Source organism: Protopterus annectens, chromosome 6.part0 (genome assembly GCF_019279795.1).
Source record: "Protopterus annectens isolate FY-2018-M chromosome 6.part0, PAN1.0, whole genome shotgun sequence".
Taxonomy (NCBI): Eukaryota; Metazoa; Chordata; order Ceratodontiformes; family Protopteridae; genus Protopterus; species Protopterus annectens.
The window spans coordinates 231,092,753-231,164,841 of record NC_056737.1 but is presented as its reverse complement, the minus strand read 5'-3'; positions in this window follow the sequence as shown (position 1 = coordinate 231,164,841).

Sequence of the window (72,089 nt, the reverse complement as noted above, 5' to 3'; positions counted from 1 at the left end):
CTGCTGTGATCCCTGTTCCATTCATTACATGTGTTACATATATTAAGCGCGAAGTGGTAGGGGTTTAATGGAAAAGTACCATTGATGCAAATATGAACAAGCAATAATTGATGCCTAGAGGCATCAGTAGGAGTTAACTGCAGATGTACCTGGAGGCATCACTCAGATGTAATGAGTGTAATCAATTGTCTTCATGTTTAAAGTTTGTAAGGCTCAACCCCCCCCCCCCCACCGAAGGAATCCAATCAGAATACAGCCAACACTCCCACAGAAACTGGCCAATCAAAAACAAGCACTATAGTTATAAAACAGAACCCAAATTCATGTAGCCCTGACGTGGAGGCCTCTGTTCTCCCAAAGGCTGTGACACTGCAGAGTCAGTGATAGGAAGCCAATGAAGTCCTTGTTGTGTGCTGAATCAACAGGAATGCAGCTGGAAACAGCTTTTTAGTCTTCTCCTCTTTCTCTTTAGTCTTCTTATCTTCATACTAGTCCAATACTAGTCAACAATGACCTGTGTTTAATTAAAAATAACACTGTCAACAGGCTGTGTGAAGCTTGCAATTGTCTTTTAGTAAAAGAAATGCAGAAAAGTTGTACTATGATGAGTGAAAAGTATTTTTACTGAAAGCTGTAAATACTACAGTATATAATACATAGAATATAAACTATTTGAACTGCTCAGAATATGTAATTGGTTTAATGGAAATATGGCTAAAACTGGCTTCTCAAACATGTACATATTTGCAATGTATAAGCAGTGTTCCTTGAAATGTTACTTCATGTCAAAGGATGCATTACTTTAATTGGACTATACCAAACAGGGAATGTAGGGCCTGATTCCAAAAGGCCTGCTCTCAGTATAACTAACAACTTACAGTGAGAGCAGGTTATTTTTGCAATACGGTCCCCAGTTTAAGCCTATTTATAGATAGGTCTTACACTGAAGTAAGTCACTTGTCTTTTGGAATCAGGGCAGACTTACACTGAAAGCAACTCTTTTGAAATTGGGTCTGTAATATTTAAAATTAAAGCCAAACAATAATGCAGAACCTGTGGATTGCTTTATGCAGAGAGCAAGGGACAGAGAGAACAATCTGGCCTTGCTTTTGAAGTGTGCACAATGAAATACATTTCTGGGCCGGTATCTCAAGCCAAAATTCCTTGCCTGTGAGGCTGTACCACTCCTGTTTGGAATTACAGGTTAGAAGTAGATAGAATTCAGTAAAATATTTTGCTTCTGGTAGTGATAAACCAAGCAACATGTTAGATGCAGTTCATTATATTGCTTGTTTGTTAAAATCCATGTATTGCATATTTCTTTGTACAAGTATACAGTTACTTTTATATTTAATTTTATAAAGTTCATTGTTTAATTGTATTTATTTCAAGTGAATAGTTTTGTTAATGTAATCTCAAAATATTGTAACTTTATTACTATTATTACCTTTCACTTCAAAAGATTGTACCTTTATTACCTTTATTATTAACATAAGAGTATGTGTGTACCTCTACTGGTATTTCAACTGCTGGCAGTCACCTATTGAAGCTGAAAGCTATTGTCACCATACAAATATTTATCATTTGGATTACATTTAGGGTAAACTGTAATTGCGATCTTAGTGGACCTGACGTGTCTGACTGCTGGAAGCATTTTACTATTAAGCCAAGAAACAAAGAAACAGAGTGGTGACACCACAATGATTCCTTAACTAAGAGAAAGCAGTGTGTGTGTGTGTGTGTGTGTGTGTGTGTGTGTGTGTGTGTGTGTGTGTGTGTGTGTGTCTGTTTGCAGAAAAATCTTTGAAAAGTTTCAGTTTCTATAGGTAAGATAGCATCGAAAGGCATTTGCTGAGCGCAATGAGTTAGATCTTATTTGGTCAGTGATTACAGCTCAGCTTTACAGCTGCTCAGTGTTAAGCTTATTTAAGTGTGTCAGCTCTGGCTGCCATTTGAGGAAGCAGTGTATATTTATCAAATATCTTAAGACCAGCCTTCCCTTAAGTATTATTTGGCAGCAGTAATACAGATTGGAGTGCAAGAATAGTCCCTTTCTATTGCATATACATTTGATGGAAATAGATGAGAATTACATACCTGTTTATGACATTTAATTGGTGGCATTCATGGAATATACTGTAACTTGAACTTGTGTAGCTATGAAATGTGTTATTCTGATTGTCAGGAAAATTGTGAAACAAGCTCTGTGAGTATACAATGTTAGTGACATATTTGATAAAAGAATATACATTAAAATTAATCCAATATACTACCATGTCCAATGATAACATGATAGCCACATTAGGTACAGCAAAAGTTCCAACTACTGAACCTACTGATGGCTTGCCAGTGGAAGTAATGTCAGATAATGCAGGAAAGCAGCTTAGTTTATCTCCACATTACATAGAAATGCAACTTGAATTATAGGGATTAAAATGGGAGATAAAGTATCTGGAGATCAGAGCTGTTCAGAGAATGAAACCTCCTGGAAGTACAAAAAGAATGAGAACAAACAGGCTGAAACTGTAGAGAAAGAAATGAGTCATCAGTATGACCAGGTGATGCAGACGAGAGGGAAAAGGATCTAGAGGAAAGAGAAAAACAGCAGCACAACAGGGAAATGCTAACGCTTTAGCAACGGCACATGAGTAAGTAGCAGGGATGAAAACAGTCTTCTGGAAACCACGATCAGTTTATATTGCTTCCTCAGAGGGGGAATAACTTACTTAAATACTAAACTGACCAGGGACAATAAAGTTGCCATCTTTTCTGCTTATAAAAATGTAATGCATACATTGAATAAAATGTCTGATTGCAGTAGTTTAGATTTGTATGAAGTTACGGATTTGTCTTGTGAAGTTGTTAAACAGACTTCTGAAACATATGAAAGGGTTTAGAAAACACAGAAAAAAAGAGTGTGTCAATGATTGCATTGCAGAAATAAATACTTCAACAGGTCAGTGATTGGATGTCAAATTACTATTATTGACATGTTAGGAAGTCTTATGAAAGAACAAGTAATCTCCGTGGTATCCCCGAAGTCTCAAACAATCCACTAAACAAGTATAGTGGGTCCAAAAACAAAACAGTGTAAGAAACTTCTCTGTGTGGAAGACACTGTATAGTTAATCACTGTATATTAATCAGATCAGATAACGGTAGTAGAAATAATGAACTTAAACTCATTCTAAGTCAAACAAATAATAGAAAATATATCATTTGAAATATTGTACAGAATTACTAAGTATTCAAGAGTAATCCAAACAGGGTAGGGAGTCTGCTTCCAGTTGAAAATCCTTTATTAAGTCTTAGGAAAGGGAAAAAGTGCTCAACATTTTGTCTGAGTACATGATAATTTAGTAAACTGATCAAGAGTGCGACACAGCTGAAGAACTAGATAAAAAGGGTGACTACTATCTGGCTAGCAGAATGCAACTCAAAAGGAGTTTACCCAGCTCTACATGTAGTTATAAGGAAACCCATGGCACGCTAAGTTACCACATCAGATTCTGTAGATAAGGGGGCAGCCACCAACTTCAGTACAGATTAAAGACCTACATGGGTACATTATTTTTAATGTCACATGTGCAGTCCAAGTGTCCAAAATGAAAGGATATGAAGCAAAAGACATTTGTGTGAGATAACAGACACTGTAATGGGGGTGGGGGGGGTTGTCTTGAAACTGTATCAGCTCTAGATTATTAGAATGGCTTATACTCTTATCATGGTAAAAGGTAACAAAACTATTGGTGTGGTGTATTTTGCATCAGACATAACTACTGACAATCCTAAAGCTGTCACAGAAAAGTTCACCCAGAGACTGCTGTAGCCTGCTGTGAGGGAAAGATTAGTTTGCTTTACTTATATTGCTTTCCTGTAAATTACATTGCTCTACAACCATCTATTTTGCATATTGTGATGTGTTTTCATTACACTGTGTTTTAATTGTATTCTGTTTTTTCTACTGTATATTCAAACTAGGAAAGAGACCAGAGCTATGACTCCTGTGAGTCACACAGAAATTAAACTGGTCACTTAAGGGGAAGTGCCTGTGATCCGAGTGAGGAGCTATTAACAATACCTTGTATATAATGAGTAAAATAAAACATTTTAAGGCTTTACTAGAAAATATTATTCAGATGCTACCATAGACTGTTGTGAGGGAAAGGTTAGTTTGCCTTTCTAATGTTTCTTTCTTGTAATGTGTATTGCTTTATTGCCTTCTTCTGTTTTGTATATTATGGAGTATTTTCATTACACTGTGTTTTAATTGTATTCTAATTACTATGACATGTTTAAACTAGGAAATATTCATAGGTTCATAGGTTTAAAGCTAACGGCCCTAGAGCCCTTACAAGCTTAGCCATATTAATCCCGAGTTGCCCCAATTGTCAGTGGTTAGGTGAGTGAAAGTCACAGAGGCAAGAATCTATGGTAGTTAATACCAACATCCTCTGTCCAGGAAGGATATGGATACCACCCCAGGAATGAATTTGTAGCCACCCGTTTATGAACTATGTTGTATTTGAAGAGGGTCAGGGTGGAGCTCTGTTTCGTGTTAATTGGAAGCTTGTTCCAGAGAAATGGCAGTCTCTGGGAGATGTATCTGTCTGGCCAGCATGACCTGTACATGTCACAGGCTAGGTTAAGATCCCTGGAGTGAGTGACTCCTGTGCAGTTTGATTTACAAATATGTAACATTTCCATCAGGGCTGGTTCAGATACTACCCTGTATGGCAGGCACTGATCACCCTGAGGTCACACAAAAATCATAACAGCTCAGTAGACGGTAGTATGGGAAAGGTTAGTTTTTTTCTTTTATTGCTTTCTTGTAATGAGAATTGCTTTGTTGCCTTCTTCTATTTTATATATATTGTTGAGTGTTTTCATTGTTTTAATTGTATTCTATTTACTATTGCATATTTAAACTAGGAAAGATTCCAGAGCTGTCTTCTGTGAGTCACACACAAATTACATTTGCCATATCTTCCCACACCGCATTGCTGTGTTTTTAAACTCACCTGTTTCTTCCCACCTCTTATGTTAATTTGACCACATATATCCTTCCCTCTCCTCTTTCATTGGCTATTGTCAATAGGCCCACTTCAACTATTTAAATTTACCTGCCCTCCCACTGTATTCCATAGAGCCAGAATACTAAGTGCCCACCCCCATCCAATCTAGCTCGCCCATTTAAAATTAGTGGCTCTCCTCTTAGATTACTATAGTTGAGTTGCTCCCTCTTTCATAGCTAAATGGTTAGTGCACACTGCAACTCAGGATATTAACCCATTTTTTTTCTACCTTACCTTTAAAATCCACAACATCTGGTATAAGACCATCAGTCACTGGAGTCCAGAGCCTACATTCTGCCTCTTAGAAATCATCTTGGGATTAGTGCTTCTGTTTTCCTCCTTCTAAGTGAAGGAGCATGGTGAAATTATTTTCTGGAGACTGCTGATCACCAGAAAGCCTGCTAACTGCTTAATTTGTGCTTCTATTTTGCTCCTAGTAAGAGAAGGAGCGGAGTGCATTGTTTCTCTGTCTGGACAGTGAGTGTCTGTATGGCACCTCCCTGGCTGATCTGGTTGCTATTTAAGGTATCTTCCAGGAAAAGGTCACAACAAGCCTACAGACCTTTGCATCATCTGGGACAAAACTGTTGATCACCAAAGAGCTTGTGGTCTGCTTCTCATCTTGGGATTGGAGCTACTGTTTTGCCTATGATGACAGAAGAAGTAAAGGAATATTGTATTACAGAACTGAGACATCTGGAACTCTTGGAATATGTGTTCCAGACTGGTATAAGGCTAGCAATGAGCAATAATCTCCCTTCTCCAAGGATAATGCCACAATATGAACGGAAGATGACTGACATAATAACTGGCTTAGTTTCTAGTGTCATTCTAAGGGATTGCAGCATTTGTCAGCATAGAAGGAGCTGGTCAACAGACCATGCTCCTTTACCAGGGATGGTCTGCATCTCTTCACTCTAGGCCAGGGAAGGTCTGCACCTCTCCTCTCTATGGTTTTGAATATTAGCTGAAATGTTATCCTCCACCATAGTGCTTTTTTTTAGCCAATGCCAAACTGAAAGCATTTCCAAAACAACAAATCAAAACCAAGAAATCTAAATGTGTTGTTGCTCAATGCCAGGAGATTAAACAAGAAACTCCATTCCCTACAACTTCTCTTTGCCCTAGGGAATGCTGATGTTTGTGCAGTTCTGAGACATGGTTTAAAACCTAGGAAAGCACTCCAGCATTGAAAAGCTATAATATCTTCCACACATTTAGACCAGCTACAACACAGGTAGGGGCTAAAGGCGGAGATGTCTCGATTGACATCAAAAATGAATATACCTCAAGGCTGGTCAAACAGGATGATGCACCTTAGTCTCTCCACATTCACATCACAATAGGTAAAATCCCACACCACTTCTTTGTAAGCTATTGGTCCCCTCTAGGACCTAAAAAACCCATAAGACATATATAAGCTTACTGGGAACACTCATCATCCAATCCAATACCATATTCATGAGTGACTTTAATTACTCCACTATGAACTGGAAATCATATACAACACCAAAAGTGCAGGTACAGAGATTCCTGAATTTTGTAAATACAGACCCACTGGACCAGATTGTCAATATGCCAACCAGGGGTGCAAACTTACTGGATCTGGTCCTTACCAATATGGGAAAACACTGCATACCCATAGTATAATGCTCTCAATGGTAAGGTCAGACTACAAAAATGTTCTCTTCTGAAGTAAAAATAAATCCCAGAATGCCAGTTAACCCTGGAATGTTCAGGAAATGCTCTAAGGCTAACTTCCTACTATTAAGTGACAGACTGTTACATTTTCAAGCCTCACTAACCCCCAGAACACTTCTGCCTACACAGAACTGTTAAAGCTGGCTCACAGACAATACCCACAAATTTAGAACTGAGGAGTCCAACTCTATAAAAAAAGCCAGTCACAAGCAGAGTCCCTCAGGGATCCATCCTGGGACGACTCCATTTTGGAATCTACTTCAGACCATACAAGCATGTTAATAGCTGTGTAGAGGCAGCTGTACCCACCAGGAATAAGTACAAAATGAACTAAAAAAAAACAGCCACCCTGGTAGAACCGCAACGTTAGGCCATATAACAGAAGGAAGAAACTAATGGAAAAATTAGGAGTGCAGCAGTCAGCAGGCTACAGGTGCTCTTATCAAACTAAAAAAACAGCTCAGATGAATAATAATGTCTACCAAAGACAAACTGGAGGAAAGTTTGTCTTCCCAAGCCAAGGACAACCACAAGGCATTCTTTAGCTATGTCCACAAACTCAAAGACTATACACAATTATGTGCAGAGCTCATTATTAATGGAGCCACCTGTACTGAGCCAGAAGATATAGCACACCTACTAGCAGGCAAATTCAGCTCCAGCCCTCTCTCCTCTCAAGCTCCCCTCAAGAAATACCATTAAATGTAACCCCCCCCCCCCATTGTCAGTAGAGAACAGGTCCTCAGTGTTGTTTGTAAAGCCAAGAACACTGCATCAATGGTCCCAGGCAATATCCCAGGCTGCTTTCTAAATAACATGAAACATGTCTTATCAGGCCCTCTGGAATCACTGTTTAAATGTAGCCACCAAACAGGCTTTGTTCAATGTGATTGGAGAACAACAATCGTCATCCCTCCGCAAAAAGGTAAGGAATCTACAGATTCTGCAAACTACAAATCCATAAGTCTCACTAGTTTCATGTGCCACACCATGGGAAGAATTATTGTGGAAATGATCAATAATGGCAGAGGAAACCTCCAGACATTGGACCCAACCCAATTTGGTTTTGTCAAAGGAAGGCCATGCCCAGAAAACTTGGTGGACTTCTTTGAGAGGGTCACCAAAATAATGGATGAGATCAAAATGGTTCACACTCTCTACCTTGACCTGGGCAAGACATTTGCCACAATACCTCACTCAGGCATTATTGACAAACTCAAGAGATTAGGTATAAACCCTTATGTCACCCAGAGGATAGCCAGCTGGTTCACAGACAGGGCCCAAGAAGTTAGAAATGTGGAGCCCAACTCTACAAAGAGGCCAGTCACAAGTGAAGTCCCTATGCGACTAGTCCTAGGACCATTTCTTTTTGGAATCTTCTTCTCAGAAGTCAAAGCTCTCTGGCTGACCAAATCTGAAGACAATTAAAATATAGAGGCAGTCATAGAATGCTGACCAACACTAATGTTCTCCAGGAAGGGCTAACACAGACAAACAACTTGTGTCAGAGCCATGGACTAAAACCAAAATGCCAATAAATGCATAATAGTATCCTTTGGGAAGTCATTCACCCTAGTAACTATCATATTGACAAAATACCCCTAAGAGTCGACCCAGTAGTCAGAGACTTTGAGACGCACACAGTCAAAAATCCAGCCTTTGATCATTACATGTCTACAGTAGTGAGGCAATCATTCTATGCTGAGCACCTTATAAACAAAGGAATGGCATTTAGGTTAAAGGAGGTCATGGTTCCACTGTATTTAGCACTCATCAAAACTACATTGAGTATAATACCCCTTTTGTAGGTATCTAACCAGGTACATCCAACAATTGAACATACACAGATGTTCCTAACTAAAAGAATGCAGGCCATAAGTAATACATCCTGTGTAGACAGCCTCAGAGTCCTATCCCTGTATTCTGTCTCCTACAAGCTGTTGAGCAGAGATCTATGCTTGGCATACAAGACATTTTTGGACCCCACCCTGATGGATTTCCTGCATATCTGCAAAGCAAACAATACCACAATTACCCATTCTAAAGCCTTAAAGCTTACCTGTGATATAAATAGGACCTGTCGGAGAGATAGGTATGTATCCCAGAGACTACCTTTTGTCTGGAATAGGTGTCCCATCTATGTGAAGCAGAGTTCCTACCCAACCCAATTTGGACAATTGGATGGGGAACAGGAAATTCATCCCTGGTTTGGCACCTATGTCTCTAATGGAAACAGGTAACCTGTAAATGGTTCATCTCCCAGGCCCATGCTTACAAGAGTATCAGAACATGTCAGAGATTTGGGATGCATGGCTAGGCTTAAAAAGGCCCCAGTGGTCATTAGCCTAGTACACACCTATGCACTTATCAATAACCCTGGCAGTTCACTCCAGTTAGGGCAGTAGGGCCATGGAAGAATACCTTTTCAGGTATCATTGGTCAGGGTTCACTTTAACTGGGACCTGATTAGAGAGGTAAGCAATGCCTTACATGATACGGTATCTTAGGTACATGCAATCACATGCAGCTAGGCACTGACACAATCACATGATTAAGGTGCCTTACATGATACTGTATCTTTGGTACATGCAATCACATGCAGCTAGGCACTGACACAATCACATGATTAAGGTGCCTTACATGATACTGTATCTTTTGTACATGCAATCACATGCAGCTAGGCACTGACACAATCACATGATTAAGGTGCCTTACATGATACTGTATCTTTGGTACATACAATCACATGCAGCTAGGCACTGACACAATCACATGATTAAGGTGCCTTACATGATACTGTATCTTTGGCACATGCAATCACATGCAGCTAGGCACTGACACAATCACATGATTAAGGTGCCTTACATGATACGGTATCTTTGGTACATGCAATCACATGCAGCTAGACACTGACACAATCACATGATTAAGGTGCCTTACATGATACTGTATCTTTGGTACATGCAATCACATGCAGCTAGGCACTGACACAATCACATGATTAAGGTGCCTTACATGATACTGTATCTTTGGTACATGCAATCACATGCAGCTAGGCACTGACACAATCACATGATTAAGGTGCCTTACATGATACTGTATCTTTGGTACATGCAATCACATGCAGCTAGGCACTGACACAATCACATGATTAAGGTAGCTGGGGACATCCAGACAGTGCTTTTGCCACTTGTAGAAGTTCATGATATGGCTACTTCAGAGGACGAGCTAAGTAATAGAAGTAAACCTGAATCTGAGCCATAGCTGTGAAAAGGGAATAGTTTACCAATGGAAGGGAGTTCTTCTGCAGAAAATGTGGATTGCAATAGAAAACCTGAATGTGAAACAAACATGCCAAAAAATATTAGCACGTTTACTGGAAGAGAAGTGGAAAGTATCATAAAATGCATGATGAGAAAGGCATAGCCCTCAGATCTCACACTGAAGAAAGTGACAGAGACACCCAAAGATTCCTATGATTATCAAGGGCAGGGCACGACTATATACTGTGTCAAGAGTTACTGTATAGAGAATGGTTTCCTAAATGAGAGCTAACTGGAGAAGTGATACAGTAGTTGATACTCACTGGGCTTTTCTGGCCATTGTCCATAATATTCTTTTTCTTCAGGCCATGTGAGTCTATAGTGTATAAGAAGGAGTTTTGTGCAAATGTTTCATGACTAGGCATTACAAACATGTGAGAGGGTACTGCAAGATGTATGAGAAATGTCAAAAGGTCACCAAGGCAAGAGACAAAGGTAAGATTGTTTGGTGATTTTAGCAGTTGTTGAGGTAACATTCCCTTTAGTAGCTATGGATATTGTGGTCACTCTTATTACCCCAAGCACCACAGGTAAGTGATACATTTTAATAATAATAGATTATGCTACTATGTAATCTGAGTTCATTGCTTTGCCATCTATTAAATTAAAAAAGTAGAAAATGTTCTGCTAGATGTTTTCAGGAAGTGACCTTTCCCCATTAAATAACGTTTACAGTGGGGCTAAATTTATGGCAAACTTTAATTATGTTTTGACGAAGTACTGTGAAGTAAAACAGTTAACATTGTGCCATATCCTTCATAAGAAAACAGCTTAATGTAGAGATTTAACTCTGCTGTTATGACCATAATAAGAGTGTTCACAGATCAGTTTGAGCAGGAGAGAGAGAGAAGTACCTGTTCTGTCTCTGTTTTTTTATTTTTTTGCCATTTGAGCTACGTTATGGTCATGGGGCTGCTAGACAAAATTTCTGATGAGTGGGAAGGTAAATGTGGCTTTCACAAGCACTTTGTTTAATCCGATAAATTTCAGAAGTAACCCAAGAGTTCATGAAATTAGCACAAAATCACCTAGTAGAAGCACAACAGCAGCAAAAAGGCTGGTGTGACTGGACAGCAACTGCCCAAGAGCATAGAGTTGGACAAAAGGTAAAGGTCATTATTTATGTTGAGTGGAATACGTTTCATGCAGCATGGAAGAATCCTTTTATAGTTGTCAGGAAGGCAGGAGATGTCAATTAAGTCACTGAGTTTTCAGGTGGAAGAGAGAAACACAAGGTCTATCATGTCACTATGCTGAAACCATGCCATAGTAGACACTAGTACTTAGCACATGCAGGAAATTACAAAAGAAATCAGGGGGAGAAATTAAGATCTGTATATCTCCTCTGTGAGGATAGAAATCAGGGGGAGAAATTAAGATCTGTATATCTCCTCTGTGAGGATGGAACTCATTCCTCAGTGAATGAGATAGTACCATTGTTTCAGTAGTCATACCCTATGGAGGTTCAGGAAACTTGCACAATATTCTGGGAGTTCGGGATCATGTTCTTCATTAAGGTACAGTGTGCCCTACTAATAGAGTACCATACGGATATAGAAACACAATGTGTAGTCAAACAGCTTCTTTACATGCTACTAGAACAAGTCAAGCAAGCCCAAGTCATGCAGGAAGAAGTGCAGGCTGCAATACGGTAATCCAACAATCCCGACACCTATCTTTTTAATGGCAGTAACCTTTGATACCTACAAAAAGGGAAATGCTAGCTTTTGATATCCTATCTAGGTTATACAACTTCATCAGCATTTCATTTGTGTTGAAGACTGCCCTAGCACCTTTCTAGATGTTGGTTAACTGCATACTAGCAGAAACTGGATACTATGCTGTAGCTGACATATATTATATTGTAGCCTTTAGCCTGTGCTGGCAGGAGCATGTACAGCATGCCAGAAAAGTGTTAATCTGATTAAAGAGATCAGGTTGGCTATTAACAAGTGAAATGATAGCTATATCTTATATCGGTAATCAGGTGGGCAGTGGAAAAATGTAGCTACAACCTGTGAAAGTCAAGGCTAACCAGATATTGACTACAACTGTTAACACAAAGCAGGTAAGGGTGTACCTTAGGACAATGTCTTACTTAAATATTTTCCATAACTAGAGTACCATAGATGTTCTGTTCATGGACCTTACAAAAAAGAGGCCATATATGGCTATCCAGTCAATGTATTGTGAACGTGCTTTCCAGAAACTGAAGGATTCCTTGTGAAGACCCTCTGTACTTGGTAGTCCTGGCTGTAGCCAGTAATTCATTGGTGAGGTAGATGCTTTAGTCAAGAGGCAGAGGGCTGCATTTATCCATGTCTTCTTAATGGTAGTGGGTCATCTAATGGCCTAACTTAGTTATGGACTCCAGCCAAAGGGAGAACCATATGCAGCTGTGAGAAGGCATATCTATGTGGCTCTTCAAAGACTTCAAACTTGGCTATATTGTAGAAAATTCACAGCGGTTACAAATCATAATTGCATAAAGTGGTTTTATTAGGCCATAAACAAATTGGAATGCTTCTTAGTTTGTGTGCTGGACTGGTGTAATTAATGCAAATGCAGATGGCCAGAGCCAAGACAGGGGCCTGAGCAGTATAATTTAGTATACATATGTTACAGTCATGTTTAATTTCTTGGATGTATTACAAGAAAACTCATTTACTTTTAAAAGCATAGCAGGCTGAGTGAAGGTTGCAGTTGTTTTCCAAAAAAACATACAACAATGCAATAAGCTGTATTAAATGTAATTATTTTTTCACAAATATTATGACTCTTGTACTTAGAAAACCAAATAATCCATGAATTTAGAAGCTGAATATTTTATTCCACCGTGCAGTCCATTCGACTCAGCATAGATAGCGAAAACAGTTGACAATTAAAACAGTCAGAATATAAACCAAAGGCTCACAGTTGCAGTGAAATATCTCCACATTAATGTACAAAACTATGCTTCCACAGTTAAGCGTTTTCACCTAACAAAATGTCAGGCTTCCTCAGAACAAATTAACAGTATTAAAAGTCCTCTTTATAAGTAACCAGCAAATTCAAAAGACCCAATGAAATTTGCCTTAATTAACCCAAAACACTATTTTAAAGAACATGCCCTTATTTTCAATTGTCAATGGAAAATACATAAAAAACATGTAGGAAATACATATAAAATATACATACAAACATATTATACCTTGAACATATTCCACCCCTTTTAAAATACTTACTTTTGTTTTACTAAGCAATAGTAAACCAAAAGCAAACAATATAATATGAAAATAAGTGGGAGGCTTCGACCCCCACACCCCACATTGTGGTGGGCTGTGCCCCACACCCCCCTAACTATATATTCTAACTCCAGGGTCGCACTACAGTGGGGAAGGGGACATATTCCATTTACTTGCCTTACAGTAGAGTTAGTATTTGTATTTGTATCTTTGACATACTGCTAACTCTACTTAATGTCCTTCAATATCATATCCTACTTTATTTAGCTACTATGCTTGTTCTCTAATCTGTATTAATGTTTTCATTTGTTCTATTACTAGCATGTTTCTTCTCATTGTATTAACTGTTATGACTGCTATTCTATATCTGATTAGTTTTACTTTTATTCTGCCTACATTGTATTAACAACTCTCTGTACCTAGATTGTCACTGTCAAATGTTGAATGTACATTTTGATTTCTTTTTGGAGCTTTTCTCCCCAGGACTCCATTGAAAACGGGTTCTTTATGGCCCAATGGACTATCCTGGTAAACCAACTGCAATAAATAAATAAATACAGTGCTCTGGAGACTGCCAATAATACTTGTCATTCAAATGAGCTGTCAGTCAAATGAAGTATCAATCAAATGAAATTTCAGTCATTTGGTCTCAGTCAAATGGGTGTCAGTCAATTGGAAGTTAGGGCAAAGTAAGTAGACCCATAAATATATATATATATATATATATATATATATATATATATATATATATATATATATATACACACACATATATATGTATATATATAATCTATATATATATATATATATATATATATATATATGTGTGTGTGTGTGTGTGTATAAATATATATATATATATATATATATATATATATATATATATATATATACAGAGAGAGAGAGACAGAGATTTGGGTTGTTGCAAAGGTAAAGTAGGTGATATAAACAGCAGTATGTCAAAGATACAAATACACACAATGAAGAAATAAGATAACAGTAATGATACATAAAACATATTGCAATGTATAATAAACATTTATTATGAAATATGTGCCTAAAAATGCTAGTGTAATTGGAGAGTGTGCTAAATCTATTCGTGATCATTATCACAGGCTGAGACAAATGAAGAGTCGTGCTTGTCAAAGAAAATGCAAACTTGAGTTTCATTATCTCAAAATAGAAAGCATTTATGCTAGATTCAGATGCAGCACTGTAGCAAAGAGAACATGGAGTTCAGCTTAGTAAAGCACAATAGGATTTAATAAGGATTGCTCTCCACAGCTCTCTGGGTCACATTGCCTTAAAAGATGCTGGAGGGCTGTGGTGACCACATTGCCATTCCCAAAGTGACCACTTAGCACATTCGCTTACAGTGAGCCATGACTTCCTTTCAATAGTCAAAAATTATATTCACAGTTCTTTTTGTCAGCATAGTCATAAAAATAGTTGACTTCTTCAAATGCATCTTTCTCAAGGGATTTAATGTGTGTCAGATTCACTAGGTAATAAATCATGTTCTGTATGTCTTGACATTCCTATCAAATTCAACATTATTTTAGCAGAGTTCTACAGTTTATTTTTTTTACTTTTTTTTGCAATGACTAAAATAGAAAACATACATTTTTTGTTCTGTAAAGTTCATCCTCTGAAAGATGATCATCAAAAGAATGACTGTGTAGGCTGAATTTAAATGCACTTAACCCCCTTCCCCCCACACAAAAGCTTGTGCTAATTGTTCACATTTATTTGACATTTTACAAAGTCTGTGCACATGCAATCAAATTTTCCACATCGTAGTTTCTCTGTAATTTTGTCAAATTTCTCAGCACACACAGTACTTCAAAAGTGCACTTCAGGTCAACATTTCAAAAAATTTCTACATGTCTGATATACTGAATAATAATGTAAGCTTCATTTGACATTTCCATCGGCTCACCATTTATTTATGACTGCTAGTTTCAACACATGTAGGTACACAGTGATTAGCTTAATTTTTTATTGCATTAATAAAATGTGTATCCACCTTTTTGGACAGTGTAATAATGTAATAATATTTATTTCATAGAAAAAAAGGAACATCAGCTTATCATGTTCTGTAACAACATCATAAGCAGAAATTAAATAAATATGTAATGAAAATAAACTTGGACTGATGGCACAGGGGATGTAAGGGAGTCATGTGATTTGAAGAGATTTATAGACAGAAAGATCATTCCAGGATAGGAGGCATAGTCACAACATGAAAGACTTGCGGCCAAAAGTCAATGAAGCCTACATGGGCCATTTATACCACCATGATGCGCACATGGTAGTGTGTTGCTTTGGATTCAATAAACGGTGCACACCACCACACAAACAAGGTAAACACCATGGCATGCTAATTACAACATAAGCAGCTGAACTCTATATTAATCGACCAATCCAACATGGTGGAGCTATTCAACAAACTATAAAGCACCCATGTAGACTCAGTGCTGGTTTCACCTGCGGATTCCAAAATGTATTGGGATACAGCCACAGAAAGGAGTCTACACAACAACAATGTTAGGAGCTGCTGTAGCTTTAATTCATGTGTATGTGCAACAGGCTAAAGTCTATGCTGCTGCTGCTGCTAACAGACTAAGGCCAAGAAGGAGAAGAGTTTTTAGACCCTGGATAACTTATCACAATCTACATGATATGGGAATTGTAGAGTGCTACAGGGTGGATAGAGACACAGTACAGGAACTCTACAACCTCTTTCATCCTCAAGTCAGACCTAGGGCAAACTAAGGGTAATCCATCCCAGTGGAAACAAAAGCATGTGTAGCACTTAGAATCTTAGTTACAAGTACCTATTAAAGACCAACAGGGGACATGCTGGGTGTGTCGCAGGCATCAGCATCATAGGTCCTCCATCATTTCCTGAATACGATGCTCCAACATGCCAGTGACTACATATATTTTCCCCGTACTCCTGAGGATAGGACCAGAAATATGCAGGAGTTGTACCCTCTAACACATTACCCTGAAGTACTGATTGCCATAGATTGCACAGATATAGAAATTAAGGCACCACCTGGAGAACAGGGAAGGCTCTACAACTGCCAAGTCATGTGTAATGCCAAGGGAATAATTTTGAACATGTGTGTTGGCAACCCTGGCAGTTACCACGACTCAGTTATCTGGTTCATCTCCCAGCTGTATCCGGTGTTCACTGGGGGATATCCCACAGGTCATTTACTGGGGGATGCAGATAATGCACTGGAACCATGTCTGATGACACCCATCAAAATGTACACACACACCCTGAAGAATGCCATAATGAAGCACATGCTCAAACCAGAAATATCATAGAGCATGTGTGTGGCTGCTGAAGATGTGGTTCCAGTGCCTAGATACATCTGGGGGAGCCCTGCAGTACAACCCACAGACATGTATAGAAATATTCACAGTATGTGCCATGCTACACAACATCATCCTAAGAAAACAGCTTCAGAAGGATCAGCAAGGGGAAGGAGCACACATCTCACCACCAATGCCAAGGTCACCACAGCCATGCACAGATGAGTAGTCAGAGGGGGATCCAGCAGCTGCTGTAGGTGTAGGCAGACATAGGCGTGCTCAATATTCCCTTGCATTGCCTAAGAGGCAATGCACAGCACACTCACTCACCACCTAAGGGCCTCAAACTTTCTTCTCCTACTCGCATGCATATACTAGCATTGATGCCAGGCAACTCTCACAACCTTTACCTCCCCATGTATTGGCTGTGTACTGCTTCCATCAGACAGAGTCAGCCCTGAAGTAAAACTGTTTTAGCTGCTGCATTTATAAGGTAAGTATTGAACCTGGCGTGCATTGTGTAACAATATGAATGACTGACATATCCTTACATTTCGTTACTTGGTAGTGTAAGCAAGTAAAAGGTGGGAGATTTGCACAGAAATGACATTAACATGTGACAGTAGAGACTTATTTGACTTATATGTGTCCACTATTAAGTATTAGGCCTCAGGCATCAAAGATTCACAGAGTAATACCTCTCAAAAGTAATGATGATCACTGAATGTTCTCAGTTTAGCACCATACATTTGTACTAGAAAATCATTAAAGAGAGAAGTTAGAAAGTAATGATATACATTGCAGTTTTTGAATTCACAACCCTCACAAGATCATTCACAATAAAGTTGGGAAATATTGATTTTATTAACTGTCTAACTTTTTGAGACCAATAAAAGTCAAAGGTACAATTACCATTTCAACATCACAAATGCAGATATACTAAGCACTAAGTCAGCTTTGCACCCTGAGCGTCAGATACAAAGCTTATGTATCCCTGAATCCAAAAAATACAAAACAGGAATATGGCAGAGTTATCATCACTCGTACAGGGTTTGTGTGGGGGGCAGGAAGCCTGGGCTGTCATAAAAGGTTGGTGAGTGTGTGTGAGTAAGAAAGAGAAGCAGGTAGACATTTGGATATATCAACAAATAGCCAGCGAGACAAAATCAGTTTTAAGCTGCATGGCTGAACCATTTAAATATTGTGTGTGTGTGTGTGTGTGTGTGTGTGTGTGTGTGTGTGTGTCTGTAGGGGACCTCCAGGTGAAACTAATGTGTGAGTGAATGCATGAACACAGCCAAGCTCTGTGCTAGCTCTACATCTTGGAATGTCAGACAAGTGTGAACCATGTATGTTAGAGGTGGCATTTCATCACTGTCATCCCTGACTATGAGAACTAGCTCTGCCAGGAGTTGCACTGGCACTTTCACACCCATGGTCAGATGCACTGCTGCTAGCTGAACATGACTGATGTCTGCTGGATGAGCTTCCTTCATGAGGATGTCCTGGACCACCACCCCATGGCCTGTCATATTTGGGTGTGGACAGCTCACCCACTGATGGAGCAATGAAAGTACTGCTACTATGGGAGCATGATCGGGTATGGCCATGTTGGCTAGCAGCAGATGATATGGCTGATCTATGCCTATGAGGATGCCATTCTGCTCTGAGCAGATGTTCCATCACAGACACCTCTCGTTCCTTCATAAATACCCCTCATTCCAACATGGCATTCATCTGGTCCATTGAATCGGCAACACAGTGGAGGAAGTCACACATTTCAGCCTGTGCCACATCTACAACCCTAAGCATTTCTCTGGGCCACATATGGAAATGTGCCTATGCCTCCATGATGGCCCTAAACATACGTTGAATGGCACTGGAAGAGACACCTCTCTCGGGTTGAGGATGAACAGCAGGCCTCCTCCGAGCACTCCTTCCTAGGTGACATCTTGCTCACACTTTGGCTACAGCCAGAATTAACAGACGCTGAAGCCGCTGTAACCACAGTTCCATGATCAATTGCCTCACCCTTCAACTGTGCAATATCTGAGGGCTCCCTGGAATGGGTACGAGTAGGCCTACTGGCTGTGTTCAATGGAATTGCAAGGGATAGCTCAGGTTGAGGATGAACAGCAGGCCTCCTCTGAGTACCACTTCCTATGTGACACCTTGCTCACACTTTGGCTACAGCCAGAATCAACAGGCACTGAAGCCACAGTAACCACAGTTCTCTGATCAATTGCCTCATCTCCAACTGTGGAATATCTAAGGGCTCTCTGGAATGAGTATGTTCATTATCTATACTTTCAGCAGGAACTTGGGTGGCAACTCCAACCTAAGGTAATCAATCTGAATGTGTTGTTAACTGTAGCAATCTTCACCCCCCCCCCAAACAAATTGTGAAACAGAAGCAATGGATTGATTTAAAATGTGTTACTATACAACAGTATTCAACAACTAATATACCAAAGCCTACCTGGAAGCTCTTCCTGGGACATGCTTGCTGTCCCTGAAACTGTTGCACTGATGCCAAGGACATGCTGTTCTCCACTTTCCTGGAAGCTGTCTGGAGCCCTGATAGTGGACAGGGACTTTCTCATTTGGTGCTAGTGGTGGCTCTGTAGCAGCCACCCAGGTACCCATCCAGTCATAGCCCACTGCAGCTGCTCTCTTCCATGCAGATGTGATCATGTCAGTGGCCCTATGATGTACCAGCTCATATGTACTGCCATGGCTACCCACAGCATTAACATCATTGACAATCTTCTGCTAAATCTGCATTCTGCATGACATATTTCCTGGCCTCCTTTCAAGCAGGAAGACACCATGTTGCCTAAAAGGATCAATGATAGCTTGATTTTCAGCATCAGTGAAGGGTGGTTTTCAAGGACTGAGATACCTGGGTGGCATAGTACTAGGTATCCTAAAAGACAACAGAAGGATAGGATAATGCACATAAGTATCAGGTAACTACAAAATAACTGTTCCCAGATAAAACAGAAAAGGTAGCATCTCAATATTGCCCACTGGAGAAACATAAAACAGTCTACAGATTTGAAACATGAACAACAGGCTAAGTGCAGAAAAGGAGAGTAACAATAGCAACATATCTTTGTTTGTACCATAAAAAAATGCAGCTTTGCTCACCCCCCACCCAAAAAGAACAGGCAAGTAACACATTTTGCTAATAAACCATCTCTAAAATGCTAAAAGTGCTATCAAATAAACTGTCCCTAAAACATGTCTATAGATTTATCACAGAACATTCCATTTTAAGGTATTGCCAATTATGTATATCTATGAAATGCCTTGACAAACATGCCCATGACATCAGTACACTTTTAACTAATGCATATAGATACAAGTATATAAGCCTTTACTTCAGATTTTTCTTAATTACATACCAGCATATGCAGTATGTGGCTGGCAAAATGCATGAATACCTTCTGAAGTTCAGTAATCCTCTGTGCAGATATATTTCAAATAGTCTCTGTTCATTTTTTTTCACATAAACAAGTCTTCTCTCCTTCAGTTTGCCTAGCTACATGCTTGCCATTTTATATGGTGTAGATTCAGGGCTGTTAGCACAGTAGGTATGAACTGATTAGCATTACTAAATTCCAAATACCTGGATCTGTGTAGGAGATATAAACATAGTGCAAACACTCCTTCAGTGTTTGTTTTTAATGGCTTGCAACTGTGAATGATTACTGGTTGGGGTAAGGAGAATACAACAATACTACAGGTTGCCTTACATACAGTGGGGGTATCATGTTAGATTTACAAAGTATTAGTTGTAAGGTTGAAAATGTAAGTAAGCAGCACACAATTCACAGTTGTGTTAATTAACATCTGATTTTCCTTTCTTTTGTTGGAAACTGCATATGATATTATTTCCAGGTAATATCCTCACACATTTTAAGGTCAATGATATAGAATGGCTTAAAGACTGCATGTCTCAGATTACTGCTCAGACAGGAGAAGAATGGCCAACAAACACAGACAAGTAAGACAGAGCTGTATATTTGCAAGCATTAATCATAACTGGTTGTCTGATCACTTAGTGCCCTACATGAAAAAATAATAAATGTACAAATAACAGTTGTATGGTTTCATATTACTACAGATGCTGCAGTTGGCTGTGTGCAGAATGATTTCAGTTCTGTGCTGTGACGCTGTTTGTGTGGCAAACATTAAGGCACCTATCCTGTGTTCTAAAGGTTCATTTGATTGAGAATTCAGATCCAGATCTGTGCAGACATTGTAGATCAGAGTGTGTGATATAGTTTTAAGAAGCTTTACAGTGAGTCAGCACATGCATATAAGTACTGAGCATGTGCAAGCAAGAGTGCCATTTTGAGTGAGTAGCCAGAGTGTGATTGTGCAAGTATGTAGTTAGTTAGTTCACGTTTAATGTTCCTGCCATCCATCCTGATGTATTTGTATACAATAAACTACTTAAACAAGCAATCAAGCCACAACATCTTCTTAATGCACATAAGCAGAGTGACATGGTGCCAGAATGAGATCCAGAGTTACAGCCATGAGGCAACCAGTTAAAGTTGGGGGAATATACAAGAGTGGATCATCCCTACTGCTCAAATGACTTGCAAAACAGGTCAGAAGCAAATTCCAGGTACTAAAACACATTTTGAAATGATTTATTTCACTACAAATAAAAAATGAAGCACTCAGAAGGCTCAAAATAAATTTCTTATTAAACAAAATCTCTGAAACTGCAACATATTGATAAAAATATTCAAATAATTATGAAAATGTTTGAAACTATATCCAAATTGCGTAACATGTACAAACATGGGAAAACCACTGTATTTTTTCGCTATTATATTAACTAAAGGTATTCAAAATATCTGAAGTGTGCAATGTGTTTGCAAGTGTGTGTAGTATTACAATGCAGTTATTTCACAAAGTACAGTCATTTCAAAGAATATTTTGCAAAGTACAGTTACCTCAAGGCATATTTCACAGAGTACAGTACTTTGAAGAGTTCATTGTGCATGTGAATATTATTACAAGTACCTGGTGTGTGTCAATGTTCATACATAATGACAAGGGCCATTTGGCATTGTGTTTTACTCTAATCTGTGGGCATGGCAGAAGGATTTCAAAGACTGGCACCACTTGTTTTTGATAACAATATTGCAGAAAATTGTTGAGTGTTTCAGCAGGAATATAATATTTTCATACATGCTGCTTTTTATGAAAAAGACACATGCACAAAATCATTTAGTCTGCTTAATTTAGCTGGTTCAGAGGTCATTGAAAGAGAGCATTCCTTTGTGTATGCATCTACTGCATTTGTAGGGGAGGGGGAAGGATGTCATATTGTGGCACTGCCTGAAACAAGGGAAGACCCTGAGTGCTTAAAACATACATTTAGAGAAATGTGTAACCCCCTGTGAAGACTGGTAGAGATGGGTGAAGGTTGCCAGCCTAGCCAAATAGAATTTGATAGATAATGCTGGTATTTGTAAATATAAATGTAAAATACAGGCTTGTGTCTTAAATGTAAAGAAATGCTGTTTCAACAATGTGGCAACATTGCCATCTGCTGTAAGGAAAACTAAGCCAAGCATTTCAAATGTTCATTGAAATTAAAATTACTTTATGTCTGTTTCTTTGAAGTTAGAATTTGGAGTTGATGAGTCTGGAGTAAGCATCCTGTCTATTGTTTTAAGGCTAAAGTTAATGACCAGAATTTAAATGTGGAATGTCCTTTATTTTTCTAAGTGTAAAAGAATGTAAATGCAGTAATGTGTAGCCTGGGAACTCCAGGAAGGGTTAAAAAGATGATGTAATGTTTATCAGAATTGGAGTTTCAATTTAAACAGTGAGAACCAGAGATTATTAAGCATTTTTGTCTGACTATCTAACTCAGCACTGCCTTGCTCTACGTAAGTAAGTTACTTTAGAAGTATGTTTTCTTGTAGAAATAGCTAGGTCTATAAAGATAAGACTAACTGTTTTTCTGTTATGTCAGAACTGTACTACTGATTTATTTTAAGTTTCTATGTGATCTCTGAACTCTTGAATAGCACTGTGGTGTAGTAGTTTTGTCTTGTGTTTTTAGTATTTATTATTAAATATTTTTAAACACTTTTCAACTGTGGCTGGTTTATGTAGAGATAAGGTAAGCTCTAGAATACATTGCATTTTTATAGAGTTTATTGTACAAAGCCACTCTAATAAGCCTTAGACTGTTTAGTCACACTTACCAAATGGATAATAATATTGCACAGTAATAATTGGACACCCTTTTAAGGGCCTTTGGGTAGCTGATAATTATTAGCTGGTGGTGGCAGTAATTACTACCGTTTAGTTTGGATAAAGGGAAACAGCTGGAGAATCTGTATCAGCCTTCCCCAGGAGTGTCTGTGAAGTTGTATAAATACTTATCTCAAAGTGTGGGTGTGTGTCAGCTACTTGGGCAGGGACACAAAGCACTGGTTAGACAGAGAGGGTACGAGAGGTTAGCTTGCCAGCTAGGCTGAGATCTGGACTCTATAGCTGTACCAGTGGGGAGTCTTATTGGGAACCTGGGGAGCAAGGGAGCAACCAGCCTCAGCCTGACTGTGATCTCTGTGTGCACTTAAATTGTACTTTACTGTGTGTATATCTTATACTTTCCTCTTATATAAGACACCGTCTATGGTGTTAGTAGTGAGGACTGAGGCTCCTTGATTGCAGGGCTAAAGCATGGGCATCACACCCGCAAATGAATATTACAATGGAAAGGCACTTATTTTACAAAAGGGATCAAAAGTCTGGTGAAACCTTTGCAGCATATATAACTGACTTGAGAAACAAGGCTAAAACGTGCAGATTTGGTGTTTTTGGGAGATGAGTTGATAAAGGACAGGCTTGTGTGTGGTCTTAATAATGACACAGTGAGAAAGATTTTGCTTCCAGACAGTGATTTAACATTAAATAAGGCCACTGAGATTTGTCAGATATACGAGCTTGCAGAAAAGCACACAAGTATGCTACAAATAAGAATAGCTACAGAAGGCACAGTGACAAAGTTCATGTTGATAGTATGCAGCATGTGTTTGAAAGAAACAGGCCCAAGCAATGGCAGCTACTCCAGGTCTTGTAATAGTCCCTGGGAAACCCTGAGTCTTTCCAGCAAATTCCAGAGCATGCTTAGTGAAGCATAAGGGTAAGTCAGCAAAATCAAAAGAAGTGCACCCACCTAGCTTCATAGTCAACTGTCATAACTGTAGTAGAAATCACAAACCCAAAAGAGAAAAGTGCTTAGCCTTTGGTCAGCAGTGTCATTTTTGCAATAAGTGGAATCATTTCAAAACGTTTTGTAAATCAAATAAGCCACATTTCTTTATTAAAAGAGGGCATTCCAAGAGGCAAGTTGATTAACTAGAAAGCTGCAACCCTCCTTTTTATGTTGATGGTCCATCTCTGCTTGGTGAAACAGTTAATGCAGTAAAGTTCTGGGCAAATAATGAGACCTTTTGTACTCTTTGGATTAATGGGAGTCCCATAAAGCTCAAAGTCGATACTGGCTCAAAGTGCAATGTGATGTCAGCAGAAATATTTGCTTGAGTAAAAGCTGCAGAACAACTTGATTTAACGAAGTGTGCAAAGCTAGTTGTTTATGGTGGTGAAGAGATTCAAACTGATGGCTCAGTAGTGCTTTTATGTTACTCTGCTGGGAACAGCTATGACTTGCAATTTTATATAGTCAGAAGACACATGCAGTCATTGTTAGGCTTCAAAGACAGTTTTAAATGGGACTGATTTCGCTTTATAAAGAGATTCACCATGTAAGCTAGTTCAAATTTCATCCAAACTATTTTTTCTGAGTATGTTGATATTTTTGCAGACAGACTAGGCAAACCACCAGTTGTGTACTTTATGAAGTTAGACCCAGAGGACATCCCAGTTATCAGACCATCACGGAAAGTTCCAGTAGCTATGCAGAGCATAGTCAAAGCCAAGCTAGACAAAATGGTGCAGCTAGGAGTAATTTGTCCAGTAGAAGAACCTACTGAATGGGTATCCTCCATGGTGGTAGCTCATAAGAAAAGCTCAGATGAAGAAATTTGCAGAAAATTGGGACTTTGTTCATATTATGAGTAGTCCTGAATACCTTCAGTCAAACAACTTGGCTGAATGTGCAGTTTAAAGTGCAAAACAGCTGTTAGAGAAATCCAGATGTGACAATACTGATGTTTTGTTAAATCTCAGAAACATTCCTTATGATAAACATCTTGGTTCAGCTGCCCAGAGACTTATGTCAAGACAAACCAGAGCTACATTAGCAATCAGCTGTAATTTATTGGTTCCATGTGCTAAGAACAACAAGGCTGTAAAAGCCCAGCTGTTGAAAAAGCATTTGTCCCAGAAGTCTTCCTATGATAAAACCAGCAAACCACTCTGTTCTTTACAAAAAGGGGTGATAGTGAGGATGTAGATGACAAAAGGTTTGGATCACATTGGATTTGTGAAAAGTTTGTGTCAAGAGCCAAGATCGTACATTGTGGAATCACAAGGAGTGGAATTCAGATGAAATTGGAAGCATTTGTTACGAGTCTCCGAACTAGTGTTACAGCAGGGTTCAGGCACCTAGGCAGACCAGTGGATCCAAGAGGCTAGAGCAGCAGGGGATGTTCCAGTTGTGTGTAAGTATCACCCCACTATGCGTGCAATAATTGCCAGCTCATGTATATCACGGATAGATATGGCTAAATATTTCTCTTATGTCCCCCACAGCTGCAATAGAGTGGGCCACAAATCAGGAGACCCACATCAGTCACCTGGTGAGGCATTTACTATCATAGGAAATAAAACTAAAAGAAGTAGTAAATCAATTGCCTGTATGAAACCTGTATTGCTCAAGGCAAGTAATGAATACACTGGAGAATATGGCAGGAAGAGTCTCATATAGTTCGTATATAAATAAAAATGTAATAGCCTGACAATAAAGGTCTAACTGCTGGACTGCATGTGTATACTCTGGTATCATATGGTAATGTAGATTTGCAATCATGTAATAGTACTGTTGTATTAAGCACTGTTACCCACACTGTGCACCATAAATTGAATGTGTAGGAATGCCTGCATATGACTGTTGTAATACCCAGAGGCTATTTAGTACAACTGAGTGACACATAGACAGAAAACAGGGAAAATGCAGACAACAAAACCCAAATAGTACATGCAACTGAGATATGAACTGTTGCTTTTTTTTAGCACAAACAGCCATGGTTCGAATCCTGTCAACGGTAATAGTCTGCATACAGAATCATACCCCACAACTGTACAGATATGTCCAGAATGTCCAGTAAAGTGGCCCATATCTGTTGCCTATCAACCTGCCACCTGGGAAATCAGTGGAATGATCAAAGACGTATAGGCAGCAAACAGGAAATACAACTGATTTACACACATCTATGAGAACAAAGCTGGCACACTAGCAACTCCCCAAAACCATATGAGACTACGGAGCCATGCATGTCCCATTTACACCCCAACTTGTCAAGCTGTGGCCAGAGTGTGTACAGTAACAGGGTGATGTGAATGTGCATAATAGTAATGTGGAATCTGGTACTGTGTGTGGGAACATTCAAGTAGTGCTAACAAACATTTCTCCCACAGGTCTGCCAGATACCAACACTGTGCCCAGAAATCCAAGAATGATACCCTGTATTGGTACTGTTTGCAATGGTATTGTATGGCATTGCGACTGATGCAGTTGCTCTGAATAATGAGGTATTACAAGTCACTGTCACCTACACTGTCTTACAAAATATTACTATCTAGGGAATCTGTATTAGAGTGTTGTAATACAAGGTCAGAATGCAAAAGCACAGGGGATTAATAAGACAGAAAGCAGACAGGAGATATACAGCAATAGCTAGATAACAGACACAACTGTGATGGACAGTGTTTAGGTTGTAGCAGACACAGTCATGATCTGAATCCTGGGAGTGGATGTAGGCTGCATACAGAATCATACCCCGCAACTGTACTGATGAGGCCAGAATGTCCAGTATATGGGCCCATATCTGATGTCTGTCCCCCTGTCCCCCTTGTAAGTCTGTGGGATGATCCCAGATGTTTAGCCAGCAAACAGGGAATACAAGTGATTGTCATATATCTATGAGAACAAACTTGTCACTGTAGCAACCCCCGAAACTGTTAGGAGAATAATATGCCACGTATGTCCTATCTACACTCCCATGTTATCAAGCTGTGGCCAGAGTGTCTACAGTAACAGTGTAAGATGTATGTGCATAATACTAACGTGTAATCTGGATGTTTGTGTGGCAACAGTCAGGTAGTGCTAATAGACATTGCTCCCGCAGGTACGTCGGATATGAACACTGTGCTGAGAAATAAAGACCATTGTAACCTGTACTGGTACTGTTCACTCTGGTATTGTAGGGTATTGTGAGTGTTGCAGTTTCTCTGAATAATAAGGTATCACTGATCACTGTCACCCACACTTTGCTACATAATATAACTGTGTAGGAAAGCATGTATATGTGTGTGTCAGGTCACTAAAGGTTGAAGAGGGCAATATTCTAGATATGTCCCGGCACACCTGCATGTGGTCAACACATGGCCAGAGTCTGTGCAGAAAGAGTTGGATAGCTATGTGCACAACATCAACCCGGAATCTGGGAGTATGTGTAGAAACAATTAGTTACTGTTAACAAACATTCCCTCCACAGGTATACCATGTAAGGGGTGTATACTGCAGGTAAAACCAGTTCATGTCTAACAATGACGACAGCCATATCACTGTCCAAACTAAGGCTATAGGGTAATGTAGTAAGACTTGTAAGGTACAGATAATAGCACTGACTAGGAAAGTAATGTGGACTACATGAATATACCAGTTGTTAATTGACATCTTTCTCTCCCTCACACCATATCTCCAACAATAATCAACATACCCATCCCATAGGTATATACGGACATAGTTATATTTATGTAAGCAGATATATATATATATATATATATATATATATATATATATATATATATATTTATATATATATATATATATATATATATATGTATATACGGACATACAACTGTAGATAATATGGGGAAAATAACAAAAACATATATGTCTACATGCACCGTTAATGGGGTTGAGAGGCCCCAAAAAATATACGTATTGTACGAATAGGTATACCCCCCACAGCCAAACACATCCACCCTGCAATACACTACCAAGTGTTGTAGATCCCATAACCAGGACCTGACATGACATGGGCACAAGATGTTAACAGTACTCCATCCCACCTGTATGATGTCAGGCTGGTATCGGTAACATATTATGCAGTACAGTCTGGCTCCCATAGGTAATGTACAATGTGGAAGCTATCAACATCCCTAGGATACATATACACAGACATATATATGCAGATAAAATATATATATATATATATATATATATATATATATATATATATATATATATATATATATATATATATATATATATATACATACATATATGTGACTACACATACACATGCAGAGATATGTATAGTACGATACATATGTAGAAGGTGCACACAATATGGAACAGCCACTATGCCTACAGTTAACACCTTAACAACTGGACACTGTATGAGCCACCCATACAAATGACAATTGTTACCTGCAACATATACCCACAGAGAGGTCATAGGATATAACACCACACATAGGTTTGCATAAATGAAAAACCTTTATTTGTGTACTATTACAGTTGTATATGCCATGTCATATAACTGTTCATACACTGACATCCATATAAACAGAGTAATTCAACTGTGAAATAGTTATATTAATACAGTAGTCTTTGTTTCTGTATGTACTTGTGCTGGAATATAATATGTGTTGGTATCCTGTGTGTTTTCAGGATGTTGAGTTTTCAGGTGTCTGTGTTTTCAGGATGTTTAACTTTCAGGAGTTTGGTCTCAGGAGTTTGGTCTTCAGGAGTGTGGGCTTTCAGGATTCTGTAGTGCTCCCATATACATATTTGTATATATAGACATAATTATAGATAGATAGGTATATGTATATATAGATATATGTATATATAGCTATATATGTATGCACATCCTATGTGTACAGATATGCCTAGTTACGTTGGTATATATGTAGATATCAATAACTATATGTGGATACATATCTATTCAGATATGCCTACTATTGTCAATATATATGTAGATATAAATACATATATGTGCATATGTATCTCTATTTGTATATGTGTAGACATATATTGTTATGTATATGTATATATCTGGGTGTTTATATGTATATCTATGTACATATACATATCCATCTATGTATGTTGATATGCATATGTGTATGTATCTATATAGATATCTGGATAATTATATATACATATATCTTCACCATATGTCCTGAACATGGAGTGTAGCCCTACCTCAGCCCCTATAGTCCCAACGTCATAGTGCAAGGGGATGTCAGGTATGTATAGCAGGTATATTTGTAGACTATTGCTGATTGTCTTCACAGACATGGTATGTGTGGGAGGTCACATCTGCTTTTAACATGTGTGCCATTGGCTACTGACAGACATCCTAAGGACATCATAGTATATTACCACTGCTAGCATGTACTGCTCCTGTGGACAACAGCATAGATATTGGCCAATATATGTGGGCAGTCTAACACACTCTGGACAGTCCAGAGGTAAACACATAACCCCTTAGTGCAAGTCATGTGGCCCAATCCTGACAATGTGGATGTTAACAGCCATGTAGATGGGTATAACACTTAACTACTGGTATACATTTGCCCCCATAGGTTATTCATTCACACACCCCTGTCTGTCCTGCTACATAATAAGCGCTGGTACAGAGGCGTCATGGCCACATACTACCCACCAGATATTGACATACATCTGCACAGCATCCCACTGCTCTGTCTGACATACATGACTGTTATGGTGGCCCAGCAGCAGTACATCTGGCAAGTATCCTATCTGGACATTACATCTCACTGGGTAAGTACAGTAAGCTGCTAGGCATGTAACAAAGCACTGTGCAGGGTACAGGCAGACTGGCTCAACACTGGCCTTCATTTCCTATGGGGGAGTGTAAATGTACCTGCATATATAGCAGGCTCTACAGGCATGCAACAGCACAGGGTTATATACACCTGTGTGACAGTGCTTCACCACAACCAATGTGAACACAGCCACAGCCACAATATGGTAAGCTAACGTAATATTACAGTATATGGATATCTGTTAAACACCAACCTCATATGTGCCACTCACACACTAACCCTACATATACTGTGCCACTACACAGTGTGGTCCAATGCCTGTCTGTGGAATGGGATGAGTGTGTGCGTGGCCCTACAGTTGAGCAGCATGCAACATCAGATAAAACAGGACCAAGAACAATGACATCTATCACAGTCTGTACACAGGCCAAGGTACATATTAACAATGCACACGCTGTCGACAATCACCATAAGTACACAGACCTCAGTACTGTACACACAACCACAGAATGTCCAGGTTATGTCATCAAATATAACCCCTACTATACATAACATGTGTAGTTGTCTGATATCTCACTGGCTTGTTATCAGATATGATGTCACTAATTATGGTGTACAGCACATATGCACCCCTTACTGCACGACATATGTACAAGACAGAGTTGTGGCTGGAGGCACATACACAGGGCCAATATTGACATGCTGCTGTCATAACCTCATACATTTACTGTTGTAACATAGTTTGTTGCAACATATGTCCTATGAGGGATATGACATCAGTAACTCTCACATCTGTCACCATCTACAGACTGCAATCCTCACACTATCTTCTGCAGTTCACAGATAGGTGCTCTGTGGGTAACACATGAAACAAAAGGCACCACACACTGTCCAGACTGCAGATGACCATACAGATGGGGGTTCCCTCTTAAACATAGTACTGACATGGCAGGTATTAAAACATGTAGGACAGCCATATCCACACACACCCTGTTAAACCAACATTACTCCAAATGCAGTATAGCAGCACTTACAGTCTGTAGTCAGGCACATCCCCCTCTTGTGTGTTGGCCTGTTTCCACAGTGTATGTTGCTCAAGTTAAATCACTAATCCATCTGAGATGCTGTTTGCCAAACAATAGATCGAGTTCCTGCTCACAGTGAATGAAAGGCCCAACACCAACAAGATGTTCCTAGATATTGGAGTGCGTTTCCATGCAATTGGCTATGGAAATGTTACCACAGCTGTTCCATATGCAGTCAGCTAGAGGAGGACTGCAGTTCATGCAGAGGCCATCAGCTGATCAAGAGCATCACTTAAAATACACATGCTGCTGCCTAAGCAAAGCAGATGTAAGTATTCACATCCACCAGAGAGGGAGTGAGAGAGGCAGACAGAGGCAAAGAAAAATCAGGGAGAGGTGGGAGAGTAAAACTTAAGCAAGTTTGTGTCACACACCTACCAGTACAGGGTATCAAACCCGTGATGACTATGTAGTGCTATCACATGTCCATTTAGTTATTGGATGTGCCACAAAGGTTACATGTTGAGGAGCCTACAGAACGTATATGTGATGGTGAGTGACATCTGCAATAGGGATATGGTAGCTATGTGGTAGGCATAGTACATGTGCCTGTCCGCATGAACAGGTGTCAGCGCAAACACAGCCACACTCTGACAGGGACACACACACATTGATACACTTGGCAGGGCCAGGAATACAACTCATCATGAGTGGGAATGTCACAACACAGTACTGTGCAGGTATCATATGCACCATAGGGGTCATACAGAGGTTATATGGGCAAAGGGTATGTGGAGGTGTCTGACATCAGAGAGCATGCTTCAGTATGCCAATGGGGGTTGCAGTGAGTGTGAATGTGGTCATATGCATCATGCAACGCACACACACAGACACAAGTGCCAGTACTGACATGCATGGGTGCATTGCTTCATGGGTGTGCAGTGGTCGACGGTGCCAAATGGCTATACAAGGCTAAGTGATGGGTATACCTTGGCATCAGGCCAAATGACAATGGTCTGCATTGTGGCTCAGGGGTGTAGTGTCGGGATATGCCCACACAGGTGGATATTGTATTCACCATCCAGTCACCTGGTTGACTATTGCATGTGGCCAATGCTGTGCATTGCTTGCCACGTATGTGTTCCTAAGTCCATTACATGGACAGTATCTGGGATGTGCACACCTCCCACATGCATGTACAGCAACATGTGGAGCTGTACCTGGGGTATCTGGCCAATGTTGTGTACACAGATTGTTAACATCAGCTGTGCCAGTCCTGATGTCATGTGGTGGGAACTGTTAATGGACAGCAGGTTGACCCTGCACCTACATTGATAGCATGATACCAGTATTCCCTGGTGTCAGTGGCATCTGTCCATACAGGGCATGTGTTTCAGGCATGGTATGTCCTTTGTGGGTCACATTTGATGGCACCACAGGTGTTGCAGGTGTCCAGTAGGGAACAGGAGGGAGCTGTACTGTTGGCATGTATGTGCCTATTGGACTGATGGACAGGGTGACATGCCCTCTGTAGCCCACCGCAATCACACCATGGTTAATATCAGTGGGCAATATGCAGGGTACTACCAACGTAGCGGGTGTTGCCTAGGCAAGTGTGTGTGTGTATGACACATGGGTTGTGAGTGTTCCCTGGGTAATACAAGGGTTGCTAACTTAGTTCAGCTGGCATTGATATCACATGTAGGGGTATGGATTTGCACCCCCCAGCCTCTCGACTATTTTACATCTGTTATCCCTGTATGGTGGACATTGTGATATATACTAAGGCCACTATATAAGAAGTTTGCAAAACCCGCTTCACATTGAGTCCAGTTTTTACACACTCACAGCCACCTCCACTGAGGAAATGAATGACAAGCACAGACACCCACACACACACACACACACACACACACACACACACACACACACACACACACACACACACACACACACACACATTCACCTGCTATGTCTGGGATTTGAACTCCTACCTATCTAGTACATTAGACTACAGCAGTATGCAGTTACAGGGTGTGCCATGGAGATCACTGGAGTACTCCTTCCCCAAAGGTGTATTTCACAGTGAATGACATCAGCAGGATTGCCAAAATAGGGCATTTGAATTGTACTGAGTGTAAGTACCTTAAATGCATTGCTACCTACATAGACACATGAAAAACCTCCACAACTGTCATGTGTGGGAATAAAACCCCTACCAGAGTTCTATATCACACTACAGCATGATACTGTTATAGGCCACATCACAGAGATTGCTGGAGTGCTCCTTCCCCAAAGGTGTATTTCACAGTGAATGACATCAGCAGGATTGCCAAAGTAGTGCATTTGAATTGTACTGTGTGTGAGTAGCCTATAATGCATTGCTCCCTACACAGACTTAGACACACACAAAACATCCACAACTGTCACGCGTGGGAATAGAACCCCCATCTGAGTTCTACATCACACTACAACATGCTGCTGTTATAGGATGCACCACAAGGATTGCTGTAGTGCCCCTTCCCCAAAGATGTATTTCACAGTGAATAATATCAGCAGGATTGCCAAAGTAGGGCATTTGAATTTTACTGAGTGTGAGTAGCCTAAAATGCATTGCTCCCTACACAGACTTAGACATACACAAAACATCCACAACTGTCATGTGTGGGAATAGAGCCCCCACCAGAGTTCTATATCACACTACAGCATGCTGCTATTATAGGACACACCGCGAGGATTGCTGGAGTGCCCCTTCCCCAAAGGTATATTTCACAGTAAATGACATTAGCAGGATTGCCAAAGTAGAGCATTTTAATTGTACTGAGTGTGAGTAGCCTAAAATTCATTGCTCCCTACACAGCCACACACAAAACATCCACCACTGCTATGTGTGGGAACAGAACCCCTACCAGAGTTCAATATCACACTACAGCATAATGCTGATATAGGCCGCAACACAGGGATTGCTGGAGTGCCCCTTCCCCAAAGGTTTATTTCACAGTGAATTACATCAGCAAGATTGCGAAAGTAGGGCATTTGAATTGTAGTGAGTGTGAGTAGCCTAAAATGTATTGCTCCCTACACAGACATAGACACATACAAAACATCCACAACTGTCACATGTGGGAATAGAACCCCTACCAGAGTTCTAGATCACACTACAGCATAACGCTGCTACAGTACGTACCACCGAGATTGCTGGTGTGCCCTTTCCCCAAAGGTGTATTTCACAGTGAATGACATCAGCAGGATTGCCAAAGTAGGGCTTTTGAATTGTACTGAGTTTGACTAGTCTAAAAAGCATTGTTTTCTACACAGAGATACACACACACACTCACAATTGCCATGTCTGTGATTAGAACTCGTATCTAATGAGTTTATCATACTACAGCAGTACGCATTTATAGGATGTACCATGGAGATTACAGAGCTACACCTTTCCCAAATGTGTATTTCAAGGTGGATGATATCAGCAGCCTTACCAAAGTAGGGCATTTGAATTGTAGGGAGTGTGACTAGCCTAAAAAGCATTGCTCTTTATACAGACAGAGACAGACACACACACACAATTGCCATGTCTGGGATTAGAACTCCTACCTAACTAGTTTCTTACACTACAGCAGTACACAGTTAAAGGACATGCCATGGAGATTACTGGGCTACAGTTTTCTGAAAGTTGTATTTCACAGTGGATGACATCAGCAGCCTTGGCAAAGTGGGGCATTTGAATTGTAGCGAGTGTGACTAGCCTAAAAAGGCATTGCTCTCTACATAGATGGAGACAGACACACACACACACACACACACACACACACACACACACACACACACACACACACACACACAGTTACCATGTTTGAGTTTAGAACTCCTACCTAACTAATTTATCACACTACAGCAGTATGCAGTTATAGGACACACCATGGAGATTACTAGGCTTCAGCTTTCCCAAAGATGTATTTCAAGGTGGATGACATCAGCAGCCTTGCCAAAGTAGAGCATTTGAATTGTAGGGAGTGTGACTAGCCTAAAACGCACTGCTCACTACACAGTCTGAGATAGACACACACACATACACGCGCGCGCACACACACACACACACACACACACACACACACACACACACACACACACACACACACACACACACACACAGTTGCCATGTCTGGGATTAGAACACTTACCTAACTAGTTTCTCACATTACACAGTTACAGGACACGCCATGGAGAGTACTGGGCTACAGTGTTCCCAAAGGTGTATTTAAAAGTGGATGACCTCAGCAGCCTTGTCATAGTAAGTCTATGGGGAGGTCAGTGTGTGTGCATGGGCCATAACTCATTCAACTAGTGGTTGATACACCACACGTGGGCACACACATTGTTATATTCCACAGGTACGTATATACAGTTGCAAGATGACTACTTCCCTGTACAGTCATGTCGCACAGATTGCATTTGCACCACATAGTCTGCAATGCTGACAGATACTGGTGGCTAGTTTATACAGTGAGTGACATCTGAACCTCATGTGGTTGTAGCCATTTTGTTGTGTGCTGGGTGGGACAGGCCTCATAATGGAAGGCTCCTTGTCCTTGGGGGATGGGGGCACACCTGAATGTTTCTACATGTCTACATAGGAGTGGGGGGCACACTTGACTGTTACTACATTTCTACATAGGATTGTGGAGGGGATACCTGACTGTTTCTACATTTCTACACAGGATTGGGGGGTGCACCTGACTGTTTCTACAGTTCTACACATGACTTGGGGGCACACCTGACTGTTTATACATGTCTACATATGATGGGGGGCACACCTGGCACTTGTACGCATTTGCTATGACTGTACTGGTATGTCAGGTACTCCATTTCATTCTGTATTCTAACCTATCATGCTGACTAGAGGCATATCAGTGTACTACAGGTCTTAGCTTTGGTTGACCTACATATTAGTGTCAGACTTCCTACCCTTCTGAACTAACATCCCACTGCCTGACCTGCTGTAGTCTGTCTGTGTAGGCTTGGGGAGTGCTTACTCATAGGCATCATTCAGAGGCCATAGCACAGCCTCTGTTTGTGCTTGTCTACACCTGTCCTTCTGGCTGAGACTGTTGTTGGGTATGTAAACCTCCCTGACTGGCATGTGTGAGTCATATGGACACACATGTTGCCCAGCACATTTCCTGCAGTGGGTTTTGTCACCCTGTGTAGTACTGGCTACTGTGGTGACTCCCAGTATTTGTTACAGATGTCATGGTGTCACTATGGATGTCTACTATCTGATGGCATACCATTCAGCCACCAAATTCCCTTGCATGCTCACATCCATACCATAGATACAGGTAACAACACATTCTACTCCATTTGACAATTGGTGGGTTGATTGACTTACCTTGTGGGTGTACCAGTATTGAGGATGGTGCTGCAGGGCTGCCTATGTCAGGTACTCATAGTAGATGCCCTGTACATGGTTTAGCACAGGTAGTGTCATGTTTGGTATCCCTTTTACTGTATGTGAGAGTCAGAGTGAGGTGTTATTTCCCAGGCTCCTCCTGTGTCAGTGTATATTCTTTGCGTTGCCTCTTTGCTAAGGCTAGTTCATACTGGGCATGCCTCCTTCTGCCTATTGGGGCAGGCTTAGGTTGTTCCTCCTCTGAGTCACTCTGTGCCTGTGCAGGCCTTGTCATAGGTGTGGGGCTGTGTGGGCTTGCCCCGTGCTGTACCTGCTGCAGCTGTTTCCACAGGATCATATTGTGTAGCATGGTACATACAAGGACAATTTGGGTACATGTAGTTGGTGAGTACTGAAAGGCTCCACCGGATGTGTCCAGGCACTGGAACCATGACTTGAGCAGCCCAAACACACGCTCTATTTTAATTCTGGTCTGTGCATGTGCCTCATTATGGAGTTCTGGTTCGGGTGTGTGTGCATTTCTGAAGGGTGTCATCAGCCACGGCTCTAGTGTTTATCCAGCATTCCCCACTAGGTGACCATAAAAGATGTCCCCATTGGCAAATCTGTGGTACAGCTGCATCAGATGCCAGATGTGGGAATCATGATAGCTTCCAGGCCAGCCAGCACACACATTCATTATTATGCCCTGGGCATCACAAATGACCTGGCAGTTGATGGAGAGGAAGCCCTTGCAGTTGATGTAGACCCTACCCCATGCTTTGATGCACATGTGCATGTAGTCTATAGCACTCACTACCTCAGGGTATTCTGCTATTTGGTGGAACAGTTGCATATTGCTGGCCAATTCCTCACGGTGTTGGGGAAATATACGTGCTCACCATCATGTGCTGATATGGTATCCAGGAACTGATGGAGTACCCTGGATGCTGATGGCTGTGAAATCCCCATCATATCTGCAGTTGGCCTTTAGAAGGTACCTGTATCTAGTATTCTTAGGCATACACATACCTTGGTATCCACTGGGATGGGTTCCACTCTGTTAGTTCTGTGTGTGAGGCATGGCTGGCACAGTTCAACAATTTGCTGTAGGAGGTCCCTGTCCACCTTAAAGCGCTCCACTATCTCCAGCTCATGTAGCTCCTGGTAGTTTACCCTGGATCTGTACACCCTCCCCCATCTCCTCACTGTGGGTTGATTGACAGCATTCACATCCACACCACCCTCAGCTTGTTCCACAAGTTGTTGTATGATAGCTATTGCAGCCCCTATCATTTTGTTGTTTTGTTTGTTAAAAGTTCCCCACTTGTATATACTGGTGGTGTAGGTTATGGGAGAAACCAGAGGGAAAGGTGTTTGCATGGTTTATAGTAGTGTTCTGGACTGGGCTGGTCTGCTGCCTGTGTAATTAGCTGATTCTGATACATTTCACCTGCCAGCTATGCTAGTTATCCTAGATTACCTTCCTACTGTTGTTTTCCTTTCTTATTGCCTACCTGTTTAAGCCCGGGGGCGTGCCGCACAAACACAGTGCTCAAATGTGCACAGAGCTGATATTCCCTGGTTTACTTTTTTTTTCCCTTTAAAACCCGGTGTGCGGCGCACACACCCACTTAGGCAATGTAAAGAGTGTTAGGCAACCTCCCCCTTGCTTAGCTCTGCAAACCTAAGGGCAAACCCGAGCCACGGGGGTCCAATCTGCTTACAGTATACCTGACACCCCCCCACCATGATGTCACCTAACTCCTAGGCTTGCACCAAGCTATTCTTACTCTTACACTGTTGGGACCTGACTCACATGCTGGGGAAAACTGGGATTCACTATCATTCCTCTCATTTGCATAGGATTGCCAGCTAATGCATAGTTTTATGTCTCACACTGAGCCTCCCCCCTTAGCAACCACTACTCACTGCCCATGTTGTCTTCTGCCTGCTATTGACTTTCATGGCAGAATAGTGATTTTTAGTTAAAATACTTATTTTAGGTTTATTTTCCTATTTTCCCCCGATCCCATTTGCACGCTGCTGCCCTATGCTTAAACAGCTAAGATTGGCTAAAAAAAAAAGATGATTTTTTTATTTTCTAACCTGTTTGCAATGCCAATGGCCTTATACTTGGCTATTGGCATGCTTCCTGAGTGATATGCAGCCTTTATTTGGAGCTGTCATGGCTCCGTTTTGGATTTTGCAGAAATGTATTCGGTTACTAACCGAGTACATTTTTGCAGAGTACATTAGTCCTGCACGGCTGGTTTCAAGCTTCCTGGATTGCGAATTCACCTCATTTGCATGGATTTCTCCTGCAAATGGGGTGATTTGCATACAGGGGCTTAGTCTGCGCAGGACTAGTGCAGGGGTGCTCGTGCATGCCCGTGCAGGCTATTCCTGGATCGCACGGCAGACATATTGCCTTCAAAAGTTCCCGCACTGATCCTGCCCTCCATGCAAGGCTTGCAGAATCCAGGGTATTGACTCTGATATCTTTAAAATTATGTGGTGTACCAGTCTTAATTTGTTGTTTCACAGAGACAAAAATACCAAATGTCATTTCAAATCTCAGATATTAAACATTAAATTTTACAGTTTTACACATATTGAGATGCAATTGTGAGAATATTGCTATTTGCACAGTTATTTAATGTCTCACATTGCTTGATATAGCCAAAACATAATGCTTAGTAGTCACAAGATGGGATAGATACCAAATCAAGAATCAAATGTATCCCACCAAGTAGCATGTGCACCTTAATTCTCTATCTATAATTTGCTTAATTGTAGCAGTGTTTTAGCATTCTTATCCATAGCAAATCATATCAACTAAAACGACAGAACTGTAAATTTAAAATTAGATTATAAAAATGTATGTCTTATACTACAATAAAATATTGGCAGGAATCATCTTTCTAGAAAAAAACTTTAGTCACTGCCCTGTAAGAGAAATATGTCAAAATGCCATATTTCATACATACTATGTCCACAAACATAAAATTTAACTATTTTACACATACCAAGATGCACTTTTCAGATGTTAAATCTTATAAATTAATTTTGTCCTGGTCCCCTTCAGTAATACACATGACACCAAATGACATTTGATGACCTTTATTAATTTCAAACATAAATCTTTATTACTTCATTTCAAATGTTAATTGTAACATGAATAACCTTATAACCACAACACGTAAAATCCTTATAACAGACATCAGGGCATCTTACACCACTCACCCTGCCCAAATAAGCAGCATCCATACCTTTGCTGACTTACTCTTATCAATCAAATAGGGCCCCACCACTCACTTTTATCCCCAAAACTCATTGCATCAACACCCAACATCAAGAGAGGGAACAGAAGAGGGACATGCCTGCCCCTCTTCTACACCCAGTACTCACCTCCATAATCATACCAAACAAAATAAACAAAAGAACAAAGGGGATGGAAAACAGGTAGCAAGTTCATGCCAAAATATGTTTTTTCTTTTCAGTTACACTCCTATAAAACCCCTAAGTCCACCCTATATCTACCTCACTTCCTCTAAAGTCCTCTTAGCAAATTAACCCTTCCCTTCCCAAAATCTAGTCAAACCTATATCTGTTCCTTAATCTTAACCCCCTTCCCAACAAACTCCCACCCACCCACCCCCATTTAACTCTCTCTAACCCTTACTAAATTTATCTCTAGACAAATTGTTTTGTTCCCAAACCTCATTTGTCCAAGTCCCCCTTCAATAATACATGTAACACCAAATGACATTTGATAACCTTTATCAATTTCAAATATAACTTTATTATGGCATTTTAAATGTTAATTACAACATGAATAACATTGTAACCACGACATGTAAAATCCTTATAATATATGTCAGTGCAGCATACCCCACTCACCTTGCCCGAATAAGCGTCCATACCTCCAGTCACTTATCCTTATAAATCAAGTGGTATCCTTCCTCTCACTTTCTTCCCCCAAACTCATTGCATCAACACCCAACACCAAGAGGTGGAACAAAGAGGGACAAGCCTGCCCCTCTTCTCCGCCCACCAGCCTGAGCACAGGCTGTTTCCCCTCTCCTATAAATGAACTTTCACCAAACCTTCTAAAAAAACTTAAATGTACATCAAACAAATTTAAACCAATCTCATTCAAGTGCACCCTATCAGATCTAAACCAGACTGGGTCCCTGTCATCAAAATCTTTATGGTCTATCATACACATACCTAAAGCACCCAGCTGCCATGCAGCCTACAATTAATAAACCTCCATGTACACTCCAAAGCCTTAAAACTAGCAGTATTTTTCCAACACAAACGCAGTACTATCTCCGACCATACAATGTACATGCCTGGATATAATATCTGCAAAATAACCAGATATTCCCTTATCCTATCCACTAACTACTTTTTAGGAAATATTGTAAAATACAAAACAGTCCACGGACTCCTTGTACCAGCAACCAGACAGAAACGTTATCTGAACGCAAATTTATTTTACTTTACAAGCGTCTTCGCCACAGAGTAACGTGGCTTCTTCAGAGAAAATCATTAACAATGTAAATTTTTGCACACTCTTTTTATAAAGCTCTAAAGGGAAGTGACATCACATTAATTAGAAACTCATTGAATTCACTTTCATTAAAATTATATAGCATAAAAATGCCAATTTTGTATAAAACAAAACCAATATTTTATAAAAAGTGTTATCATACCACAAAACAAGTTCAAAACCAGATAGTTAAAAATTCTATAATCATATAACATTAATGACTCTAACTAATTAAACTGAAAAATAACAGACCAGTTCGATAGCTCTACTTTCTAAACGGTCTTTTTATGTTAATTGTTATTTGTTTTAATGAATGCTAATTTGCATTTGTTTTTGTAAGTGTATGCCCATTTAGCATAGGACCATGTATCATCAATATTTTAACACACAATATTTTTGTTGTGGGTTCTTGTTTTAATTAAAAAGTTTCTTTAATAGCGATAAAAACAAATAACAATTAACATAAAAAGACCGTTTAGAAAGTAGAGCTATCGAACTTGTCTGTTATTTTTCAGTTTAATTAGTTAGAGTCATTAATGTTATATGATTATAGAATTTTTAACTATCTGGTTTTGAACTTGTTTTGTGGTATGATAACACTTTTTATAAAATATTGGTTTTGTTTTATACAAAATTGGCATTTTTATGCTATATAATTTTAATGAAAGTGAATTCAATGAGTTTCTAATTAATGTGATGTCACTTCCCTTTAGAGCTTTATAAAAAGAATGTGCAAAAATTTACATTGTTAATGATTTTCTCTGAAGAAGCCACGTTACTCTGTGGCGAAAACGCTTGTAAAGTAAAATAAATTTGAGTTCAGATAATGTTTCTGTCTGGTTGCTGGTACAAGGAGTCCGTGGACTGTTTTGTATTTTACAGTGGTTTGGTATAACTTTTGGTTTTAACTTTTAGGAAATATTCCCAAATCATTAGCAGCCAAATGTATCACCAATATTCAGGTAAGCCCCATCTGTGACCATGTCACTTCAGCTTCATCCATAAGCTGAATCCACCTAAGACCTCTAATCCCATGCCAACTAACTGTCCACCCCAATCAATGCAAACTCAAGTCCTATCCATCCATCCTAACCGCTGTCCTCTTCACTACCCAATGAATATATGAATGGCCCAAGATGACAATCTCTTTTCCTGAAAGATAAAAAAAAGTATATTAATTGTCATCTGAATCCACTACCTAATATAAGATAAAAAGGTATTTGAAAACGACCTCCCTGTTCTCTGGATGACCTCAGTGAATCTGCCTTCCCCTTGTAAAATCTGAAGTCCTACCAATATGAAAAGAATGAGTGGAAAACCTCTCACCTGGAAAACCCAAACAATGCAGAGCCCTTCTTATCATGTACACAAACTGATTACCTGTTGTCACCTTACCCCTTCTCAACCAAAAAAAAACAATTCTTGAGAGCTTCCCACATGAACCTGCATCAATTCTGCAGCCCAACCCATTGAACAAAGCCTATAACTCCTATCTTTCCAAAGAACTATCTGTGTACTCTTTCCTAACTGATCCATTTTAGACCTACATAAAAAATGTGCACTGACACTAGAACAACCACATCTTTCCAAACTAATGACCCTAACAGCTCTGACACCCAGAATACCCAAAAAATATATCCATAAACACAAAGTAACCCACAAAACATAATCCACTGACTTACCCACCACTAAAGCCAAACCCTTCAATAAAACTTTCAAAATCTGTCTTGACAACAGCAATGCATATCCATATCCACACCAACTACTCTACCCCATCCTCTCAACATACACCCCATCATCTAGAACTTTTTGAAATCATGCAGCCCAACCACCTGCACAACTATACTGTACTAATTGCTGCCAAGTCCACCTTAACCAATTGCACTGCCTTACCCTGCCCCCAAGCCCATGCCAAGTATCGCACTAATAGTTCCTCCGACCAAATCCCTTCAGCCTCAGGCAACTGCAAAATAAATTTATCAAAATCATATAATGCCTTACCATACAGTTTCCTGGTAGATGCTGCCCAAGATTCATGCACCAACCTCCTGGTTATGTCAGCCCAAGATACCACACCTGATCTGGCAACTCCATCGGCTCTTCCTACACCCCCTGGCTAACTGCTGGAACCTGGAAAACTGAAATCGAGGCAAATTGTCAACAATCTCATTCCTAACCCCTGCCACATACAAACCTGTGAAATAAAAATTTATTAACAAACTCTGCAAAACCAGCTTACATAAAACTAACAACAATTCAGATCTCGCAGTCTTTGCTTACAAAACTCACACCACCACCATATTATCTGAATTTAGAATTACCCTATTTCCTCTCAACCACTCCTGCCAAATTACTGATGCAACCCAGATTGGCATTAACTCCAAAAAGGCAGCATTCCTTTTTCACTTTTCCTTCCAATCTAACGGCCAACAAACCACAAACCATTCCCTGCCAAAAAAATGCACCCAGTCAGATACCCCAGCTACATCTGTAAACAACCGCAGTTCTCCTTGACCAACCCAGTCCATATGCAAAACAGAAACACCCTCCAAAAAGGACAACCAAAGTCCCAAATCAGCCAGTACCAACTTGTTAATCCTGACCCAATGATGTTTGCTCTTCCCTCCTTTTTACAAGAAGGCTACTGACCTACATCTAGTACACCCTAGATGAACTGCCAAACATGCAAAATTTAGAAGCCATAAAAGCTCCATAACTTCCCTAATTATCCTTGCACACCACCTACCCAATCTTCTCCTTCAAATGGGCTATCTTATCAGCCAGCAAGCAAAACAACCCATGTTCTACATTCACCAAGAAATCCAAGAAATCCAATGCCTTAGCTGGGCTCTCCAACTTCTGCCTAGCCAATGGGACCCCCAACTCATTGCACATCCCCTGAAACTCTCTCAAATCTTCAAACACTCCCACAAATCCCTCAGCAACTCTCAAGAAATCATCCAAGTAATGGACCACCCTCAATGTATCCACCCACTGCTGCCAAACCCCATAAAATACAGTGGTATATTTCTCAAAAGTAGCACAGGCTACTGAGCATCTGATTGGCATAGCTGTATCAAAGTAAAATTTGTTCCCAACTACCATACCTAATAATAGCCACTCCTCCTCCCATACCGGCAAAATGTGAAATGCTGATTCAATGCCCACCTTCACCAACCACAGATCCCTATACCCCTGAATAACCTTTATGGTATCACCCAAAGATGCATAACTGACCTTGGCATCCTCAACTGAAATAAAGTCATTAATGGAGCTCCCTTCTGGGTATGACAAATGGTAAACCAGCTGGAACTAACTGGCCATGTTCATAGGAACCAAACCCATTGGTTAAATCTTAAAACTCTCAAAAGGGGGGAGCTATCAAGAGGTTCCAACACCTACCTACCTGTTGTTTCTTCTCTACCAAACCCTCCAATCTATCCTCCTTCTCCTGTACAGATCATGAATTCTTACAGACAACCCCATCACCTGTGATTTAAAAGAAATCCCCTGAGAAAAGCCATCAGCTATTTCTTCCTTAAGAGAAGAATCATGAAATTGCTGGAGCATACACCGCAATATTTGCACCTTAATGAGAGAATGAGTCCCCCCTGTCTTCCCCTTGCCCCCCAAAATGCCACCCCTCCCCATAGCCCTCATAAATTCACCCTATTTCAGAGATTCTGAAACCCCTAAAAAGAAGAAGTGAAAACACCCACATCAGTGGAAAGCAAACCTGAAGTCACCAATTAACATCCCTCCAACCGCAGCGTACTGCAGGATAGCTCCCTGCATACTTTGATCAAGCATGCAAGAGCTTACACCCTACCCATGAGCAACGTCCTGCATTAAAAGTCCAACATACTCCCCCCTTCTTCTCCTACCCTTCCCCCTCTACTAACTGCCCCAAAACTATCCATCATAGTAGCTAACCATATGTCCGGATGTCTAACTTCCCAGCAGAGAGCATGATCAACAGCTTTCCGCTTCTGAAACCTCTGGTCATACCATAACCAAGTGGTCCCCACCCACAAATGCTGAGCCTCTTGAATCATAGGAAAATAAGCCAAGAGTGGCAAAGCCAAAGAAGTATCCTTCTCCAGCCAAACTGCCATGTAGTAGATGAAACCTGCCACCCAATTATCCCACATTCTAGGTTACAGCCAACCTATTCTCCTCCTCCTAAATGCCACTAAAGCTGCCAAAAGGTCATTGCTATTCACTGTCTCCAATTCCCCCAGCCACTGTATCCCTTCTGCATCAATTAATTCAAAGACATCAACATACACTCCCTCCAAATATTCACCTTAACTGAGGATGGAATGTGAGTGGTCAGAAAAACTGTACCTGCCCCTTTCCCCAAAGCCTGTGTAGCTAACCAATCATCCATCTGTATGCCAACATCAAAACTAACTTCAGTAAATGATCCCACCCCTCCCACAGATGACCCCAAGCTTCCCACAGACAACCCTACGCTATCCCCTCTACTGACTGCTTCACCCTGTCCCTGCTCATGACACCTCTGTGTATCCCCTAGAGACCCTCCAGTTTCACCCGACTCCTGATACAACTCATCCCCAGCTATCCCACAATCATTCCCCACACATTACAACCCTGCCCTGCCTAACTCCCAACAGCATATCGTTACCTGCTGCTCCACCCAGAGTCACTCCAACAGCCAGAAGATCCACTGCAACCACATCTGTCAAATGTCATGCCTGCTTTCCATGGGCCACCCACCTTGTCTTCACTGCCAGATATCATCTTTTCCAACTGGACTTGCCCATGTCATCTGCCATCCTGGACTCAACATTAGGCATCTTCTGGAACAAGTGTACTGCCTGTATCACGATGGTCTCCCACCTTACCTGTAAACTCTGCATATTCACCATCTTTAACAAAGGAGAGACACATTAAGATTTCAGTGAAAAAAATAAATAAATAATTGCCTTTGAACTGGCACCAACTTTAAGAGCAATGTTAAAAGTGGTCTTATCTGCGACCTCCTGCCAAATGCTTGTTGTATTCCTCTTAACCTCATAGGGCTAAAAATCTGGAGAAAGCCATAAATAAAAGTGAGACAAGGACCCAAATAAGGGACAATTTCCAACCTTGCTCCCACAGGCTTAGAAATTAAATAAAATAACAGGTCTTGCTTTAGCGTGAACTTCTCAAAGTGCAAGATGTTCCAAACTCAAATGTATGTCATTATTCCTAACGTGTATGTGTTATGGTTTGTGTAATGCAGTCTGGGATTTAGTCATATAACTGAGTGAATGGGGGCTGGTTTGCATTCCTGTATTGTATGAAGCTAATGTGATGCTTGTAGTTTCACTTAACTTCTGCTATGATGTCCCATTGAACTACAGAAAGTCCAACTAAAAGATTTACATGGAGCAATTTTTTTTTTTTTTTTTTTATAAATTTGCCATAACTTTGCCAGAACCACAATGTTATGCAGGTGAACCAAAACATAAAGCAGCATCCAGACCCCTGCAAAACTCCATACAATCAAAACATAATTAAACCCTGTTCCTTGTATCTGTGAGGTAAACACCTTAACAATTATACCAACCCCATATATGATATATGGTTTGTTGTTTTGTATATTTTATCTTTTATTTATTTGTTTATTTATTTATTTTTTATTATAACTCCATGGATGTTCTACCAAGCATCCATGCAGTGAAGGGGGATAATGCTCCTATATCACATCAAAAGTGCTCTAACCCCCCCCCCCCATGACCGTCTGTGCCTCACTGCACATGCGCAGGAATGGCCGTTATTCCCGGGAAGCTCCCAACTCCGCACCACGCTCTTAAGTCAGGGACCAGTCTGAAGAGCAAACCACTCATTTAATTGTACCACTCCCACCAACGAACCACTCAAGCCCTTCCTCAACAAAACCACACACACACTATCACTGAGCAAATGTCTATGAAATAACCAACCAAGGGGACAAAGCTGCACAACCAAATCTATGGCATTTTATGCCTCAAAACTACAACCAACCAACAACTCATGAAACCAAGAAATCTCCATAGCATACGTCCAGCAAAACGATGTGAGGAAAAAGCAAGGCCGATCAGACACAAATATCATTTGCGTATCCCCAAAGTCTCTCAAAGCACCTAACAATAAGCGGATGCTAACAACCAGGGAGAAGATGAAACATAGAAGAGGAGAGAGAAAAAAAATAAATATACAAACGACTTGCCACTGACAACACACTACCCACCATTAGGCCACCCAGACCTACATGTTCTCCAGAAATACCTACAGGTCATCTTGGATGTAACACTTGCCTTAGCAAGATCATGCCAAAATATGATTTCTCTTCCCAGTTACACACCTAGTGTCCCACCCTACATATACCTCACTTCCTCTAAAGTCCCTTTAACAAATTAACCCTCCCCTTCCCAAAATCTAGTCTAAATATATCACTTTTCCTTAATTTTAACCCCCTTCCCAACAAACTCCCACCCCTCACCCCATTTAACTCACTCCAACCCTTACCAAAGATGCCCCTGAACAAATTGGTTTGGTCCTAAACCTCATTTGCTATCAGAAGCTTGTCATTTCCAAAAAAATAAAGTACATCACCATTCTTAGTACTGACAAAACATAAAGTTTAGTAGTTATAAGATGGTTCCTTAAGAATAATCTAATTTATCCCAGTAAGTTATGCACAAGTCCTAATTCAGTGTGATAACCTTTTTCTATCCTTTAACTTTAACAATGGCTTAGTCTTCATGCTTATGGTAAATCATATAGACAAAAATGGAACTGCAATATCTAAGTTAGACTATAAAATTGTATTCTTAATGTAAAAATTATATTGACAGGAATCATTTTTCTGATAAACCAGCTTTAGTCACAGTCTCATAAAAACAAACATGTCAAAATGCCATTTTCACACGTATCCCTGCAAACATAAAAAGTAATTTCCGTCCAAGTATATATTACATCTTACCAGGTAAATGCATTCATAATTCATCTTCTATCAGTACCATGTCAGTTCTTATAACAATATACTCAAATAATTCTCATTTTTACTCAGCTGTACTCATCTGTTCCTTATTTCACTCTCATTTTCCTAAATAGGATTTGAGGTTAACATACAAAATAATTTGAATATGTTTCACCAGTTTTAATGCATTGCAGTTCTTTGTAACTTCAGAAAAAATGCTTTAATTGTAGAAAACACACATAGGCAAACATGTGAAACAATTGTGTTGCAGTCAGACTGTTACATTTACAAGTAGTGATGGCTGTAATGTCTTTGAAAATCTATAATAAATAAACCATATTGCTTTCCACCCTTTGCAAGAAGGAAGGCTATTCTAAAGTTATCCATGAAATATTATATCTCATACTGACGTGTTCAGCTCTTGCAGACTTTTATATGAATAGAAAATACAGTTTCTTGTCTGCACCACTTAGCACAATCTGTATATAATGCAAAAAGTTAAATCTATTACAAAGCTGGGCTTCCATTCTGTTCAGGCAGAAGCAGTCAAATATGCTTAAAAACATCCTATGTACTTACATTCTTGCAGTACATCACAGCACAGTTGTTCTTTTAATGTACTATCTTTAGTCTTATTAATTCTTAAACCTTGAATTCCCATGCAATAAGTGCACATGGCAGAATAAACAGAACTTAATAAATGTCTAAAACATTATGCTCTTGTAAACCATCTGGGAATATAAAAACACAGTAATAGTAATTTTATAAATTGTCACGAAGCCCTTTAAACTTTCTACTGGCAATCTGCCAGCCCATTGCATATACTGCAAGCAGTCTCAATGGCATGGTTATCTCCTTTAACAAGTGAACATAAATAATATAAATTTCTCCTTCCTGAGTTCAATTTAAATCTATCTTACTATATGCTATACAGTGAAACTCCGTTGTTGATATTCATTTCTCTGGTATACATTTCAGAGTAAGTAAAATATATTATTTATTTTATTTTATTTTACATTTGTTGTCCGGGCTAGTCTAACTGGATATATGTCCATTTTCAGTAGAGGCCCAGGGAGATAAGCTCCAAGAACACAAATTCTAATAAAAATGTTGGTACAATACATAATTTAACAAATAACAGCTCATTCCACAACTATATCACAAACCTATCACATACATATAACAAACCCTAAGAATGAAATCACTACAAACATGGGTATTATCTACAAGATAAAATTCTCTTTGTTATCAGGGAAACTGGACTTAGTACGGAGAAGTAGTGGGTAAGCAGTAGCTAGTAATAGAAAGAGGAAGTTAGTCAGGGTTAGTACAGGGGCATAACCAGTGTGTTGTAAGGTATAATTTCAGTTTATATTTGAAAGGTGATATTGAGGACAGTGATGCAAGTTCACTGGGAAGTAGGTTCCAGTTTTTCCCAACAGTGTTAGAGAACAGAGTCTCCAGCCAAGTTGTTGGATTTACTTATGCAAACAAGTAGTTTATTTGAAGAGCGTAAGGTATTAAGATTTTTGTAGGGGGTAAAGAGGGTAGAAAGTACTGGAGTATTAGTAGGTTGGTAAAGGGTCGTGTGGGTAATGGTAATTTGGTGAAATTTTAGCTGATTGTGTAGCTCAAGCCATCCTAGCTGCTTTAAATTGTAACAGTGGTGGGTTCTAAATGGATTGCCAGTGGCAAATCTGGCAATGTTATTGTAGAAGTTTTCCAGTTTGTTGAGGTTATTTTTTAACAAATGAGTATACATGGATGAGGCATAGAGGAGTGTAGAGATTAGATGGGTGTGGGCAATAGTTATTCTGGCTGCTGGAGAAAGGAAGGGTTTGATCCTATAGAGGGAGCCCAGTTTTATATTTACAGTTTTTATTGTGTTGTTAATATGAGTGTCAAAGTTAAGATTGTTGTCTATTGTTATTCCAAGGAGTTTGGTAGTTGGATCAGGAGATATGAGAGCACCATTATTAGATATGACTATGAAATCTACTGGGGAGGACTTCCGGGTAGGTGTGAAGAGCAAGAGCTTTGTTTATTTGGGGTTCAAGAGGAGGCAGCGCAGTGTAAACCATTGTTCTACTGTATTAAACACCTTTTGGCTTAGGGACTGTAGTAGAGATGGAGAAGTAGCGGAGTATATTGATGTGGAATCATCTGCGTATTGTATACAGGTAGCTTGAGGAATTACTGAGTGAAGGTCATTAATAAAAATTGAGAATAGAAGAGGTCCTAATATGGAGCCTTGAGGGACACCAAGGGTAATGGGGAGATGGGTAGATAGATTACTATCCCATAGCAAAGCCTGCTGTCTATTATCTAAGTAGGATTGGAACCATTTTATAGCCAATGCATCTAGTGAAAGGGATTTGAGGATATTTATAAGTATCTGGTGGTTAACCATAGCGAATGCTTTTCAAAGATTGATAAAGAGTGTGGACAAAATAATGTTGTTTCGGTTTTTATTAATGCAGTCAGAAAAGGATAAGAGGGTAGTGGTAGTACTGTGGAAAGGCCTAAAACCATGTTGACATTTGGAAGGTAAGTTATTTTGGATTAGGTGGTCTAGTAGTTGACTGTGGATGCATTTGTCCATTATTTTTGCCAGAGGAAAAAGTAAGGCTATGGGGTGGTAGTTAGAAAATTTGTTAGAGTTACCACCTTTATGTAGGGGGATAATGTGAGAGATTTTCCAGATAGTTGGGATGTAACCTTCGATTGTGGTTCTGTTAATCAGGATGGAAATGGGATAGGCTATAGATTTGGCTGCTATTTGCAGATATTCAGCAAGTCAACTGAGGGAGTAGTTGGTTTAAGTTTTTGGATAAGGGTGAGAATGTGGGATGTTGGGACTGGCTGCAAGTGAAATGGAGGGGGTGGGCTAGTACTTGAGATTAGCAGAGTTAAGCTACTGGGTGCTAGCTGATTGGCAAGAGTTTGAATGGCCTCTGTGAAAAAGGTATTGAAGGCATTGGCAGTTTGCTTGGGATTCTCATGGTCAGTGTCTTGTGGGGTTGGTGTAATGGAATGACCCAGGTGAAGAAATTTATTAATGCTTGCCCAAAACGTTTGTGGTTTATTTTGGTGAGTTTGCTGGAGTTGTAAGTAAAAGTTTCTTTTATCTGTGAGTATAGCTTTTTTGTGTTATTTCTCAGCTATCTAAATTTTTGTTGATCTACAGGGTTTTTAGTAGCTTGCCATTTAGCCCAGTATTTATTTCTAAGTAAGATTTTTTATCTGGTTTCTTTTGAAAGCTGTGGGGCAGGTTTAGTCCTAATTCTGATAGAATGGGTTGGTGCATGGTGGTCTAGAATGGCTAGGAATTTAGAATTAAAGCATTTTACAGCTTCCTCAAGTGGGAGGTATTTTATGGGTGACCAATCACATGCCCTAATTTCACTTTGGAAGAGATCCGGGTTAAAGTTTTTATTGGTCCGAGTTGTCCTGAATGTGGGTGGGAAGGGTATATCAGTCTTATGCTGATAATATATGTAAGTGAGTGGTCACTTACATCGTCAGGGAGGGTCCCTACTTCATATGTTCTGTGATGGTTATTTATGAGTATCCAATTTAAGGTGCTTTCTTTTTTATTGGGTTTGTTTATCCTGGTTATAATATTTAAAATGAAAAATATAACACAATAACAAACATCACAGGATAATAACCAGGTAACAATCTGCAACATCAACAATTGCACCATTTTCTTAAAAGAGAAACAGATGCAGATGTGATGAGGTAAGGTATTGCCATCTGTGCCAGGGAGAATAGGGCAGTGCATGTGTAACATATGCCAGCATAGTTAGCTGTAATTTTTTAAATAATTTTGTGTCATTTGACTATCACACTGACTTGTACAGATGTTTGTGTTAAAAATGCATCAACAGTGTTATTATAACTGATTAAAATTATATGTTTAAACAAAGAATTCTGGAAGGGAAGAGTAGATTGTTTTGAAATAGTTCTATAGCTTTCAGATACTTCAACAGATCAGATTATAGCAAAATTCTGAGTGTGTATTGTACCAGAGTCAGGTGATCTGGAAGAGCATTAGAGTAGTTGACTGGTGGCAGCTTGGTTACCTTATAGTCTGGGCAGAAGGGGTACAGCTAGTACATCTGTACCAGTCTTTTCCAGGAGTGCATTTGAAAATCAAATACCCAGGTGTGGGTGTGTCAGCTACTTGGAACTGGGACACAGTGCTCCAAAGTGAGTCTTGTTTGGGGTCTGGAGAGACAGAGAGTCCAGACCCAAGTCTGGAGCATGTGTGATCTTGGGGAAAATTGTGCTTGATCCAGAAAGCTGCATCTGAAAATACTGTGCAAATTAATTCCTGTTTTTAGTAACCGTCTCTCATAGGTGTCAGTGGTGAGGATTGAGGCTCCTTGATTAATAGTCCAGGAAAGAGACGCTGTCACATATTGGTGGTAGAGTGATGGGATATTAATTGAACTTCAGTGCATTTGTTACTGAAGGTGTATGTACTCTCAACAGCCAAAAGGTAACCATTCAGAGTTTCATTCTCACAACAGTTTTAGTTATTTTTGTTAGTATAGTTTAGTCAGGGAAAACAGGCAAAGATGTCAGCAGAGGATTATGGAAAGCTGACGAACCAGTTGGTCAAGGTGTGCAAAGCCAAAGACCTGGTGCATACAAACCGGACTAAAGAGGAAATGATTTTGGCTTTAATCACAGCTGCAGCATAAACCAGTGAACAGGAGGACAACCAGTCTGATGATGGAGATGTGCAGTCTTCAGAAACAGGACAGTTCACCTTTTCCTCAGAGGACTTAAATATCTGTCTGGAGTTTAAAAGACTTGAACTGAAGACCAAAGAGAGACTGTGATGTTTGGTGGGTGAAGCAAAGGAGAAGAGTCAGCATGAACTGGAGGCCAAATGTTTGGAGACTGAAGAGAGACTGTGACATTTGGACATCGAAGAGAAACTCCAGCATTTGGAGGTTGAAGAAAAGGCGAAACAGCATCAGTGTAAGAGAGAAATGCTGACACCTTATCAGGGTCAGGGGGTAATGGGAAAGGGAATAACCAAACCTCAGAAGCAATAAAGGTCAGTACATTTCTTCCACAATTTGTAGAGGGAGATGACTTTGATAGTTTTATTCATATATTTGAAAGAGCATGTAAACAGTATAATGTTGACCAAGAGCTCTGGGTATGGCTCCTGACCGCCGTACTCCACTGTAAAGCTGTAATTGCTGTTTCTACATTGTCTGAGACTGATTGTTTATATTATGCTAGAGTAAAACAATATTTATTGGACTGTTATAAGTTGATACATGAAGCTTACAGAAAAAAGTTTTGTGAGCATAGATGCAAGGCAGATAAAAGTGTATGTGATTATATTGCTGAGTTAAACACTTATTTTCATATGTGGGTGAGTGGGTGTCAGGTCATCCCTTTTTAAAGACTGTCAGACCTTTTGGTGTGGGAAAAAGCCATTAGTACTTTGCCTGAAGACATGATAATCTGGTTGACAGATCAAGAATGTAACTCTGAAGATAAGTAGGGGAGAAAAGGGGACCTCTAATTAGCAAGCAGGGCATCACTGCACAATAAGGGAATACCCAGTGTTACACATGGATAGAAGGAAACCCATGGTGGCCAGCCTAAATCACCCTAACAGAGTCTACCATGAAGTCACTAGTTCAAGTACACTATTAGGATCAGGGATTAGATATTTTAAATGTAACCAGAGGAGCCATGTAGCATACAAATATCTACCGAAGCAAGGTGGAGAACAAAAGGTGAGAGAGCCAGCAAGTGGGAATAACAGCATGCCAGTAGTAAAATGTCTGGAGACTACAGGGATACCAAGCTATCACTTGAGTTTGTATCCTACTTAGTGGATGGAAGACAGTCCACTGCTAAGAGAGACACAGCCTCTGACATAACCATTGTAAAGCCTGCAGTGGTTAAAGAGGAGCAGAACTTGCTTGGGCAGTCCACTGCAGTCAGAGCTTTAGTAGGGATCCCATTCCAAAGACCTTTGGACAGGATTCACCTTGGTGGAAAAGGAAGCACACAGGTAGCTGTGTTTGAGGATATCCCTGCAGATGTCTTGATAGGGAATGATTTTGATAATGCAGTACCTTGTGTGTTTTGCACCTTTTGAGTTGCTGTATGGGCAAAGGATGAGGGAGCCTTTAGATTTGATTTGTGATGAGTGGGAGGGTGAGTGTGAATCCTACAAGGAGTCTTTTGTAGCATGTGTCCTAAACCTCAGGACAAAACTTATAGAGCTCATGGGCTTAGCCCAGGAGAACCTGGCAAATACCAAACAGCATAAAGAGGTCTGGTATGACAGGAATGCTTGAGCCCAAGAGTATGCTGTGGGACAGCAGATTATGGTTTTCCGACACAATAAGCTGCAAGCAGCTTAGGATGGACCCTTTGAACTGGTAAGGAAGGTCAGTAATGTTAATTATATGGTAAATCTGCTAGACAGGAGGCAGGGGCACAAGTTGTACTATGTTAACACAATGAAGCCTCAGCATGTCAGGGAGGTCCAGGGCAGACTGCAAAGGGCAGGACTGACCATTAAGCTCAGTAAGTGTCAGGTGGGTGGGTATGGCAGAGGTCTCCTACCTGGGGCATAGAGTGGGAAGTGGTAAGTGTAGGACAGAACTTGTCAAAGTGGAAGCTATTCAGGTGTGTCCTGCTCGTGTTAACAAAAAGCAGTTAAAAGCATTCTTGGGGACAGCAGGGTACTATAGAAAGTTAATTCCCAATTATAGTACAATAGCTGCTCCCCTCACAGATCTGATAAGGAAAAACAGGCAAGATAAAGTAGTGTGGACCCTAGCCCGTAAGCGGGCATTCCAAAAGCTTAAAGGGACTTTGGAAGGAACCCCTGTGTTAGACAGTCCAGATTACATCATTGCCAATGCATATAGACTCTCAAGACAGGGTACAAGTTAATGTGTTTCCAGACAGGCCCATTTCTCTCAAGGAACATTTTTTCCAGGGTCACTTGAAAAAACTAGCTTGTCTTCAAAGGGGGGGGTGTAAGGATGTGAGGTATTGCCATCTATACCAGGGAGAATAGGATAGTGCATGTGTAACATCCAGCATAGTTAGCTGGAGTTTTGTAAATAATCTTGTGTCATTTGACTATCACACTGACTTGTAGAGATGCCTGTGTTAAATATGTATCAACAGTGTCATTATAACTGATTAAATGTATATGTTCAAACAGAAAATTCTGCAAGGGAATATTAGAAGTTTTTGAAATTGTCCTATAGCTTTCAGATACTGCAACAGATCTTAGCAAAGCTCTGTATTGTACCCGAGTCAGGTGATCAAATGTGATGTCATTCTATAACCAGCACTGAGAGGATGGAACTGTCAAAGCAGTTTGTTTGCTTTGTCTTGTTTTGTTTGGAACCTGATTTATAGATCTATGATAGTTATCACAGTCAGCTACGTTCATTTAGTTAGTTCAGTTCAGTTTAGTTTATAGCTCATCACCGTGGCTTGTGGAAGTAAGCATCTCAGCATCTAATCTTGCTTTGCTGTATTAATTAAGTTAGCTAAGGAATGAACAGTTATTCTTTAGATAGTCAGGAAATACAATGAGATTAGTTAAGTATTTCTTTTCTGTATCTGTTCGAGTCTGTTCAACTGTGCTATTTTTATTTCTCCTGTGACTGAAATAACTGGCCTGAAATATCCTATTGTACTTAGATATTTAGTATTCTCATGTTTTCTATTTTATTATTTTTTATTATTAAATATTTTTATACCTTTCATTGAGGCTGGTCTTTTACAGAATACTCTTAACATCTTGAGAGTACTTGTGCTTATTTTAGTGACACTGGCCACTCCAAAACGCCTTCTTGCTTTGGTTATACTCTACCATTTATATTAGTATTGATTTTACTGAGTATAATTAGCTACCCTTGTAAGAACCTTAGAATGTTTGACTGGTGGCAGCATGGTTACCTTATAGTCTAGGCAGAAGGAGTACAGCTAGTAAATCTGTACCAGCCTTTCCCATGAGTGTGTGTTTGTGTGTGTGTGTGTGTGTGTGTGTGTGTGTGTGTGTGTGTGTGTGTGTGTGTGTGTGTGTGTGTGTGTGTGTGTGTGCGCGTCTGTGTGTGTGTGTGAAAATCAAATACCCATGAGTATATTTTCTGTGTTATTCTGTATTATAGAGCTAAATTGTCTGCTTGATATCTGTGTCTTACTGCTCTGCAAATATATAGAAAACAATATATATATTTTTTTATAATTTGCACATTCCTTACATCTGTGTTGAAACTATTTCCCCACCCCCCCCTCATTTCCTGCCTTGTCTTTCAGCTGATATAACTTAGCTAGTGCTGTGTCTCCTTTTAATTAACAACCTGTATTCAAACTGGAACCTTAGTTTGAGAGACAGCCTTACGGAACTATCTGCAGGTATATAGAGCTGAGTATATTTTCTGTGTTATTCTGTATTATAGAGCTAAATTGTCTGCTTGATATCTGTGTCTTACTGCTCTGCAAATATATAGAAAACAGTATATATTTTTTTTTTATAATTTGCACATTCCTTACATCTGTGTTGAAACTGTTTCCCCATCCCCCTCCCTATTCTTGGTTGTAGTTTAAATTTGGTGGCTTTTGCAGTGCCCGCCCCACTGTAGATTTGATCTAAGACACTCCCCCAGGACATCTCTTTACCGCATTCTACCTAATAAACCCTTTCTGCACTTGCTTTTAGTCCTTTTTAATTTAATTACATTTTTTCAAACTGTGTGTGGACTAATATTGCTACATATTCAAGTGTGCCAGTTTGCACTGCATGAGAATTGTATTTACTACTGCTTTTGCTACTTTGATAAAAAAAAAAAAAAAAAAAAAAAATTCATCTGCTTTTACTGTACTTGTGTTTCTTCCTACTTTATTTTGCTTTTGCGTCATCTTAAACGTTCTCAATTGTATTTATTACTGCTTGGTGTAACTCATTCTAAGCCTTTTAGTTTAAACACTTGGGCTTCAGACCAGTTGTTTTACATTGAGAGGGTTTGTGGTCTGCACTGTAGTGGCAGAACAGGTAGCTTACATCCTTCTAAGTTGGGAACTGCTGATTGAGGGCTCAGTGTCTGTTATTCTAAAAGTATATTAATTCTGGTTTAAGCACTTGGGCTTTCAGGCCAGTTATTTTACATTAAGAGGGTTTGTGGTCTGCATTCTTGTGGGAGGAGAGGCTGGACTCTGCCCTTCTGAGCTGGGAATTTCTGGTTGAAGGCTTATAGAGCATGCATATCTGAATTGCTTCTTACTGAAATTGGTACACCTTGTTTGCTGTAGCATAGACTAGATCCAAGCCTGCTGAATCTAGCTTTGTTTGTATGCGTGTTATTTCCCTGGAACGCTAATTCCACCTAAAACGTGGCTTCTCAGTGCTTGTGTGGATCCCTAGTGATATCTGCATTGCTTACTGTACTTATTTCCTTGCTTCGCTTGAAAGAAAGTTACTGTTTGTCGTTTTTGCATTTAAGTTACCTGTGGATGAGGGTAAGGCAGTCCACACAGCCTATCTGGACCTCGCCAAGGCCTTTGACACCATCCCCCACTCTGGAATCATAGATAAACTTACTAAGCTGGGCATAAATCCCTATGTCACTCGATGGGTTGCCAACTGGCTTACTGACAGAACCCAGAATGTAAAAGTAGCCGACTCCAAATTCAGCTCCAGACAAGTGACACATGGAGTACCTTAGGGTTTAGTCCTGGGACTGCTCTTGTTTGGGATCTACTTCTCTGAAGTACAGACCAACACTAAAGGACTCTGGCTAGCAAAGTTCATATATGACTACAAACTGGGAACCATTATTGAATTCCCAAATGATGTGGATATTCTACAAAAGGGCCTTACAGAAACAGATGCTTGGTGCCAGAGCCATGGGCTAAAGCTCAATGCCAAGAAATGTATAGTTATCCCCTTTGGGAAAAACCATGTACCCATGAATTACCACATAGTTGGCAGTACACTAAACACCGAAAGTGTGATGAGAGACTTGGGGACACAGGTGGTCAGTGGTCTCACCTTCGATAACCACATCGCCACAACAGTCAGGAAATCCTCCTATGTGGCACACCTCATCACTAAGGGCTTTTCATCCAGAAAAAAGGAGGTCATTGTCCCACTGTACTCATCCCTCATTAGACCTATTATAGAGTACAATGCCTCATTTGGCATGTACCTTACAAGACATCTGCAACAGCTGGAAAGGCCGCAGAAATACCTCACTAAAAGAATCACAGGCCTAAAGCAGATGCCCTATGCTGACCATCTAAAAAAACTCCAGCTATACTCTGTGGCATATCATCTACTCAGAGGTGATCTCTGCTGAACATACAAGGCCATGTCAAACCCTGAGCTGTTGGACATGCTCCATTTAAAGAAATCCCAATCCCTCAGAGCTATACACTCCAGGGATCTAAACCTTGTCATCACAATAAACAAAACATGCTGGAGGGATAGGTTCCTAACACAAAGACTCCCCATACTCTGGAATAGACTGTCCATACATGTCAAGCAGAGCACCTCTTTGGCCCTCTTCAAAAGGAACCTTGATGATTGGATGGGAGATAGGAAATTCACCCCTGGGATCACGTCAGTCACCCTGCTAGACAGGGGTCCAGGGAAGTAAATATTGTGGGAAGAAATATCCAGGGAATTGTTATGGCTAGGCTTGTATAGGCCCTAGGGCTGATAGCCAAGTACCAACCTATGCACCTATGATGTTCTATTTAAATGGCAGTATAAGGCCAATATGATTGCTCACTTGAGGTATTGCTCTGATGTCCAAATGAAGGCAAGATGAAACCATGATGTTGCTCAGCAAAGAGATAACTTAAGAGGGGATCTTGTGTTAGGATTATACAAATATCTGCAAAACTCGACACATGAGTTCTAATACCATACAGTGATAATATGCTATGAAGCATGGTACCACTGCATTTTATATGTAAGTTAGGCTTGCAGTAGAGACAGCAGATCAGGGGACTAGGGTTTTCACACTGTTGACTACCATTTGCTGCCTGTGTATTGTATCTGTGGGTGTAATCAATTATCAGACATTTTCTCTGTGTCATGTGCACTTAGAAGAGAAGGAAGAATAGGATTCTGAAGATGACAGTCTGTGCCTGCCTCTTGTTTGATGGATATTTATGAAATAAATATTTTTTAAAACTGTGTATCCCAGGTTGTAATTGTGAGAAGGGAGGGATTCAATTTTTAACCTGTGACTCCAAGCTGAGTGATTGGGAGTGATCATACATTCCAGAATAAATGTTGTTACTTGTTATGGTGTTTGCAGACATGTGGGGGGCTTCTTTTTACTGATGCTCACCTATGTTGGTCATTGATGGGATGTTGCTGCCCAACTCTGCATCTCTTTGATGCTTGTTGGAGGTATTTCTGATTTTTTTTTTTTTTTTTTGCTAAAGGGGGTGGGTTAATGGGGTGGGTTAATAATCCCTATGATATTCTTATATGAAATTCAGGGTAATAAATCTGCAACATGTTACTGATGGCCAGGACTGCATCTCTTTGATGCTTGTTGGAGGTATTTCTGATTTTTTTTTTTTTTTTGCTAAAGGGGGTGGGTTAATGGGGTGGGTTAATAATCCCTATGATATTCTTATATGAAATTCAGGGCAATAAATCTGCAACATGTTACTGATGGCCAGGACTAGGGGTGGGGGGAGCGCATACAGAAAATCACACATTGCAGGCACCTTTATAGGTGGCTTGTGCCTCTTTGTGGATCAGATGTAACATAGTCCATGGTAACTGATGATGTTAATAACATGCCCTTATTTTTCTTACAGTAGGCTTCACCTAATGTTGTGGTATACACATATTAAGGTCAGGGCCTCACACCACTGATCTATGAACATGCTGCTTGCATAACTGTGATGTAATTGACAGCATGCATCATGGGCAGACATAAAAAAAGGCATAGAGGTACATTTGTATGGCATATAAGCAGTGCCGCATTTAGGAGGCAGATGGGGTACAGGGAACACAGTTGCACTCAACTACCAATGAAGCAGTGGTGCAGCAGATTACATTGTTGTCTTACAGCAAGAGGTTTTGCAGTTGAATTCTTGGCTGGGGTGCATTCTGTGTAGCATCTGCATGTCCACCCTGCATTCATGTGGGTTTCCCCTGGGTGCTGCAGTTCCCTCCCATGTTACAAAGACATGTGTCTAGAGTGTTTCTCCCTGGGTCTCCACTGAAAATTGGCTCGTTCCAAGTCAGACTTTCCTGGTAAGCAAATGTTAAATAAAATAAATAAATAAAATAAATTTGTGGCAGAAGAAATATCTGCGATGTTGTGGACCCATGACACACAGAATACATGTCATGTTTCTGATATCAGGCCTGAGTGCAAAGGATTTTTTAACAGGTTTATGCTGCACTTTGCTGTGTGACAGGCACCCCCTCAGATCACATACTGATTGACTACATTGTAGGCTTCCTTATAGGTGGCTTGTGACTCTTTCTGGATCAGCTCTAAGGCACTCCATGGTAATTGTGGACTATGTTGTGGAATGCTGTGATTTCATTGTCTGGGGTATAATAGGGCCTCCATGAACACAGGCAGCGGATGCTCATAACAGGTAAGAGTGACCAGTCCTATTGTTAGCATGTGTGGTAGAGCTTTGTGGCACAGGTCAAGGCTTTTGCTGGTCATAACTGAAAACAATTGCAGGTACAGCATAGGACCAGTTACTTGGTCTATCATGCCTGCAACAAAACAACCTGAATTTGCAGAGGGATATGGGTGGAGATTTGCCAACAGAGTCACCACTAGCCAATATGTAGGAGTTCCCAGTATCACTGTCTGGGAACATGACAGCTCCTTCATATTCAACGAAGTATTTGAAATTGGTATGGAACTTTAGCAAGCATTTCAGATGTCATTGGATGACTCCCTAGGTCAATATACCTGGAAGAGTCAGTAGTATACCTGTACTGAATGTGGCCATTTTGTTCCTTCAGGCTCATCAAAACCTTAGCTACAAACACATTCCATATATCAATCTGCTTCGCAGCTGTAGCATAATTGGGATTTGGGTATGTAATGATACGCTTGGGTATGTTGCACTGTTTTCGTGGGTGTTTCAGTGTCACTATCCTTCACACTGTATGTTAACATAGCTGATTTTGGGGAACTATCTAAGCCTGATAATGATGACTTCCATGGCCTGGCACAGTTTGTGGTCACAATGGCACTGTTGGGCACAGATAATGTGATGGGCATATCACTTTCCTTTCCTAAGGCAGTGCTCCAGCATTTGCATAACCAAGCTCTGAGCCTCAGAATACCATGGTAGGATAAGAGCTGGCCAACACATCAGCAGATGCCACATCCTCTGCAGCCAAGACATCAGTAGCTGTGCCAGCTCCCATAAGCATGTGGAGAGAAGTAAGGGCCACATATATCTTGGCTGCTATTGCTTCAGTTCCTGTCCCACATCTAAACAGAGTGTCTCTGTGGTCACCAGACAATGAATGTGCATGACTGTCATACAGGTGAAGGCTGATGCCATCACAGCCATTGCAGATGGTGTTGCACATGGTCTGTGTGATAACCTCAGAGATGGCTATGCCCATGTGTATAGATTTTTGAATGTGCTGTGGGGACTTTGTATCCTCAAGGTGTCCATAAATGGCTACACATTATGGGTATTGCAGTTCTCAAGGCTAATCCTCTTTTACTTCTGGTGGGGAAATGTATTCATATTACAAGTCTAATTAAGAGTCTCTGTTATATGAAGGAAAATCCTTCAAAGTTGAAAGCATTTCAAATCTACAACATAGGGTTACAAAATATGTAGGTAAAACTAAGGCTTTAGTTCAGAGCACATTGCTAGCTATACATTGTGATACAGAGAGAGAGAGAGAGAGAGAGAGAGAGAGAGAGAGAGAGAGAGAGAGGGCAGACTGAATTATTTTAGGCTTTTTAGACTGCTTTGCTGAGTCTTAGAAACTCTCCCTACATGTTTGAAAAATAGTGTTTTTATATGGGGACATTTGACATCTGCACATAGCACGTGGGACTTTAGTAACATGATTATCTGTTGAGGTTGTATATGCAAAAATTCTGATTTCATCCATAGCTATTGGTACTATCTACTATAACTATGGTTTGGAGAGTCTAGTTGCTATGGCATCACCGCCTAGATTTTCTAACAGTGTTGAGCATGTTATGGATGCAGACATAGATAGGATTCTCATGTTGAGCCCTCCCATACAGCAGCCGGGTTCCTATTACGAAATTGAAGAGGCTGAACATCGAATGGCTTTAACGTCAGAAATGCCGTTCATTAATGTGCTTTTTGTGAGATCGCAGTACAGTGAAGATCCAAATATTTGCCCTTTCCTCACTGTAGTAAGATCTTGGAGTTGGTATATATAATTAGTGGGGGGTGTGGGGGACACAGCCCCCCACAATAATGACTTCAAGGTCCAGCATTTTCGGCCTTTAAGCCGTTTGATGTTCAGCGTCTTTGGTGTTGTAATATAGACCAACACAGCCCACCATTTATGCTCCCAGAGCAATGTGTCCTCTCTGCCAGCTGTGGATTTGTGACACTGATAATCCTCAGAGTGACTAAAGTAAAGTAAAGTAAAGTAAAGTGAGTAAAGAGTCACTGTGGATGGGGGCTTGCAGAGTCTGCAGATATACCTCTTCAGTGTGCGCTGGTCCTGTCCCAAAGACTAATGCACAGTCTGGAATCATCTGCAGGAGTTGTGTCTATATGCAAACACACACACATAACTCACACTCACATCATCACTAATCTCATCTGCCCAGGTATACCGCCATATCAGAGACACCCTCTTCTACTTGACCAGTCTTCCTGGCTCACTGCACTCACCAAGTCTGACACACATATTCACCCACATAAATAGCACTCCCCACAATGCCTGTTGCTGACACCTATCAATGTGGTCCTCCCCACCTATGCATATGATAACAATTGTGCCCTGCCCTCAGTATGTTGTTACTAGAGTAGGCTGTGTCTGATGTACAGCATAGCTAGTACATTCATGGCCCAGTATAGTTTGGTATTAGAATTTATGTAACCGGTTAATCTTTGCAATATCTAACCTGGACCACAGTTGTGAAGCAGATGATGCCTTGTAATTAGTGCCACTGCATACAGCTTTTGCCTCCACCTCACATGGTTATCCTTTTAGGCAGAATCTTCCACAAACACCTCAGCGGGTACCACCTCCGCTGCTGATCTTGGAGCAAACTGTTCCTCAGTGTCAGTGTTTGCACACTACCATTTTGTATAACACTGCACAGATATCAAGTTTAGTTGGATGTCTCTGAATCATACTGCACAATGACATCAGAAATATCTGCAGAAGCAAACCATCATAAATCTAAACACGTTTGACAATGTTTTGGGTCTGTGACAAGGTGATGTTATATACATTCGTCTGACAGTTTCTTGTTGATGTCATTAATAATGGTTTCCGGGCATATCTGGCATAGCCAATAAGCTGTCTCAGTGGAAAATTACCCCACACAAATCACTGGTATAGGTTGAATGCGTGCCAGGAATTGTGGGTTAAAATTCAAAACACTGAGACCAAAAACTTGAAAATTCAAATCACTGAAAACTCAAAACATTGAATCCCATAAACCCTAAAAGAAATAGAAAAGCAGCATGTACTATATTCCAGCACAACTACATACAGAGACAAATGAAAAACAAACCATTTTACACTTCTTTAAATATAAGCTGCACCCTTACCCCTGCTACTTAAATATATCATCTCCGAGATCCCACCACACTACACTAAGAGGTGTTATGTTGTATAGCAAGTAAGGCGGGAACATGACTGAGGTTACCTATGAAACTCTGGTAAGTATTGGACAGATATATAGTAATGTGTAATGTTTTAACAGTGAAGTAGTGTTTCTAAGAGAAGGTTAAGAATAACTTTTTACAATTTAAACAGGCAGTCATGAAGCGTGAAATGGTATGTTTTTCCATTTTGTTTTGTGTAGTGTTATCTCGGATCCTAAACTCACACTTATCTTAGCCACACACACACATTGGACCAATATTTGCAGCACTCTATAAAAATTACATTTTACCACTTTTCCAAGCACTAAACTCCCTCAACATAGTGACTATTTGATCATATACAGTATGGGTAATTGGGGAGGGTGAGGGCAAAGCCCTACATATCAAACACTCAGTGTTGTTTGGGAGTGGGGGAGTATATGCTTGTTATTGTGAGTAAAAGTTGTTTTTGATTTGTATGTAGTGATAGGTATGGTGTGGTATGGTATGCTAATATGTGTTAGGAGATTTTAGATAGCATTTAGATAGCATTTAGCAATCTCAAAATGATACAGGCTATATATTTTTTTCTGCAAATTCAAAATTTTCAGTGTTATGTGTGGTTGACAGCTTTTTTTCGTGACACAAACATATATAAATTGTGCTGTAATCAATGCCTGAATGCATAAATAGTGCTTTAAATAGTGTTTTGTTTGTTTATAACAATGATATAAACAATCCATTGCAAATAGAGTGATGTTTCTTTAATTATAGCAAGAGTTTTCAAAAGTTGAACCTGTTGCTTTAATGCTAGATAGTTACCTGTCTGTATTAGAAAGTGCATGTTTCTTTAATGATTTGCTGGTTGTCATATAAAAGGAGGATCAAGGAATGCCCAGACAGAAGACATTTGTCCTTTTTGAAATGGACTGGTAGTCCAGAGTAGTGGATCTGGGAGACAGAACTCAACTACAGTGTAAAAGAAGTTGAGAATCATTCTTGCCAGAGGAATCGAGAGAGAGAGAGAGAGAGAGAGAGAGAGAGAGAGAGAGAGTGAGGGAGATACCTGGAGTATAAGCTGAGATGAAGGTATTTGCTGAACAATTAATTAAACCTAAAGACTTTCTTTTTTGAAAACAACTGTCTTATTTGCAGTTGTATATAGTAAAGTGCGCTATTTTTATAAAGACTAGTGATCTCCACTGTTTTAATCTTCCACACTTGTAAACTGTTGCAAAAATGTTGGCACCAGTTGTTAATGCCTAGGTCATGAGATCTACTGCTGCCAGGAAGTGTCAGTGTATTATACCCCAAAAGAGGGAAGGACAGTTTTGTGGTGCGATGGCAATTTTTTATTTGCACTACCATGTAGACTCATATGCCAGGATGACCACACCAGTGCAGTTATTGCAGATCATTGTGGGTGCAGCTGAAGAAATAGTCACTTTAGCAGTGTCAATTAATGTTCCATAGATAGCCCCATCATTAAAACAGCTAACTTTATTGAGGAACTTGAGGTGTATCTAGTCACCTTTGAGTGGCATGCTCACAAGGAGAGACAGTGTCAAGCTGATAAGGTCAAGATCTTCTCAGACCAGTTAACTGAAGAACTGCAGAGAATCTTCACAGACATGGAGAGGACTGATTTCCTGGACTATGATAAAGTCAAAATGACTTTACTTTCTGCAGCTAGTGTTACCTCAAAGATACAAGGTAAAAAGATTTATAACTGGATGTTTTTTCATAACAAAATGGTAAGATCAGATTTTTATGGCTGTGCTTAAAAAGGCCCCTTTGGTTGTTAGTGTAGTATTCTACAATGATCTATGTTTCTACTATGATTATGTTACATAAAGCATAATTTAAGGGCATCCCCAGAGGGCCAGCTTAGGAAAAAGGGAAGGAAATTATAGTGCTTGACAAAGTCAAATGGCCTTTACATACTGCTTTAAAAAATGTCTGTGTCACACTGACCCTAAAATTAAGAACGTTTTGTTTTATTTATTTTTTATTTATTTATTGACATTTGTTAACTGGGTTAGTCCAGCTGGGCTTGTGACCCATTTTCAGTGGAGACCCGTGGAGAAAAGCTCCATTAAGCCAACAGTTTACATAAAAGTAGACAATTACTTAAAAGCTCTTTTAAACACACAGTTTGCAAAACGAAATGTAGTTACTTAAAAACATTTATACAATGTGACAAATAGATATAATAAATAATTGGGATTGGTGAGGACAGATTTTGGAGTTTAGTAGGTGAGTCTTGAGTTTTTCTTTAAAGTAGGATGGGTGAATAATGGAACATATATCCCTAGGAAGTTTATTCCCGGGTTGGGCAATGGAGTATTTGTAAAGGTGTTTGCCAATTTTTTTTTTCTTGGGTTGGTGGGTTTGTAATAGTAGTTGGTTAGAGGTACAAAGAGTACAAGAAGGAGAATAGATTGAGATGAGAGAAGAGAGGTTAGGGCAGGATGAAGGTTTGTGGAGAAAGGAGTGTAGCATTTGAAGTTGAGATAACAGCAATTAGTGGGGGAATTCAAGCCAGTGGAGAGAATTTAGGGATAGGAAGTGGTGTGCATTATATGGAGAGTTTGTGACAAATCTAGCTATCTTATGGTAAGTTTGTTGGAGTTTGTTTAAGGTCATAGTTTGAATGTGGGTGAATACTGGGGCAGCATAAATAAGGGAGGGGAGGGGAGGAGAAAAGCTTGGGCAAGGGAGAGTCTAGCATTGGGAGTTAGACATTTTTGTTACAATATAGAAGACCCACTTTCTGGTGAGTCTTTTTTATTCTTTGTAGTAAGTGCATATTGAATTTCAGTTCATCATCGATGATGACCCCCAGGAGTTTAGTGTGAGCTTCAAGTTTGATAGTAGTGTTACATGAGGAAGTGATAGTAAAGGTGGATCTGTGGTGGGAGAGAGAACGGGGAAGAAATAGTAAGAGTTTGGTCTTTTTTGGGTTGAGGATGAGTAGGTTAGCCACTGTTTGGTAGAGAGGAAGGTCTGTTGGGCAAGAGTATGAAGTTCAGAGATGTTGTCAGAGGTCGAGTTGAGGGTAGAATCATCAGCATATTGGATGAGGGACGATTGTTTTCAAGATGTGTGGAGGTCACTGGTAAAGATGTTAAAGAGGAGGGGTCCCAAGATGGAGCCTTGGAGAACTCCAGTTGGGACAGGTATGAAAGGAGAAGAGGAAGAGAGACATTTTACTGATTGCTGCCTGCAAGATAAGTAGATGAGAACCAAGCAAGGGAGGAGGTAGCTTGATTAAGATTTGCAAGTTTTCATAACAATAGGGGATGGGAGACTGTATCGAAGGCATTGGAAAGATCGAGGAAGAGACAGGATAAGTGTTTCTTATTATCTAGGGCCTCTGTAATGGTATGGGTAAAGGATTGGAGGCAGTAGTTGTGCTGTGGTTGGGACAAAAACCATGCTGGGTGGGGGTGAGGAGATTATGTTGGAGCAGGTGGTTAGGTAGTTGTGAGTGGACACATTTTTCGAGAATCTTTGAGAGGATAGCTATGGGGTGGTAATTAGATGTGTCAATAGAGTTACCACCTGTGTGCAGTGGAATAGTGAAGAAGGATTTCCAAAGGGTAGGGACAATGGATTTCTCTATAAATCTATTGATTAGTATGGACACTGGCTAGGCTATGGTGTCTGTACATAGTTTGAGGAAGGTAGGAGGTAGATTATTTTTGGAGGGAGAGCAGGGTTTGAGTTTATAAAGAAGAGATCGGATATAGGAGGTGGAAACAGGATGTAAAGAGAAAGGAGGATTATTAGATAGGTAGAGAGGAGTAGACATGGGAGTAGTCTTACCATTTGATGGAATGAGTGACTGAATGGTATCAATAAAGTTTTTGCTAATAGTAACAGTGTTTTGCCATGAAACCATGTTTATAGCTGGGCAGTCTAAACTCACAGTAAAACCTGTATCAAAAATTAGTAATGAACAAAAATTAAAAGACATAACTGTTTTTTAAATGTAGAAGAGGGGGTCACATAGCTAGATTTTGTACTGGTGATAGTAACACTGTTAAACCCGTGAAAATGATACACCCCTGAAAAACATGCTACTAATGATGTTGTGACTCTAGAATGCGATAAATTATCTTTTAGGGTGGTTGAAACTGTTTTCCCTTACTGTGCAATTGTCAACTCAATTAAGTGAAATATCTTAACTGATGGCAGAGATCGGCAAGGGCTGTCAGACTTGAGCAGTGAGGAAATATTTATCAAAGACTAGTGCGCATGCAAGAATTTAGAACTATTACTAAGCAGTAGAACTGACGTATTCATTCTGATAAGAAGAAACATCCTGTTATTCAGAATGAAGTACAAAATGGTTTGGGAAGGTAGCCCATCAAGTTACTGATTTTTCCAACAGCATTCTCGCTGTTAGCCCCACTTTAAACAGTTGGGGAGGCAATTGGAAGGAATTACTTCTTTTATAGGCCACCCTATCAGTGTGAAAAGGTGAACCAGTAAGTGAAAAAGCCTACTAATGTGTGAATGCTTAATCCAGAAAAGAAGGGTGAGGGAACCATCAGACGCACTCATTGGAGTGTATGAATCCAACAAAGATCAGGGCACATATTACAAAGTCATACATGTGTAAACATTTACTTAGGAATACAAAGATAGGGGAATAAGCTGCATCAGTTAGAGACAGAATTCATCTCCAAATAAACCAGTTGACAGAATGGACGTATATACTAAATATTGCAGCTTGTAACTGTGACATTGATGGGAGTAGAAGTGTCATTGCAGTATGAAAAATGTTGCAGAGCAGGGAGTCTAAGTGCTTTACAAAAAATGAAGAAGAGACAGGAAAACTCACTGAAAACATGCAGGGTATGGAGATCAAGTTAAGAAGAAGGAAAACTGCACCACTTAAGTTGAAATAGAAACTTTCCTTCAAGCCAAAACCAAAAACAGTAGAAGACAGTTCTAAGCTGCAGGTTTAGAGGGAGACATGCATCAATAAGATGTTTTTACAAAGGGCTTAGAGGAAAAAACAGTGCACCATCAGCATTCCAAACCCGTTTCTGTCATGCAAAGCAGAAAAATCAGATAAGGGAAGACCACAGGCAACAAGTGTTTATAAGTGAGAGGAAAAGGTAAAATCAGTAACAAACTGAAAACCAATCCAGAGGGGGGGAAAACATCAAAGGGCAGTGTTCACTTAGCCTAAGACAAGGGCGCAGCAACACAGAGGAAGGAGACAAGAATCAGGAAGTGAGGCAGCAGCTGCCGTTAAAGAATAATGATGTTTTCTTTTCTTGGAGAAGAGTTAGACACTGTGACCTCAGTTTGCTAGGGGATGAAGCAGTGTCTTCTATCTCGCAACAGGAAACCACATAGTTTGCTAACCTTTATGTAGCGTAGCTAAATGTTGAAATGGCACTAAGAAGGAAGACACTTTGAGAAAAGCAAGGGGGGCTATCACTAGCATTATACAAGGAACAGTTGAACAGGATGTCTTCACTTATTACCTTTTCATAAATGATTATTGACACAGCATACATAAGGTCAGAGATGAACTTGTGCACTCACTGCTGATGACCAAACATTTTCGAAAATAGTGATGACATTACCGCATAGCCATATGACAGAGTGACACCAAGTAATGGAGAAGACTAAAGCACATCTCCTGGCAAGGTTCTACTGGTTCAGAATAATGAAAGAAACTGAGAACTTCTGAGCTCAATGCCATCGGTGTCTAAAGACAGTCCCTTATCCAGGTTTTCAAAGTCCATTCATTCCAATGCTTATTATATAGTTATCATTGGAATGTATTGCAATGGACATTATGACATTATAGTGCCATTGATCCATTGATATAAAGGAATATATATATATATATATATATATAGGTTCACTATTAGAAGACCAAAGACACATTCTTTCGAATGCATCTTGGTCAAACTCAAAAACCTGAAACGGCAAATATTGTAGCGCCTTTTAAGCAAATTCTTTCCCTGGGAAAGAATTTGCTTGGCCGCTTTGTTACTTTGCCGTTTTCAACACTGTAGTGCGGTCTTAGAGTTGGTATATTTAAGTAGGGGGGTGTGGGGGGGGGGTGAAGCCCCCCACTTAATGTAATGTTTAAAGAGTTTTATTTATTTATTTATTTTTTTGTTGGAACAGTGATTTTTTTTTCCCCTAGGAAAAAAATCACTGTTCTGACAGTTCAAAATTGTAAGCTTTCGCTTGCATAGGGTCGATTAATCACCGTTCACTTTTTTAAGCATTCAGTGATCTAATATAGACCTTATATATATATATATATATATATATATATATATATATATATATATATATATGTGTGTGTGTGTGTGGGTCTGTGTATAGATAGATTGGTAGAGATAGAGATATATAAATATATACGAACATGTGTATGTGTGTGTGTGTTTGTGTGTGTATAGATAGAGCTAGAGATATATAGGTATATATGTACATGTGTATATATATATATATATATATATATATATATATATATATATATATATATATATATATATGTGTGTGTGTGTGTGTGTGTGTGTGTGTGTGTGTGTGTGTGTATATATGGATTCACTTCATAATCTCGAAATACTGAAATCTCGAATTTCAGTATCTCGAGACCATGAAGCCGAAAAATCCATAAACTCGAAACCCCAGAAGAGTGAAACTTAAAATTGCGACTTCTACACTAAACATACCACAGACACAAACACAAACATGCACATCCCTTCACATACACAAACACCTACCCTACATACAAGCAAGGGGCCAAGCCCCCCTGCACCCCCCATGTGGGTGGCTGCGCCCCTCCACCCCCTACTTAAATATACTAATTCCAAGGTCTCACTACATAGACAAACACACAAAAACACCACCACCCAAGCTACATTCCCCTCGCACACACACATCACACTAACAAAACGCACAGACACACACTAAAGCCCCTACCCAAAACCCATAAAACACAAACAATTACCTAGATCTCAAACCACCCACTCACACACCGCAACACCAGGACCCCTAATTCAAAATCTCCAAACTTCGGGATTTTTAATTTCGCGCTTCTGGGGTTTCGGTATTCTGCAATTTCGCCCTTCTGGTCTCGGGCTACTGAAATTCGGGATTTCAGTAGTTCGAGATTCTGAAGGGAATCCATAAAGATATATATATATATATATATATTGTTCCCCTTCACATGACCGAATCTCTGTAAAATTGAAATTCATAAGCCCAAAACCAGAATCTCAAATTTACAAAAACTCGAAAATGGGAAAGGGAACTAAAAAAAAAAAACAGACACCTTTCTAATGTTTTTGCAGTGGGGCTTTGCCCCCTGCACCCCCACACCCCCCTACTTAAATATTCCTACTCCGAGATCGCACTGCAGCGGAGTACAGGGAAATCTTCCGGTTTGAGGTATATGCATTAGCGCAAACCAGAAGATTTCCCTGTCCTCCGCTATAGTGCGGTCACAGAGCATTTAGATTTAGCTGCGAGGATGTAGGGGGACCTTGCCCCTTGCAAAAAGGTAAGTGAACGCTTTTTTTTTTTTTTTTTAAGCCCTAAACTTCCCATTCACAATTTTGAGTGAATGGAAGTTCAAGATTCTGGGCTCGAGCTTATGGGTTTCGAGCTTCCATTCGTTCAATCTTGTGAAGGGGAACCATATATATATATATATATATATATATATATATATATATATATATATATATATATATGTATATATATGTGTGTGTGTGTGTGTGTGTGTGTGTGCGCGCGCGCGCATATGTGTGTGTGTATATACAACTATATACCGTGAAACCACCACATTATTTAAAACCAGTAATAAATCTATAATCAGGGAGCTAATCTTGTTTTTCCCCAGAGAAATAATATCAAAGGAAATGCTGCTCAGAGGCATCCTATTATGTGCAGAATAATGCACCAGCTGAAAGCTTCAGTGCACCATCCCCAGATGGATTTATTGGTAGAGTGTTTTAACTGAATGCTGAAATCCATGCTAAGAATAGTTACTGATGAGGATGGAAAAGAGTTAGACAAGTTAATACTTTCTGCCTTTTATTTACTATTAGAGAAGAACAATGAACCTTGACTGGGTTATTTCCATTTGAATTATAATACCGAAATATAACTGCTAGGACTTTTACATATTGCTAAAGAAACTTGGGATGATGAGAAATCCCATGTAGAAGTGTCTCAGAGTACCAAGATTGCAAAATAGTTTTGAAAGTAGTGATGCCCATAGTTTAGGAGCATGTGGAGAGAGAGAGACCAATATGCCATGCAAGGGGTATAGAATAGAAAAGTCAGGACTTCGGAATTTAAAACTACAGGCCAGTGTTGGTTTTGATCCCCTAAGCAAAGAATGCTTTTTTCACTAAATAGCGCAGTCTGTTTGAAGTAGTAGAAAAAAATTAATTAGTATTTATTGAACACTCATCTTGGGCCCTAGTTATGAGTGTTGTAAAACACATAGCTGCTACAGTGTATAGATACAGATGTTCTCTGTTCCCCTTTGCAGATATTTAAAAAAGTGTCTATATTGAGGGCATCAACAATTTGTGTTTAGGCTAAAGATGTCACTCAAACCTTCTAAAACACTCCTTAAACATATCATAT